This window comes from Schistocerca gregaria, chromosome 9 (assembly GCF_023897955.1).
Source record: "Schistocerca gregaria isolate iqSchGreg1 chromosome 9, iqSchGreg1.2, whole genome shotgun sequence".
NCBI classification, from domain to species: Eukaryota; Metazoa; Arthropoda; class Insecta; order Orthoptera; family Acrididae; genus Schistocerca; species Schistocerca gregaria.
In genome coordinates, this window is record NC_064928.1 from 108833849 (window position 1) to 108905937 (window position 72089).

Here is a 72089-nt window from a genome sequence, read left to right on the forward strand (position 1 = left end):
ATATAATTCTCACAGAAAATTAAATTATATCACTGACAATAATTAATTATTATTATTTTAGTATCGAATCCTTTTTTGTTAATATCACAAGATCGTTTGCACACACAGTGCCATGACGAATATTGTTCTGAATAAAATATAGTCCATGGTATTACAACGTTGTGAACATTTCCTGACAATTTCATATCATTACTGCATATACTATTTGCGAAACTGCTTCTAATAATGTAAAAAATGTAAAACAGAGAAAATGAGGTTCAAAGATTTTCTTCTTATATTCTACATGTAATAAGCTTACCTCGATTTTAAAATCCTCCATACTGAAACTCCTCATCCTCCAGGTTTCTCTTCTCTCCTCTTCACATCTGCCTGGCCTGTATTTGCAGGTAAGACACATATCTGTTAGCTTTCTTAACCCTGTTCTCCTCGATGGTGTAAAATGCTTTTGTTGTAAACACACCAAGATCTATACCAACTCTCTTCATCACTTCAGTTCTGCCATTATTTCCGTTATTGTAATATAAAACTGCATCATAGACACTTAATTTGAATATTTGAAGTCCATAGAATGTCCTTTTTGAGTATCTCTTCAAAATTAAATTATTGAGGTTTACATTTGCATTTTGCCTCTTTCCATGAAAACATTTCCTCAATAAAGCAAGGTTTGCAAAAAAGTTGAATGTGGGCTTAACAGCATTCATAACAGATTCTGGTAATGAGTGTTTATGTGAATATGTCTCATTTCCGTTGTTGAACTTATACCAGTCGTCTTTTGGAAACAGATTGTGCACTGGAATTTGATCAGTGGCTATCTTACGTTCTTCATTTCGAGATGCATCCTCTTTTTTTTGGGAAACCGGTTTCCGTTTCCTGAACACAGTTTTTCCACCACCCACTGTGCCTAAATCTTGACCTCCATGTAAAGGTTTGCAAATTAAACCTGTCATCTACTAATATGTGTTAGTATTGTCATAATATAAATAATCCACATGTAAGAAAGTTTTCAGGCAAAGATATAGACGTCAGTCAAAGAAAATAGCCTTCACACTGACAAAAATTCTGTTGAAGCAAGCAGGTTCCCGGATCAAAATCCATTACACCCCTCCTTAAGGAACACAAACCACTATCACCACATTCTTGTGATTATAAATCTAATAACATTTGGATTTTCAAAATATAAGTTGCTGCCACCATTTAAAGTGAAGGATTTATTTTTTGTTCATTCACATAATACAACTGCAGTCAGTATAAAATAACCTTTCAATTGCAGGAGCTCCATTGCCACAGAAGATTTGATGCACACGGCGTTACAAAGTAATTTGTTAAATAATTTCATAGTACAGTTGCATATGAATTAGCACATACTGTAACGTTTTGAGCTGCTTGTAATATTGCAGCATCATCAGTGGTTTCATGATTTTCTTGTGTGTGTACTGATGTCTATTCTACACCTTCTCGTTTGTATACAAATGGTCCTGATGATATCATGTACAGTGGTAGGATTCCTGCAACATATTGGACTGTTTAACACTTGAAACATTTCTGAAGCCATTCGAAATGGATATGCAATGGTTTCGCCTCGTCTACCTAGTCAGTAGTTAAAAATTCTTTACACATTATCAAGATTTTATTGAGACTGATCTCAGCATGATAACGGGAACGCTTCACCTGCAACACAATATTAGGCAATAGGGCTATCACTCTCACCTTACATTAAATTTGATGGAGGTGGAATATCAAGACCTGCATATGTTATCCAGTAATTGAATGCCTCCATCAATGTTCCTTCCAGCATAATCATCTCTGTTAAATTAAATAATCCATCAGCATTGCAGCATGCCATTAACACAATAGAGTGGTATGATTTATAATTTAAGTATATGCTTGTCATCCGGTGCACCAGCATGGTCTGGCAGATTCCATAAAGGGCAAAAATGTTCAGCCATCTTTTTCTAGTCCTTTCTTTTGTGACGAACAAATATATTTCCAGGAGTACATCCCAGAATATTTTTGTGGTATCTGCTATGATGCATCTAACAATAGTCCCTCCTCATGTAAAGTATAATGAAAGTGAAACAAATGTACAGTTAGTAGCCAAGTACCTGTAAGTTCCTAGAATCACTATATTTTGTTGCTTTTTTGGCTCTTAAGGGTGAAGTTTTGTTTTTGTTTCAGTGATTGAATGCAAAGACAAAGGACAGAATTTACGAACTGTCTTCGTTTGGAACATGGAACTTTCCACAAGTGGAGGTGGGACAAAAACAAGGAAACCACATTACTTACTGCAAACAATTAAGTTTATATTAACTCTTATTAAATCCTTAACTTCTGCTACGACTGTAAATCTGCAGATATCCCAATGTCAAATGATATGTATTTGCCATTTTAAGCTGTGAAGAAATCTCTTCTCTGCATCTCCTACATTTGCCATCGTCATCCTTGTCGACACCGCCACCTCCGCCAGAAACAGATTAGCGCCCTTTCCAACGATTGTGAGTAATGAACTGAATGAAGACAGTCCATCAGAATAATTCCAAATTTGCCATTCTGAGAGAAACTTCCATGCGATGCCAAACTATTTTCCACAATCAAAAAAATCTCTTAAACAATGTTGTGAAGCAGATGAAATTGGCAATTGTTTCATCGAGTTTATTAAAGACAAGAAAGCATCGTCCAATATGACAGGTAGAGATTTGGACGGTGCTACGATGATGGTTTTGAGTAAGGGGCTGAATTTTGCACCCACGTCACAGGTTCTGCCATTGCCTTCGTTTATTAGCGCCATTGAAGAAGCTGTTCGACCACTTCCCTCTGATTCAGCAGAGGAAATAAGACGTGAAACATGCCGTGCAATTATGAAGGCTCGCCCACAAACCAGCAATATATCTGTGGCAGAGAGGGCTGCTCTATGCAAGCTTCGCCTGGATACTCAGACGGTGATGTTCCCAGCAGATAAAGGTAATGATACTGTTTTATTGTCTCAGGACGAATACCATTACAAAATGTACAATTTATTGAGTGATAGTATGTACCGGAAGATCAGCAGGGATCCCACTAATCGAGTGGCGAAGAAAACTGTTTCGCTTCTGAATGATTCTCCCTTTCCACCAGAAGTTGTTCGGAGATTGAAACCAAGTGGTCCGGTGCCTCCTAGACTTTATGGACTACCAAAGGTCCACAAGAAAGATGTTCCTCTACGCCCCATAGTGAGTAACATAGGCTCTCCGACCTTTGACGTTGCCAAACATCTGGCATCATTGTTGAGGGCTCTTGTGGGAAAATGTACTCACCACATAAGAAACTCGGCTGACTTCATTAGTAAACTGAAATCATTGAAAATGAACCTGTCTGATATATTAATTAGTTTTGTTGTGGTGGCTTTATTTACAAAGATTCCCCTTCCAGAATCTCTACAACTTATTGAAAGAAGTTTTGACAAAGAGATTTCAGCTTTATTTAAACATGTTCTGATCTCCACATATTTCTTATTTAACTACGAATTTTTTGAACAGATGGACGGAGTTGCCATGGGTTGTCCGATATCCCCTCTGGTGGCCAGTTTATTTATGGAGGACTTCGGGGAGAAGGCGCTTGAGTCTGCTGACTTGAAACCCACGGTATTCTGGAGGTATGTAGATGATACCTTTGTAGTTTTGCCCCGTGATGAAGACAACGTGCAAGACTTCTTAAGACATCTGAACTCCCTCCACGATCAAATAAAGTTCACAATGGAAATTGAAAAGGAGGGATGCCTTTCATTCTTTGATGTTTTGGTTCGGCGCAGAGAGGATGGCACTTTGTGACATGAAGTGTATAGGGAGCCGACACACACTGATCTGTATAGCAAATAGCTGCCACCATCCTACCTAGACAATGAGTGTTCTCCGAACTTTAACTCACAGAGCGCATATTATTTCTGACGAAAGCAGTCTGCCCACTTACAAAGAGTGTTTGAAGCAATGGGTACTCTCCACAACAAATACAGAGGGCATTGAAAATGAAACCGAAAGAGGCCACAAAAAAAGCAGAAGAAGATGAAGAAACCTTTAAATCGATGGCCTTCCTGCCACATGTGTGTAGCCTCTCATCAAAAATAGGACGCATTCTCGGCAGACACAAAGTAAAAGTGATTTTTCGTTCTACACCTAAGACAGCTGCACTCGTGGGCTCCATCAAAGATGATTTGCTGCTCCGAAAATCTGGAGTTTACAAAATTCCACGTGAATGTGGTCTTTCTTACATCAGACAAACAACTCGTACTGTCTAAGAAAGATGTACAGAACAACACCGGTTCACATGACTTTTACAACCCAACAAGTCGGCAGTGGCAGAGCAATGTATTGATAACGGTCACAGTATGTTGTATGACAACATCGAAATTTTGACAACTACATCGTCCTTTTGGGACTTCATAGTTAAGGAGGCAATTGAAATTCGCTTGATGACGAACTTAATTAATAGAGATAGTGGTTTCAATGTTGATAAATCCTGGAATCCGGCACTTGCTGTAATAAACTCGCAAAGACGTCGCCACAGTGCAGCACACAATGATATATCGATATGCCAACAAAGATCAACTGCGGAGTCATAGATACAACTCGCGCATTATGTACGTCTCTGCTGCCAACCAACGTCTCTGGCGCATTTGCATCTGTGGCCGCATGCGCAGTCGCGCGGTACAATAGTATAAAGGGACGAAGCGAGCATCTGAAGATGGCTGAACGTTATACAGCCGAAATATTAGCAGAAGAAGAAGGAGATTTCTTGTGGCTGGACACCCAAAATTTAATGGAACAGTCTTTGCGCCGCCAAAACCTGAAGATTCACTTAAGGTTTATTATTTTTATAATTTCCTGTATTTATTTGCGTGGGTATAAAAGAAACCAGCACTTTCTTACTTCAGAGTAATTAATATCCATTCCTCTGTGCTAACACATTCCTTCATTTTCGTATTACATTGTTTAATGACAGAAGACATCAACTATACCAAATCACTGAAGCATTGCTTATCTATTCGACAAAAACAATGAATTTCGAATCTGTCTGTCGCAGCTCCTTAACTGCTACAAATAGTCTACAGTTTATGTTTCCCTTTCTGTACAGATGAGTCCACCATCTTCTCTATGTTCGCTTTCTTTTGTAGTAATAATAGAGCACCACAACGTCCTGGCAACTTGAATCTGAAGTAGACATGTTGAGTGTAATAAAAAAATGCTCAGGTGTGACAAACAATTCCTCCTCTCTTCCATGCTTGCATACGACAACTGCACTTTCTCAGCTCTGAGTTGCGCCATGTGTGGAACTTGCAATGCCAGCCAGTCGGAAACCAGTTGCCGATGTAGATCACTGGCCACTGCGTTCCTTTTCAGTCGCTCTGTAAGCAGATGGCCTAAGACGAACTGTTGAAAGTGAGGTTTGGTCAACGTCCACTTCTCGAAAATCTGAAATTGTATAGTGCTCCTCATAGATGCTCGTCAGTTGTTTCTCCTCACATTCCACCACAGACAGCACTTTCCAACCTTGAATTTTTCGAAATCTGACATCACACGAGAGAAAAATGAAGACAGTACAACCAAAGAAGGAGCACAAATTTCGCAACAAAAGTGGTAAAATAAAGTAAAAAAAGTGAGAGTGCTCTCCGAGTTCTCAATTGGATGTTGTAGCTTGTTGACACAAACTCCGTTGGAGCTTTCTGCAGACTTGTGTAGAGTATGAGAAACAGAGATTTGGTCGTGAACTGTAGAGGAGTGTGTTGGAGTCGTAACTCAAGGTTGAATTTGAATGAGAGGAGGAGACAGAGGTCTGCCGTCCAAGCCAAAGCCAAGGTGCACTGGGCACTGCATTGTGTATGAATTTCCTAGTATTGTCCCAGGAGCTGTGGTTCTGTGTCTTAGAGGTGTTGAGAGGCAGAACTTTATTAGAGGTACTCACATGCCTATGCACCAGACAGAGATTTTGTATTAGTAAATGCTGAAACTGTGAATAGATAATTGAAAATCATAAAGATCCAGAAATATATTTGATACCATTTAGAAGCAACAATGGCAATTGTGTTGATACACAAATCTATTACGATGTCACTTAATTACAACCATTGGCTGTAGCCATAAGCACTTTACTCAGAAACCTCAGATACATTCTATTTACAAAGCACGTAGGTGTGCTAACAGCTATGTAAAAGACGTAATAATAGATGAGATACACCTGTGTATAAAAGAAATTGCTCACTCAGGAACATAAACTTAGGCATAACATCAACTGTAATAGACTTGCGTGCAGTATCCTTTGATGCTAACACATTTCTTTTTAGGCAGTGTGGCAAAGGACAGTTTGCATTTAAGTAGGTGAGACTCAAAGAAACTTAAACTGCCTGTTGTTGTTGTGGACTTCAGTCCAGAGACTGGTTTGATTTAGCTCTCCATGCTACTCTACCCTGTGCAAGCTTCTTCATCTCCGAGTAACTACTGCAAACTACATCCATCTGACTCTGTTTAGTGTATTCATGCTTTGGTCTCTGATACGATTTTTACCCTCTGCAGTTCCTTCATTTCTCTTCTTCAGAAACGCTTTCCTTCCCATTGCCAGTCTACATTTTATACCCTCTCTACTTCGACCATCATCAGTTATATTGTTCCCGAAATGGTAAAACTCATCTACCACTTTAAGTGTCTCATTTTCTGATCTAATCCCCTCACCATCGCCTGATTTATTTCTACTGCTTTCCAATATCCTCATTTTGCTTTGGCTGATGTTCATCTTATATCCTCCTTTCAAGACACTGTCCATTCCGTTCAACTGCTCTTCAAGGTCCTTTGCTGTCTCTGACAGAATTACAATGTCATTGGTAAATGTCACTGGATTTTAATTCCTACTCCAAATTTTGCTCTTGTTTCCTTTACAGATTGCTCAATATACAGATAGAATAACATCAGGGATAGGCTAAAACCGTGTCTCACTCTCTTCTCAACCACTGCTTCACTTTCGTGCACCTCATCTCTTATAACTGCCATCTGGTTTCTGTGCAAATTGTAAACAGCCTTTTGCTCTCTGTGTTTTACCCCTGCCACTTTCAGAATTTTACAGAGAGCATTGCAGTCAACATTGTCAAAAGCTTTACCTGCTTCCTTTGGAATTCGAATTATTACATTATCCTTGAAGTCTGATGCTATTTCGCTCACTAGATGGTAGAGCTCTGTCATGGCTGGTTCTCCCACAGCCATCAGTAGTTCTAATGGGATGTTTTCTACTCCCGGGGCTTGTTTGGACTTTGGTCTTTCAGTGCTCTGTCAAATTCTTCAAGCAATATCATATTTCCCATTTCATTTTCATCTTTGTCATTTTCCATTTCCGTAATATCACCCCCAACTACATCGCCCTTGTATAGACCCCCTATATACTTTTTCCAATTTTCTGCTTTCCCTTATTTGTTTAGAACTGGTTTTCCATCTGAGCTTTTGATATTCATACAAGTGGTTCTCTTCTCTCCAAGGGTCTCTTTAATTTTCCTGTAGGTTGTGACAAATGCCTCTACATCGTACTTAGCCATTTTGCATTTACTTTCGATTTCATTTTTGGGATGTGTATATTCCATTACCCCTACTTCATATACTGCATTTTTACATTTTCTCCTTTTATTAATTAAATTCAGTATCTCTACTGTTACACAAGGATTTCTGCTGGCCCTTATCGTTTTTACCTACTTGCTCCTCTGCTGTCTTCACTGAGTTGATACCATATCCAGTAAATTATTCAAATGCTGCTGTAGAGAAATAGCTGAAGTTCTCATCCGCACTTTTAGATGTCTCTTGGGAAACGAATAGTCCCTGACACATTATAATGCTGACTTATTTGGTCAAATTGTAAAAAAGGGAGAAAAGACAGATTCTACAAACTTTTGCGTAATTTCATTACTCTCAGTTTTTTCCTAGAATTGTTGTCCAGCAAAATGGCTGAGCACCTTAGTGAATACAACATCCTCAGCAGTAGTCAGTTTGGGTTTCATAAAGGGGTGTCAACAGAGGAAGCAATACATGCATTTGTTGAGAATGTGTTGGAATCCATAAATGACAATATGTTGGCAGTAGAATATACTGCACTCTGTGAAAAGTTTTTGACAGTGTCAGTCGCCATATTTTCATGGATAAAGCCAAGAACTTAGGAATGAGTGGAATAGTAGACCAGCGACTTGAATCTTACCTGTGTAGTAGAAAGCAGAAAGTAATCATGGGAAGATTGCACAGTGCCAATGTATCTTCAGCCAGGGGCTCCATTGGCATTACAGTGCATCAAGGCTCATTATTAGGCCCACTGCTTTTTTAAATGTATATAAACGATTTTCTTATACATGCAGAACACGAAAAGGTCACCATATTTGCCGGTGACACCACTATATCAATTAATAATTCTTCATGAAATACATTCAGTGCGGCAAATAAGGCATTTGCAAATATGAGAAACTAGTCTGAAATTATTGGTCTTTCAGTCAATTAAAAAAAATGTTCATTTCTTCTTTAATACTAATGTTGCAGATGAAAGAAATCTCAAAATGGGTAAATACAAGATCTTCAATGTTGAATCCTCCAGGATTTTGTCTGCATATGGGCAGCAAACCGACGTGGCACCACCACATTCAAGATATGTGCAAAAGATTAAGCACAGTAATATTTGACACAAGGATTATATCTGACAGTAGTGAAATGAGCAAAATAAATACAGCATTCGTTGGCTATTTTCATACACTTATAGCCTATTATAGCAGTATAACATTCTCAGGAAAACAGCCATTAGCAAAAAAAGTTGTCCTATGCGCAGAAATGAGCTACAAGAATCGTGTGCAGAGACCATCCCAGGCACTCATGGGGAAGTCTGTGAGTAAATCTTCAATTATTTACAACAATTGCACAATAAATTTTTCCCTGATATGCTTTGTTACTAAAAACAGCAGCTTACTCAAAACAACTTGTTCATACTGTAATTATGAGAGCTGTAGGACTTTGTGTCCACGATGATCTAAAAAAAAAAAAAGAAGTATGGTGCAAAATAGGGTTCTGGACAGTGGCATCAAAATTTTGAAAGCCTTCTCATCACAAACTAAACATCTGGTTGGAAACATACCCAAGTTTACAAAAAAACTAAAGTAGTTATTTCTCCATGGATATTATTATAGTACAGATAGATTCATTAGTCACACTGCATAGCATCATTCTTGGTTTATATATGACATAACTTACATTTATCTGCATATTCCTAGCAAGAACGTAAAGCAGGTCGTATGTTAAAGTACCCTTAATTTTCTGTTACTCGTACATTGTTTATATCTTTCATCACATAAATTCAGTGTAATTCTGTACTAAACAATAATTTGTAAAACTGTCCTGAGAACTGTTCATATTCGGTTCTACAGAACTAGAAATAAATGAATAAATAATAAAGACATACTTTGTGGGTTTTGAGATTAATGTTACCTTTGAACAGTTAAAACCATAGTTGGAGGAAAATAACAACAGATGCTGTATTATTCATCCTCACAATGTTTTCAAGGTGTTGTTTCATGAAATCAAACGAGATATTAAATAGACACTGTAACATTTGCACTTTTCCAGCAACAAGTGCATCGTGCTTAAGGCCTTTTGTAAAGCTGAATCCATCTGATTTACTGATAATGCATACGCTGCTGTCTTATGATTATAATAGTACCTACAGCGTCAAAATATGAAAAATAATTTAATAGCGTGACAGAATAGGCATATTGAAAAATATGAAACTGACAATACCACCTGTATGCTTTAACACATGATGTCTTCAAATAGTGGTGGAAACAATCCTAGTAACTACCAAATTAGTCACATAGCATTTCGAGTAATTACTTATATACACTTGACGTCCCATAACCATTGTATTGATGATGCTAAAGAAACTGATCTGGCCGACTTTTGAAGATAAACATGAACTGTCCTGAGAAAGTCTACTAACAAAGTTTCAAGAAACGACAACTCTGATACCGCGTTATTCGTTTGCCGTCATCTTGCTTCATGATATCTACATCTAGAACCATACTCTGCAAACCACCGAGAAGCGCATGACAGAGGATACGTCGCATTGTTCCCGTTATTAGGGTCTATTCCCGTTCCATTCGCATATGGAGCGAGGAAAGAATGATTGTCTGAATGGGATGTAATATATTCGTAACACCATCATTAAAGGTGTGGTTCTATATGTAGATGTTATGGAGCAAGATGACGACAAACGAATTACGCGGTATCAGAGTTGTCGATCAGAGATATTCCACTGTAACGATACTCATAAGTCGGTAACTATCGATTTACAGTTACACATAAATCGAAACGTTGAGTTGTTTAAGTGTTTACATCTAGCGGTGTGCGGCGAATTCTATAAGTTAAGCGAAAGTAACCAGAGTATCGAGTCATAAATTGTACCACTCGCGGCTGAAGAGCATCCCGTCTCTCTCTCCCTCGAGTCCATTTGCATTTCCCTCCTCTGCCTCTTCTCATTCCCTCACGCGTCTGCCCTGCCCCTTTCCCCCCTTATGAGTCCTAACCCTCCTTTGTCCCCCCCCCTTTTCGTTCGTTTTTTTTCCTCTCCTCCCTCCTTGTTTTTTCCCCTCCTGCAGGTGTCCCCCCCGCCTCCCCCCCCAATCTGCCTTTGGCTCGGGAGTGTCATCTTTGTGCCGCCATTTTCGTGCAGTGTTTTACAGTGAGTGTTCCGTGTGTGTCTTTTGGGAAGTGTTGCGAACGGCCATCATACTGTCGCTGGCTGCGATTTTTATCTACATCTATATTTATACTTCGCAAGCCACCCAACGGTGTGTGGCGGAGGGCACTTTACGTGCCACTGTCATTACCTCTCTTTCCTGTTCCAGTCTCATATGGTTCGCTGGAAGAACGACTGTCTGAAAGCCTCAGTGCGTGCTCTAATCTCTCTAATTTTACATTCGTGATCTCCTCGGGAGGTATAAGTAGGGGGAAGCAATATATTCGATACCTCATCCAGAAACGCACCCTCTCGATACCGGGCGAGCAAGCTACACCGCGATGCAGAGCGACTCTCTTGCAGAGTTCGCCACTTGAGTTTGTTAAACATCTCTGTAACGCTATCACGGTTACCAAATAACACTGTGACGAAACGCGCCGCTCTTCTTTTGATCTTCTCTATCTCCTCTGTCAACCCGATCTGGTGTGTATCCCACACTGATGAGCAATACTCAAGTATAGGTCGAAGGAGTGTTTTGTAAGCCACCACCTTTGTTGATGGACTACATTTTCTAAGGACTCTTCCAATGAATCTCAACCTGGTACCCACCTTACCAACAATTAATTTTATATGATCATTCCACTTCAAATCGTTCCACATGCATACTCCCAGATATTTTACAGAAGTAACTGCTATCAGTGTTTTTTCCTCTATCATATAATCATACAATAAAGGATCCTTCTTTCTATGTATTCGCAATACATTACGTTTGTCTATGTTAAGGGTCAGTTGCCACTCCCTGCACCAAGTGCCCATCCGCTGCAGATCTTCCTGCATTTCGCTACAATTTTCTAATGCTGCAACTTCTCTGTATACTACAGTATCATCCGCGGTAAGCCGCATGGAACTTCTGACACTATCTACTAGGTAATTTATGTATATTGTGAAAAGCAATGGTCTCATAACACTACCCTGTGGCACACCAGAGGTTACTTTAACGTCTGTAGACGTCTCTCCATTGATAACAACATGCTGTGTTCTGTTTGCTAAAAACTCTTCAATCCAGCCACACAGCTGATCTGATATTCCGTAGGCTCTTACTTTGTTTATGAGGCGACAGTGCGGAACTGTATCGAACGCCTTCCGGAAGTCAAGAAAAATAGCATCTACCTGGTAGCTTGTATCTAATATTTTCTGGGTCTCATGCACAAACAAAGCGAGTTGGGTCTCACACGATCGCTGTTTCCGGAATCCATGTTGATTCCTACAGAGTAGATTCTGGGTTTCCAAAAACGACATGATATTCGAGCAAAAAACATGTTCTAAAATTCTACAACAGATCGACGCCAGAGATATAGGTCTATAGTTTTGCGCATCTGCTCGACGACCCTTCTTCTCTTGCGAACAGGAAGCAGACTGTCGCCATGTTTTTTAATTGTGTGTCTTCTATGTTACTTGTCTGATTCCTGTGTCTTTTATTAACATTTCCAACCCCTTTTACTTTCTGTTTTAACTTTCCGCATTTTCCCGCCATTGTACACTTTAAGTCACTGTTTTATCGCCTGTTTTTCTTGTTCCTTTTCTTCTCCCTTTTTTTTCAAAAAAAAAGTCTGTAGAGCAGCGTACTAAGCTTCTGCCAGCCCGCCCCCTTCGGGGGGAATTGAAAATCAATAAAGAAAAAAAATTAAAAAAGCTGAAGAGCAGCGTACTATGCTGCTGACATCCCATCTTTGTACAAGGTGTTTAAAATATCAATGAAGAAAAAAACAGAGTACACTGAAACGATATCGTTAAAACGTCGATACACCCAGCAGTAGGCGTTTGTTTTTCAGCGATTATCATGGAGATGGACCAACATATCACGAAAGTTAAATTATGTTGTGGGATGAGAGACGTAATTTACTGTTTGACTGTTCAGTATTGCATAGTAACAGTGAATATGCACAACGATTATTTTGAAAAAAAAAAAAAACATGATTTTAGAGAGATTTTAACAGTGCACCACCACTATAGCAAATACTAAAAACTTCACTGACAGCAGCTGGTTGGCATCCTCAAGGCCCAATAAACAAATTTATACTGTGTTTGCTGTTGATGATGATGTTTAAAAGGTTAAGAAAGTTAGAAATTACGAATCGCATTTTTTTAATAGTTGCGCTTCGGTAACGTTTCAAAACAATTCGAGCTGGATATGGTGAGTACATGATAATAACTGGGGAATGAGTTGTGTGTAATCTTCATCGTCGAACAGTACATATTTCTTCACGATTATGTGAAATTGTCATCTGCACAAGTGTCATGACACGCCGTCCAGCCCCGCTTTTGGTTGGAGAGTAAACGGACAATTTGAATTCTCTACTTGAGAATAATTTATGAATACCGTGATTCACAAAATTGAAAATGATTGTTAACAGCTATTATGTATATTTGTGCCTCCATTATCCTTAAGTAAGACGCATGATTACACGAACACAACACCCGCACGAAGCTGTCGACTGTCCAAGACGGCTTTCTGAATCTATAGCTCAAAGAATGGTCACATCCGTGGAAGTGCAGGTCTTGCCACAGGATAGATTCAAGGAAAAAAAATAAATAAATAAGCAGAACGACGTCCGCAGTATTCCACTTGAGTGTGGAAAGTAAATGGATTTACCGAACTTCCACCAAAACTAATAAATCTGCCATAGTTCGTAAAATTTTGATGGTAGATGAAATGTATTTATAGTAAAATGCTTAAACTCTTTATATTTTTTGTAATAACACTGTACATACCGATAATTGTGATGCATCAGTTTTCTTATTTTTGAATCTGTCTAACCAGCCACAGCTTTTGGATGACACAGACTTTGTAATACGCGGTACTAACTATGAACAAATGTCACTTGACATCTAAATAATTATTTAATGTAGTTCACATGACAACAGTGTTTTAAATCTAATATATGCTTGCCAGCATTGGAGGACTACATGTTGTGTCATCAACACCTAACAGATCTGTGATTACCATCTGACCAAGTTGAAACTGATAGAAATTTTGCTCAGATGTTCCCTATATACTGTACTAAGCTGTGCAAACTTTTATCTCAAGATAGAAAACAAACCAGTTTGACAACACATTCAATAGAGGGCTAAAAGTTTTCATCCAAGCTCTACTCTAATTTTGGCAAAGCTTATGATTACTTAAAATTGGAACTAGACACCCCTTTAAAATTTGGCACCATACTATTCATCATTTCCAGGCATCATTTCAAAATTGGGTAAAAATCGACTGTGACAATTTTTCAACAATTTTGTGCCTGCAGTTATTTTTGGGCGAAGCTTAGTAGACCCACAGCAGTAAACGTCATTTGTTTCTTACACAAAATTTATAAGGAACAGATATGTTTTTAGCAGAAAAAGTTTTGATTTTTCTGCAGACTGAATAATTTTAAAACAATGGGGCTGAAAATCCTACTGTTAAACATTCATAAACTGTTGTCATATGTAATTGCAAAATTAACTGTTAATAATTTGTGAGTGAATATTAATACATACTGTAACTAAACTATATCTTAGTATTCAGAAATTTCAAATATACAACTGTACAAATTATCTGTTAGCAATCACAGTCGAAGGGTGATAATCGTGATGTACGGTATGTCAAGTTTTGTTGAAATTTGTGCCTCAGATTTTCTTGAGCTTCCACTGTCAGCCTTGGAGACTGTTACCCTCACAGGTGTTTTTTCCCAGATAGTAATTCATGCAGGTACATGTATTGGTTGAAATTGCTACAAATATTCTAGTGCTTAATTCGATGTGTGATCCACTCACATCTCCATACACTCCACAATTAAGACCCCCCCCCCCCCCCCGCCCCCCCTCACACACACACCCACTCCTCTGAGTTGTTTAGGAATCAGAGCACACCGATCAGCATAGCACCCACCGAAACAGTGGTTTCAATACCAGTATAATTGAGTAATATTATTATTTTTTTCTTTTGTAGACTTATAATTTCCTGCTCCTCCCCAACACCCCTCCCACCCCCAACCGTGCTATGTGTGTCGTACCATAACATTATGTATTTCCAGGTAATAAGTCATATTTGTATTAAACCTCCCTCCCTCTTAATTCCGTTTCTTTATCTGTCATTCTTCTCAAAACTTGTTAAATAATTCCCTTTTGAATTGCCTGTTTCATTACAAATTCTTTATTCTCTTAACATCCTTGTCTAAATCCTTTTTCTCTCTCCGGTAACATAAAAGGAAACAACATAGTTCTGTTTTAGATACATTTCTGTGTTTTTAAATCTTCTGTTATGCACTTTCTATTTGTTCCTTGTTCCTCCCCTGCATCCATCCGTTCCCTTGTGCTCCTGTGCACACACAGACATGAACTCACTCACTTCCTCCCATGCGTGATAGAATATAAATCTCAGAATATAAAGCTTCCTTAATGCAAATTTTAGTTAATAGCACACAGTTTGTGATACCTGAAATGGAGTATCAGTGATATAGAAAAGAGGAAAGTGACATAATAATTATTGATTACACCAGACATTTGAGATGGTGGTAATAACATTTGCTTGCATCAAGCTTACATGCCTTGGTCATTTCATTAATTCTGACTTGGTAAAGAGAGTCAGCAGGTATTGATCATCTTTCCAAAAACCAAAAAACCACATAATATTATGTCGTTTTATCTTTGTGATGTTCATTTTAATTAAAAGTTCAATTCAATAAAATATTATTTGTGTCATTAAACTTCAAATGGCCAACACCCAAGTGGAATCTGTACACAACCAACAACAACACATGAATTATGCTGTTTCTGGTGCTAGATAAATGTTTATCGGTGATTTATGTGCAATTGTGCCTTCTTGGGAGCACATCTCAGTGCATATCTAAAAGGCTATACTGTTGCTGAGGCTGCATTTTTACTTCATCCTCCTCCAGACACACCTCTCTCTATTTTAATAGGTACATCATTGACTGCCATTGGATCTGTATGTGACATGAGTGGCAATCCCTGGCCTTCTTCACTAAAACATTGTCACCATTGCAAACAGTTTGATCAGTGTGTCACAGCAAGCTACGAAAGTCCTGTGGCTCACATCAAAAAGTACTGGTACATGAATGAAGGTAGGTATTTCATGATTAATACTGACCATAAACCATTCGTATTCACCTTCCATTAGAGGCCAAATGAGACATCACCACAACGTTTGCGGGCTCTTCATCACACAGTTCACTTCAGATGTTCAAAATGATGGTGAACAGAATGGATCAACAAATGATCTGTCTCATATTAATGCCATTGTGAAGGCACTTGACTTCTTAGCATTTAGATGTCACTCAAGAAGGAGACCACTAACTGAAGGTGTTCCTCACAGCATTGTAATGTTTACAGCTCCCACATGTTCAAACACCAGTCTCAAAGGTAGTGCGGTACCGCAATGTGTCCACATCACAAGCACAATTGTTTGTTACAGCAGATTTCCTCCACCAGGCAATTTCCTTTCAGTATGGCTTCTCTCCAGAATTTTGGGTTAATGTACAATTAATAGCAATGGCGATTATTTGGCCAAATATTGAGATGGATTCCAAGGCATTTGTCTGCCAGTGCAGTGCTTGCCATCACAAAAGAACAACATGGCACATTACAGTCATGCTAAGTACTTTCACCTCACATACTTAAGCATTTGAGTATGTCCGTATCAACATCACTGGACCTTAACTGTCATAAAAAAGATACCAGTATTCTAGTGACAATTCTTCATTTGCCATCCCTTTTGCACTTTATCAGACTAGTGGAACAAGCTGATCTTAATTCTACATAAGTCTAAGGTATGTAGTAAATGGAATTTGACTTTTCCAGTATACTGACAGCTGGTAAGGGTCTGTTTAAAGTAAATGCTTTGTTCGTTGTATCATGTAAACACAGCAGTTGAGTTGTATAAGAGGAGCAGTGCCTTTTTTGAAAGTAACTGGTTTTTCTTGTAATGAAGTTGAGTAGTAGTAGTATTTGATGCAGCCCTCATGCTACTCTATCCTGTGCAAGCTTCTTCATCTCTAAGTGACTACTGCAAATGACATTCTTCTGAATCTGTTTAGTATATTCATGCCTCCAGCTCCCTCTATGATTTTTACCCTCTGCACTTCACTCAAGTGCTAAACTGATGATCCCTTGATGCCTCAGAATGTGTCCTACCAACCAATGCCTTCTTCCAGTCGAGTTGGGCCACAAATCCCTCTTCTTCCCAGTTCTATTCAGTACCTCCTCATTAGTTGTGTGATCTACCCATCTAATCTTCAGCATTCTTCTGTAGCATCACATTTCAAAAGGTTCTATTCTCTTCTTGTCCAAACTATCTTCCATACATGGCTACACCCCATACAAATACTTTCAGAAAAGACTTCCTGACACTTAAATCAATACTCGATGTTAACAAATTTCTCTTCTTCAGAAGCGCTTTCCTTGCCATTGCCAGTATACATTTTATGTCCCCTCTGCTTTGACCACCATCAGTTATTTTGCTCCCCAAATACCAAAACTCCTTTACTACTTTAATTGTCTCATTTCCTAATATAATTCCCTCATTATCACCTGATTTAATTCGACTACATTCCATTATCCTCGTTTTGCTTTTGTTGATGTTCATCTTATATCCTCCTTTCAAGACACTGTCCATTCCATTCAATGTGAGCATGAATGAGAGAGAGAGAATGTGATTGAGTGACTATCCTTTCTGCTGACTTTTGGTCTTCCCTCTGCTTTTGCTAAATTTTATGGCGTGTTCTCTCCTTACAGGAATCCACATGGGAGAAAGAGGCAGTCACACTGTGCAGCATAATAGACAGCAAAGAAGAACCAGTAAGTGATAGTAATCAAAATACTCATTGTAGCTTTATTCTTTTTGTACAACAATTATGACAAATGAAAAAAAAATCCACTTAAATAAAAACTGGTATCTGTATGTAGAGCTTATGCGTAAGAAAGAAAATAATCAAATTGATAAGTTGTGAGCCACTTTATTCACATGGAACAGCTACACAAGAATGATAGGTCAATTCTTAGTAGCTCTGTTATTTATGGGAAGAATTTGGTAGAAATACTAGTCGGTGAAATATGACTACACACATGAATGCTATGTACATAAGCTTCTTTGAGGTGAGTTTACGGGTTGATCTGAGGCTAAGTAGAAAGACAGAAGTATCAGTGACTCAGTTTAATTGATTTTATCCACATGTTATGTTCAGTAAATCCCATTTAGGAGATTCTTCAGAGATGTTGCACAAGTCATGTTAACACAATATAGGTAGAAGCAGATGCTTATGTAAAGAGTACTAATGACAAATCTACTCATTGATAATTATGGGAATTGTGTCCGGAGAAGTTTGAGAGAGTGTGTGCGTACACGTGCATGCGCACACTGGGAGAGCCACCTTTTGCAGTGCAGACATGGAGGACGATAATCAGTGCAGTTCTGATAGGCAGTGACAGGGCTGTGGAGACACGCCGATTCCAGTGCTGTGCCATCTCTGCTAGGTTTCTCGGTTGAGGATCCATGTCACGAACAGCCTGATCGAAGTGGTCATACAGATTCTCGACTAGGTTCAAAACCGGGGAGTTTGGTGGTCTTCAACCTATGCACGTACACTGCGAACTATGTGTGACATTACATTGTCCAGCTGGTAGATGGCATCTTGCTCAGGGGAAGGGGGGTGGGGGGAACTGCATGCAGTGGTGCACACGGTCCTCAAGGATAGGTGCATACTTGTGTTAATCCATTGTGCCTTCCAGAATGATGAGATCACCAAGGGTATGCCATGAAAACATTTCGCAGACCATAATTCTCCCTCCTCTGGCCTGACAACGAATGTTGCAGGGCCATACATGCCAATGAGCATCAGTCCATTGGAACATGTAATATGATTCATCTGGAAAGTCCACATGCTGCCACTCAGTAGACGTCCAGTTGCTGTACTGGAATGTAGATTTCAGCCTTTGTTGGCAATGGACAGCAGTAAGCATGGACGCATGACCCAGGCATCTGCTGCAGAGGTCCATACACAGCAATGTTCGCTGAATGGTTGTTGAGGACACAATGTTGTTAGCCCCTCGGTTAGTCTGGGTGGTCAGTCACTCAGTAGTTCCACATCTACGAGGGCTATCCACAAAGTACATTACGTTTTGGAATTAAAAATAAAGTAATGGAAATTTTTTTTACTATACACGATGTTACAAAAAGGTACAGCCAAACTTTCAGGAAACATTCCTCACACACAAATAAAGGAAAACTGTTATGTGGACATGTGTCCGGAAATGCTTAATTTCCATGTTAGAGCACATTTTAGTTTGTTCTTCCACCTATGCTCAATGGAGCACGTTATCATGATTTCATACGGGATACTCTACCTGTGCTGCTAGAACATGTGCCTTTACAAGTATGACACAACATGTGGTTCATGAGCGATGGAGCTACTGCACATTTCAGTCTAAGTGTTCGTATGCTTTTCAACAACAGGTTCGGTGACCGACGGATTGGTAGAGGTGGACCAATTCCATGGTCTCCACGCTCTCCTGACCTCAACCCTCTTGGCTTTCATTTATGGGGGCATTTGAAAGCTCTTGTCTACGCAACCCTGGCACCAAATGTAGAGACTCTTCGTGCTCGTATTGTGGACGGCTGTGATACAATACACCATTCTCCAGCGCATCAGGGATTCCATGCGACGAAGGGTGGATGCATGTATCATCACTAATGGAGGGCATTTTGAACATTTCCTGTAACAAAGTGTTTGAAGTCACGCTGGTACATTCTGTTGCTGTGTGTTTCCATTCCATGGTTAATGTGATTTGAAGAGAAGTAGGAAAATGAGCTCTAACATGGAAAGTAAGCGTTTCCGGTCACATGTCCTCATAACATATTCTCTTTCTTTGTGTGAGGAATGTTTCCTGAAAGTTTGACTGTACCTTTTTGTAACACCCTGTATACAGATGAAAGCCACACTTAAATACTACTTTTCTACATAGTTGCCATTTAAATTAAGGCACTTATCGTAGCGATGGACGAGCTCGGAAATTCCTTCGGCGTAAAATACGGCTGCCTGCGCCTTCAACCATTTGGTTACCTCTTCTTGAAGCTGTGCGTCATCATCAAAATGCTGCATAGCCAACCTCTTCTTCATTGCTGGGAATAAGTGGAAGTCGCTCAGTGCCAGGTCGGGACTGTACGGCGAATGAGGAAACAACTCCCACTTAAAAGATTCGAGAACTTCACAAGTGGCATTTGCCGTGTGGGCCCAGGCATTGTTGTGAATCAGCAAGATCTTTGTGCCCAACTTTCCCCTGCGCTTGTTTTGTATTGCTCTTCTGAGGTTGTGCAGAGTTTGGCAATACCTTTGAGAGTTTATTGTAGTGCGTCTTTCCAGGAAATCCACAAAAATCACACCTTTTCTGTCCCAAAAGACAGTCACCATCACCTTCCTTGCCGGCATCGTCTGCATGCATTTCTTGGGTTTTTGGGGGGAATTTGTATGCCCCCCACTGCATTGACTGCAATTTTGTCTCGCAGTTCACATGCTTAACCCATGTTTCGTCACCAGTAACGATGCGATTGAGTAATTGTTATAACCTTTAATCACAATAATTGCGTGGATTTTCACACTCTCTCTTAGAAACAATAGCTGATCACATGATTACAACTCAGTCTCTCGTATTCGACTGCTGTGCCGTGACATGCGGCCGGTGCCGTTCGTAGCTAGGTGGCGCTCCCGCGCTCATCTGATTTGCGGAGCACCTCTATCGCCGTTTGTGCGTACTGTCGTGGCGGCACTGTTAAATGTCGTGGCACTATCACAACACTTTTCCCCCCTTGAAAAAAATAAACACTCACTTCCTTGGAGACATGGACAGCGCAGAGACATCCATGGCCTCTTGTGAGGCCCCGAGGAGATCCCGCGCAGAGACACGGGAGTATGGTCGAAAATGTCCAGGACGGAAGCTCGTGCGAGGAACGTGCCTCCTGGATGAGATGATGGGTGAAAACTCCGGAGCAGCATCCATAGGTGTCATTGACCTGGGAGTGTGCTCCAGCGAGATGGGTCCCGGAGAAGGCGGCGTGGCGACTGGGGCCGGTTCCGGAGTACTTGGAAGCGGCAGCGACGGCGGCTGCATCAACACGGACGGTAGATCGGCAGCAGCGACAGGACTGGCGTCTCGAGCTGGTGGAGGCGAAGGATGGGGCGGTGGCACAGGCGTGGCCACCACTCGTGGGCGCATCTGGTCGTAATGGCGAACAACCGTGCCGTCGCCAGTACGGATTTCACAAAGCCGGCGGCCACAAAGAGCCTTGACCACCCCTGGAATCCATTTAGGGCGAGATCCATACCCTCGTGCCCACACGTCGGCGCCCACCGAGTATTTTCCCGCACTAGGGGACACAGTACAAGGCTTGACAGGGTGAAGCAGGTGCAGTAGAGTGCGCGGTTGGCGGCCATGTAAGAGTTCAGCAGGGCTGCGATCACCCAGAGGCGTGAAGCGATAAGAACTCAGAAATTGCAGCAGGGCGTCATCTGTGGAAAAATCACTAAGGAATTTTTTCATCTGGCATTTGAAAGTGCGGACAAGGCGCTCGACCTCCCCATTCGATTGCGGATGGAAGGGAGGTGCGGTAACATGATGAATCCCTTGTCCAGTACAAAAATCACGGAAGGCCTGCGAAGAGAACTGAGGGCCATTGTCCGTGACGATCGTGGATGGAAGACCTTCTAGCGCAAAGATTTTGGACAAAGCCAGCGTCGTCGCCGCAGTGGTGGGCGACGGACATCTAACAACAAATGGAAACTTCGAGAAGGCGTCAATCAACAGTAGCCAATAAGTACCGAGGAAGGGGCCAGCAAAGTCGGCGTGCACCCGTTCCCATGGCTGAGCTGGATCAGGCCACGGAGAGGGCATTGTACGAGGTGCCGCCAGTTGTTGAGCACACTGGCCACATGCAGCAACCATATGGGCGATGTCCGAATCAATGCCGGGCCAATAAAAGTGCCTGCGGGCCAGGGACTTAGTTCGAGAAATACCCCAATGGCCTCCGTGCAATAGTTTGAGAACATCTTTGCGAAGAGAGGCTGGCACCACGACCCGTGGAGATGCGCCATCCGTGGCCAGAAGAACAACACCATCACGAACAGACAGACGAAGGCGCAAGGCATGGTAGTTGCGAAGGGGATCCGATGCCCGGCCCCCGGTCCTGTCTGGCCAACCTCGTTGAACAAAACCGATCACCCGACGCAGGACCGGGTCCCGCGCAGTAGCTGACGCGACCTGCGAACCTGTAAGTGGAAAGCCCTCGACTGCACGACGTTCTTCCTCATCAATGTGGAAACAGAGGAGTTCATCGCGATCGAAAACAGGGTCGGGGCCCATCGGCAATCGCGACAATGCATCCGCGTTTGCGTGCTGGGCCGTTGGGCGATAGTGAATCTCATAATGAAAACGAGACAAGTATAAGGCCCAACGTTGCAGGCGGTGAGCTGCCTTATCCGGAAGTGACGCCGAGGGGCTGAACAGAGAGACCAGCGGTTTGTGGTCGGTGATGAGGTGAAACTTAGAACCATACAAAAAAACGCTGAACTTTTTTAGAGCATAAATGATAGCGAGCGCCTCCTTTTCGATTTGAGAGTAACGCCGTTGCGCCTCGTTGAGGGTCTTGGAAGCATAGGCAATAGGTCGTTCCGACCCATCCTCATACCGATGGGCGAGAACAGCCCCTAGGCCATACTGTGACGCGTCAGTCGCCAGAACCAAGTGCTGACCCGGACGGTATGTGGCAAGACAAGGCGCCGACTGCAAATGAGCCTTCAGGCGGACAAAAGCTTGCTCACACCCGTCGGACCAACAGAAGGGGACGTTTTTGCGTAACAGCTGATGCAGAGGATAAGCTACCGCTGCTGCGGATGGAATGAATTTGTGATAATAAGCAATCTTGCCTAGAAACGCCTGAAGTTCTTTGACCGTAGACGGCCGGGGTAGAGCGTTAATGGCCGCAACGTGCTCACGGAGAGGGCGTATGCCCTCACGGGACAACTGGAAACCAAGATACTCAATGGAGGGTTGGAAGAACTGTGACTTGTCCAGATTGCACCTCAACCCAGCCGAATGCAAAACCCGAAACAGTGAACGTAAATTACGAAGGTGCTCCGCAGTGGAGGCTCCCGTGACAACAATGTCATCCAGATAGTTTATGCAGCCGGGAACGGAAGCCGTGAGCTGTTCCAAAAACCGCTGAAAAATGGCCGGTGCGCTAGCGACGCCAAATGGTAATCGCTGGTACTGATACAACCCACAAGGAGTGTTGATAACGAGAAATTCCTTGGAAGGAGCGTCCAACGGCAACTGATGGTACGCCTCCGATAAGTCAAGTTTGGAAAAGAACTGGCCCCCAACGAGCTTGGTAAACAACTCCTCAGGACGAGGAAGAGGATAAGTGTCAATGACGCTCTGAGCGTTGACAGTGGCTTTAAAGTCACCACACAATCGCAGACTCCCGTTTGGTTTAGAAACCACCACGATCGGCGATGCCCATTCGCTGGAGGTAACCGGAAGGAGAATCCCTGAAGCTGTTAACCTGTCTAGCTCAGCCTTGACAGGTGCACGCAACGCCACTGGAATAGGGCGTGCCCGGAAAAACTTAGGGCGAGCCGTAGGTTTAAGAGTAATGTGGGCTGCAAAATCCTTGGCACAACCCAGACCAGCAGAGAACACGGACGAAAATTCACAACACAATCCATCAAGCTGTTGATACGGAATGTCCTCAGATATGAGGTGCACATCATCATCAATGGAGAACCCAAACAACTGGAAAGCATCATAACCGAACAGGTTTTCAGTGCCCGCATGATCCACCACATAAAACGTGAGGGGCCGAACAACAGACTTGTAGGCAGTGGAAGCATCAAACTGGCCCACGATAGGAATTTTCTGCTGATTATAAGTCCTCAGATTGCGCGTAACTGGAGACAAAGGAGGGGAGCCCAACGCCAAATACGTGCGAGAATTAATGAGAGTTACTGCAGAGCCAGTGTCCACTTGCATGCGGATGTCTTTATTCAGAACACGAACAGTAACAAACAACTTATTTGTTTGAGAAAGCACACAGTGAACATCCATGTCCGACGCCTCGTCCTCGTCGACAGGAACTTTATGGGACTGACACACAGAAGCAATGTGGCCTTTTTTCCTACATGAATTACACGTGGCCCAACGTTTTGGACACGCTGCCCTGTCGTGCTGTACGAAACAACGGGGGCAAGAAGGAAGCGCGGAACGAACCAGCTTCTGTGGTTGCTGGTTTCGCTGCGAGTGTTGCGGCCCAACGCGACGTTGTTTACGCGAGTGAACCGCCGCCACATCTTCGTTCTCCTGTGCAACAGGCAAATTGTCCTTGTCGAGAGTTGACTGTACAGCGCCTACATCACACCACGCGTCTATTTGCGCGCCAGCAGCGTGAGACACTTCAAAGGATTGAGCGATGCTTAGAACTTCCGACAACGATGGGTTTGGCAGTTGTAGGGCACGTTGCCGAACTTCTTTATCAGGAGCAAGCCGTAGAATAGCATCCCTAACCATTGAATCCGCATAAGACTCGTGATGAGTGTCCGTGACAAACTGACATTTCCTACTCAGGCCATGTAGTTCCGCCGCCCAAGCCCGGTAAGATTGATGGGGCTGTTTACGACACCGGTAGAACGCCACGCGGGCGGCAACGACGTGGGTGTTTGTTCGATAATAGGCAGACAATAAGTCACACATTTCTTGGAAGGACAGGGAGGCTGGTTCCCGCAGAGGGGCTAACTGAGATAGCAGCTGATAGACCCGAGGGGAAATCCAAGATAGAAATAACGACTTACACATAGGAGCGTCGACAACGCCGAAAGCCAAGAAGTGTTGCCGCAAACGCTTCTCATAATTCTCCCAGTCTTCAGCGGCCTCGTCGTAAGGAGGGAATGGAGGCGGAGAAGAGGAAGACAGACGATGAGTAAGTGACGTCGACAACGCCTGAATCGCTGCCGTCAGCTGTGTTTGTTGTTCAATGAGCGCTTGCATAAGCTGTTCCATGTCTGCCCCGTCACGAACACGCAAATCCACAATGCGGTGAAAATATCCCGACCTCGTCGCCAAAAAGTGTTATAACCTTTAATCACAATAATTGCGTGGATTTTCACACTCTCTCTTAGAAACAATAGCTGATCACATGATTACAACTCAGTCTCTCGTATTCGACTGCTGTGCCGTGACATGCGGCCGGTGCCGTTCGTAGCTAGGTGGCGCTCCCGCGCTCATCTGATTTGCGGAGCGCCTCTATCGCCGTTTGTGCGTACTGTCGTGGCGGCACTGTTAAATGTCGTGGCACTATCACAACAGTAATGAGTTGCCATCTTTCTCGTAAGTGTCCAAAAACGTTAACTCTGCAGCCATTCGCTGATTTTTGTGAGTCTCTGTCAAGATTTTTGGTATCCATCTTGCACAAAACCTGTGGTAACCAAGCTTTTCGGTAATGATTTCGTGCAACAAACTTAGTGAAATTTGTGGAAAACTCATAGAGAGTTCCGTTATTGTGAAATTACGGTTTTCACGGACCACGGCATTGACTTTTTCGACAAGTTCGGCAGTCACTATACTGGGTCTTCCACTTCGCTCTTCGTCGTGAACGTTAGTTCGGCCATTTTTAAATTTTATGACCCATTGATGCACTCCACCTTCTGTGATTATGTTGTCCCAATACACTTCACAAAGCTGCCAATAGATTTCTATCGGTGTACAGTTTTTTGCAGCCAGAAACCTTATTACAGCACGCACTTCACACTTCGCGGCATTTTCAATTAACGCTGACATTTCAAACTGTCACAGTAACTCAACAGAGTACAGCACGAACCTCTCACTAGCACGGCAGGATGCCGACTGAGCGGCGGAATGCTATGACACAAAGATGTCCACTCTAGCCCCGCCCCTAACGGACACAAACAAAAACGTAATGTACTTTGTGGATAGCCCTCGTATTTGCTAATACACATCTCTGCAGCTATTGTTGGCCCTTTTCATCTGTCATCTGTGGTCTGTGGTGCGCCACAGTTGTCTTGGCACCGGCATCGGATAGTGCCATTTTGCCATGCACGGTATTCTTTAACCATGGCAGCATGCGAACAGTTTACAGATTTATCCATTTTGTAAATGTGTCACCCTTGTCGTGAAATATTCTTTAACCATGGCAGCATGCGAACAGTTTACAGATTTATCCATTTTGTAAATGTGTCACTCTTGTCGTGAAATCCAATGATCGCACCCTTTAGGACATCAGATAAACTACTCCGTTTCTGCATTGTGACAACTATTACACTGTTTTCTGCATCCCCCTCACCATTTCTCATGCCCCCTCTGACATGCACTATACACCCTCCCCTGCTAGTGCTGGTATCAGTGAGTGGTTATTGCACATTGACTTTGAAAGGTAGCGATGATCACATTAATGTGACTGCACCGTGTATTTCTGAATGAGAAAATTAGTATCATCATTGGATTCAGACAAAGATACCAAGATAAATGTGTCAGATTTGGCCATCTAGAATTATACGGTTTCGAGGCCACATGGTGAGCGATGCAGATGCCCTGTTAGCTGGCGAGATACTCTTGCGGTGTAGGGTGGGAGGAAAATGAGGTGCGTCCCTTGGCCAGTTGTGTGTATGTATCTGGAGCTTTCTGATTGCCAGCATTACTATTAACATGACAAGCTTGTTCTAAGTTATTCTCTCAGTTTGTGATTCTGGTTTTATTCATATAGTATTGATGATTTTGTTGGTCTTAGAAAAAAAAAGAGAGAGAGAGAGAGAGACACACACACACACACACACACACACACACACACACACGCACACACACGCACACACACACACACACACACACAGAGAGAGAGAGTGAGAGAGAGAGAGAGAGAGAGAGAGAGAGAGAGAGAGAGAGAGAGAGAGAGATGGCTTCGGATGGTGGAACTGAACTAACAACTTCACTCTCTGTCTGTCACCCAGATGATGATCATGAGCACTCATGTGTCTTGTTTCGGTTCTGAACATTGACAAACCCTGCATGTGCACAGTAAAAATTCTCTACATGCTAACTATCTAAGGATTGGAATGACTCCTTACCCTCTCCCTTAAAACCCACATCCTTTCGTCTTTCCCTCTCCTTCCTGAAGAAGCAACCATCGGTTGCGAAAGCTAGTAATTCTGTGTGTGTGTTTGTGTGTTTTGTTCATGTGCCTGTCTGCCGGCGCTTTCCCACTTGGTAAGTCTTGGAATCTTTGTTTTTAATACATTTTTCCCATGTGGAAGTTTCTATTTTATTTACAAGGTTTTTTTTATGTATATGTGAACATCTTTCATGTGATTATGAGGAATAGGTGGAACAACCTGTTACACTACACACATTTAATCTTTCTGTTAATTATATTTCAACAAGGACATTCCATTATATTATTCACACAGCCACATGGCTTCCTTTGTCCTATTACTTAAGCTGTAACATTCAATATTAATTTAGCTCATCTTCACCCTTTATTATTGACCATGGTATCTTTTCCATTCTTGTACTTAAGATCTGTCTGTTCCTGTGTTGCTGTTAAGAATGATTGCAGCACAGTTGTAATATCTACCTAATAATTTTGGAGATTTCAGTTGTATTAATAACAAGTCAAAGTAGAACCTGTTTCCCATTTCAAGTATCTAGGAAGCATGATCTCGAAAGACAGTATGATTAAGTGGGAAGTACTCAGCAGGACACGGAAAGCATCCAGTTCAGTTTTTACAGTCAATCTTCTCTGGAATGATAAAATGCCACGAAAAGCAAAAGCAACCATGTACCACACCTATTTTGTACCAATCCTTACATATGGTTTAGAAACATGTACCCTACTAAACGAGCTGCACAGGGAAGCCATGCGGTCTGAGGCATCTTGTCACAGTCTGCTTGCCCCCCCCCCCCCCACCCCCCCACCCCACTGTCTGTTTTTTCAAGAACTCCCTCAAGCTTGGGCGTGTGTGTCGTGGCGTAAGTTAGGTTAAGTAGTGTGTAAGCTCAGAGACCGATGACCTCAGCAGTTTGGTCCCGTAAGACCTTACCACAAATTTCCAATTTCCCTACTAAACAAAGACCTCAGAATTCAGGAGATAGAAATGAGATTTATTAGAACCATGAATCAAACAACTAGAAAGGACAAAATAAGGAATGAGATGAGTAGAAAAGTAGCTGGTATTGAGGTTTCTGTTACCAGTGTCATAAACATACACAGGCATAAATGGTATGGGCACATAATTGAGAAAGACCTGCCAAAAAGTATTTCAATATGGACCTCGTAGGAAGAAGATCATGGGGAAGAGGAGGAAGGACAGAAATGGGAAGCTGTCATGGAACAGAAGATGTATGAAGACAGGAGAAGATGGTGAGTGCTTGTACACCAAACCTGCAAAACTGGAGTTGGAAAATGATGATGATGATGAGGAGGAGGAGGAGGAGGTGGTGGTGGTGGTGGTGGTGGTGGTGGTGGTGGTGGTGGTCGTCGTCGTCGTCGTTGTCTCAATATATGATGTTGGGAGAAAAACTGGGTTGGAAATGGTTGAGGAGCAATGTTCATAGATCCTAAGAAATTATTGAGAGTTCTGTCTGGGGAAAGGAGGTTTGCATGTATACATGCTAGTCTCCAAAATTTTAGGAATGTGCTCACCTGTAACAGTTTATGATTAAAGAGAAAGGTAAACCAGAAAGTATTGATCAGGGATACTGGGCTGGAGACTTGACTTTCATGGGCAATGCCAAAATCAAATGAGCTATCCAGACACAATTTGTGACCTGCCCTCTCAACTAAAATTCTGCCAGTATCTCTTTTGCTTGCTAATTTTACAGAAGTACTCGTAGTAATTGTCAAGCAGTGAGGGTAGATCATTAGCCATGCCCAGCATGCTCAGTAGGTAAGAGTATTACTCGCAAAGGACCAGGTTCCAAGTTTGAGCACCATGGCAGCATGTAGTTTTAATCCTCCAGTGGCCGGCCGCGGTGATCTCGCGGTTCTAGGCGCGCAGTCAGGAACCGTGCGACTGCTACGGTCGCAGGTTCGAATCCTGCCTCGGGCATGGATGTGTGTAATGCCCTTAGGTTAGTTAGGTTTAAGTAGTTCTAAGTTCTAGGGGACTAATGACCACAGCAGTTGAGTCCCATAGTGCTCAGAGCCATTTGAACCATTTTTAATCCTCCAGTAAGTTTCAAAACAGTACACAGTTTACTGCTGAGTAAAAAATACATTCACTGGCAGACATAATAAATAAAATGTCATTGGTGTCACAGCTCAATTATAGAGTTCATGAAGGGTAGAATAATACACTGACTGACAAAAAAAGTCAAGCACCCAGAAGAGGAGGAGGAAGTGAAATAAAATTTCACGAATTACAGCCTCTGTGGTGTACTTGGGATTAGGAGCCCACTTGTTGGTGTGATACTGAATACCCTCTGGCCTTGATGCATGTAATGTTTTAGGTGGGATGGGTGCCATTTAACTGATGTACAACTATTGTATGAGGTGTGTTCAACAGTAAGGTGACTTTACATTTTTATGAAAAATATTTATTTATTCAGTAATATTCATGTTTTCCCCTTCATAGTAATCCCCCTCATATACAATACACTTGTGCCAACACCTCTTCCAATCTTTGATGCACTTCCCATAAGAGCTTTTTGGTGCTGCCTTGAGTACTTCTAGTGATGCAGTTTTTATTCCCTCAATCGTTGAAAATCTTCATCCTTTTGTTGGTCTCTTCAGTTTTGGGAACAGTAAAAAGTTTCAGGGGGCCAAATCTGGTGAATATGGTGACTGAAGCATGATTATCATGTTGTTTTTGGCCAAAAAAATATCTCACAAGCAATGATGAATGAACAGGTGCATTATCGTGATGCAAAAGCCAGGAATTGTTTTCCACAATTCCGGATGTTTTTTACTTATTGCTTCTCGCAAATGACACATAACATCCAGGTAATACTCCTTATTGACCGTACAACCTTGAGGCAAAAATTCATGATGCGCTACGCCATGGTAATTTAAAAAAAAAAAATAAAAAAACAGTGAGCAAAGCTTTGATATTTGATCAAACTGAGCATGCTTTTCTCGGTCTTTGCTCTCCAGGATGCTTCCATTGGGATGACAGGGCTTTGGTTTTGACCTTATAACCATAAATCCATGTTTCGTCACCAGGTATGACTCTTTTGAGCAAATGCTCGTGCGACGGTTCTTCTGATTAAAATTGAGAAGTTTTGGAACAAACTTCGCTGACACACATCTCATGCCAAAAACATAAAAAATAAAAAAGAATTGCATAACAAGAGCTGACCGGTATGCCAACATCCTCAGCAACTTCTTTTATGGTAATTTGACAATTTTCCAAAACAATTTTCTTCATAGCTTTGACATTATCATCTGTTGTTGATGTGCTGGAGCGTCCAGAGCAACGTTCATCATTGGCATCTTCTCGGCCATCTTGTAAGAACTTGTACCACTTGTTTACAATATTTTTTACTTAGAGCAGACTCACTGTATGCCACTGTCAACAATTCAAGTGTTTTAGAGCGCTTCATTCCATTTTTCACACAAAATTTGATGCAAATTCTTTGCTCCTTTTATTTCTTTTCTTTTTTATAAAAGTTGGAAATCACCGAACACACTAAAACACATCTAACCTTTCTATCTGTCAAAAACAAACGAAGTGTGCTGTATACACTTGAAAATGTGAACATATATTTGGGACATGTGAAGAAAAGAGAGGGAGGGAGGGAGGGAGAGGGAGAGAGAGAGAGAGAGAGAGAGAGAGAGAGAGAGAGAGAGAGAGATGATCAAATGTATGTTGCTCACGCAATTTGAAAAGTTACCTTACATTTTGAACAACCCTCATACATGGTCCTTGATATCTTGCTTTCTGGGGCTGTAACAAAGTCCAAGCTGATCCCACACACATTCTTTTTGGGACAAACTGGGGAACTTGCTGACCACAGGAGCATCTCTACATGATGCGTACAGCTATAGAAACACATTCCCTGTATGAATGAGTATTGTTGTGTAAAAATGGCACCTTGATACTGCCACATGAGAAGAATACATGTCAATGCGGGATGACTGTGATGTGCTGTTGTGGTCTCAAGAGTTCTCTCAATCACTACCAGCCATTACCTGAAGTCGTACTTAATGGCTTCCCACACCATGACTCCAGCACCACAGTGCCTTTGCAAAACATTGGTAGATTGGAACCTCTTTGTGGCAGTACTCGCCACCAATGGTGATCTGGGGCAGTGCATATCTGTGATTCATTGCCGAACACTGCAGAAATTTATTTGTCAGCAGCCTGTGCTTCCTGTTCATGCCAACTGTACAGATGGTAGCCTATGTGTGGGACAGTAATTCCTTTGTCCTGCTTATGGTAGCCTCCGACCAATGATGTTGCATGACATAGAGTGCTGCAAGGATCCATTAATTGTTTTCAGATGGCAGTTGCAGATGTCAAGGGGTTACATTATGCGTAGTGGACAATACAGTGATCCTCCCTTGTGGTAGTCAGATGTGGTCGACCAAAACTGTGACGGCAAGTACGCCTGTGACGGCAAGTACGCCTGTCATCCTCATTTAGGTTTTCTGTGATTACCCTAAATCACTTCAGGCAAATTCAGGGATGGTTCTTGAAAGGGCATGGCTAACTTCCTTCCCCCATCTGTCCCTAACCCGATGGGACTGATGACCTCGCTGACAAACAAACAAGTATGCCTGCCCACACATTCTCATGCAGTCAAACGTCAGACCACTGTCACATCTGAATACTGCCACAAATCTGGATCTTGCATGATTCCACTAGCTGGCCAAGTGGAGTCCCACAATGAGGCCTCTTTCATATTCTCATCAGGTGTAGAAAATGTTGTCTCTCAGGAGCATGTGGCTTCTGTGTGTCCTTCACAGAGATCACTCGACATCTGACACTGTTCACGCCCTATAGTCTATGTCCGCTGTGAGCAACAGAACCAATTGACAGCACGTGACCACTTCAGGTGACAAAGCACAACTGCCAGTACAGCTACGGAAATACACTAGGTTGGTGATGTCTGTGGCAATACTAGTTGTCTGCTACAAGTCACATTGTTTTAATGCAAATGTGACTGAATCTTGTCACAGGGAGAGTGACAGCTCTGAGTCTCCTTGACGAAGCGCCAGAATGGATGCTATGAAATACTTATCATCCACTTTTAAGAAATCTGTTTGATGAAATAATTTGATTCTTTTAAATCTTACAGCACATTTTCTTCATTCACAAAGGAATTGAATGCCTTTTTGTTATTCATCATAGTTACTGTGCTGCATGAATCTAAATAAATGACATCTTGAAATTTTTAAGCATTTGCAGAGGTAAAAACACATTATGTAGACTGCATTTACTGTGTGAAATGTAGACAACAAATTGAAATTGCATTTAAAATGGACAGAAAATTGATATCTCCTTTCACTCTATCTATCTGCTGGATGGGCAGCACGTGGTGTGCCCAGTTCTTTCCCTGCACAATGTCATCGAAAATTTGTCGTATCTCATAAACAGTTCGAGATATCAAAACTAGGTTTTGCGCGACAGTGAAGAGGATGTGTTTTGTCATATGATTAAAACTTGAAATAGTTTGGTCAGATGTTTGAGCAGAGCTAATACAAGAATGCCTATAAATTACTCAATGGGTTTTTATCCAAATTTTCACAGCCAAACAGAGATCAAGAAATGGCCAAAATGGGGTATCAAACTGACCAGTGTGAGACCTAGTTTTGCAAACAAATATTGAATTACTTGAAAGTAATTATGGTAATTAACAAAAACTTAGTGAGTTGAGGGAAAATTAGAATATTTCACGAACAGCTACTGCCAGCTAGGCAAATGAAGTGTCAAAAAGTTCATCTCTTCAAGGTCTAGCTATTTTACAGATAAAATGATACATGGATATGGTACTTATATGTCAAAAATACTTCCTTCAAATCAAATACTAAATTTAGGATGTTTCAGGAACATAAGATGCTAGGAATAGAGTAGCATGGAGAGCTGCATCAAACCAGTCTCAGGACTGAAGACCACAACAACAACAAGATGCTAGGAAGGCAAATGTGGTGTCAGTAAGATCAAGCTTTCTAAATAAAACTTGGAAATAAGAATAAAAATTAAAAAAATGAAAAAGAAATTGGTCAAATGTTTTGTAAAATGATTTGTTTAAATGCAATAAAATAAGGTTAGAGGAACATTTGAGGCACCTGTGAATGTTGCTTGAAATAGAGTGCAGCCAATGACATGCGTTGCATGTTTCTCTATCTCTTGTATTTAATACTTTTACAGAAATCATACCACAAAACGTTTGACCTTTCATTAAAAAAAAAGTGTGATTTATGTATGCAGACTATTTATATTAATTAAAACACTTGACTTTAACGTTGATTGCTGATGAATTACGTTCCTAACAATAAAGTATCAGTAAAATTTCATGATTGGTCAATGTATTTTATAAGGAATTTAATGTGTGTGATATACCTGGGATAGATGCCTATACGCCTAAAAATCAACTACTTTGGCAGTACCTAAAAAATAAACTTTGAGAAGCAGTGTAAAAAGTATAGATAAAACTTAATATGCACAGAACAGGTGATAGGATTGTAGTTGAGTCAGTTAAATTACAATAAGTAGGCAGGTCCGAAACCGGAACCCACGATGACTCAGATTACTAGCCAGATACTTCTATACCACAGACACTTTGTGGGAAAAGTATTGCATTCATCAGCTGTTAAAAGTTTGTGTTCACATAGGAAGCACTCTTCTTTAATTCATTGATGAGCTAGTCATAAGTATTTCTGGTCATCTGTGTATATTCAAAGAATTTGTCTCATGGTCTTTGCAGCTGATATAAATTATGCAATTCTCCATGAAGATCCCTCCCATTATGCATTTTATGCTCAACATTCCTTTACTTACTAAGGAAAATTGCCAAACTGCTGCATATTTTGAATAGTAATTTTATTTAGACAACCAGTTCTGGCATCTCAGTAATTCCATTTTCAGCCTCTTGTGCGCTCCATGTACAACCATATGTAGTGAACCTTGAATACTGGAGCCATCAATATCTGGATTCCATGAATTTGTCTCTTGAGTGTTCACTTCATTCAAAGACTTCTTGTCAAGTCTTCAAAGTAAAGACTCAGAAGATGAATTCATATGATTCAGATATTGATGACCACAGTATGCAAGGATAGATATATTTGATTGTCTGTACATGGAGTGCATAGAGGTCTGAAGAAGTAATTACTGAAATGCTGAAACTGGTTGTCTAAATAAAATAACTGCCCGAAACACATGGCTGTTTGGTGATTTTTTCCTTGGGAAATATTTGACCACTAACTATCCATATTCCACAATGGGTCAACAGATACATTTCTTTATTGTAATTTGAGCTGGATTTCATTTCTCATTTCTTGATGAGTAAATGTAGCTGGTATTTACAGTAAAAGTCATTCTTTTGTTAAATAGTGTTGCCTCTCATTAGTTATATTTTTATATCTGTGAAATTATACATTTATGATCTCCTTTATGTCCCTCAGTTAAATGGTCATGTTAATGTACATTATAAAACAAATTACAACACAAAATGTAGTCACAATAAATTCTATAGCAAAACATATTGTTAATTTGTTCCATACTTTGAGGGCTCAGCTACTGAAAGAATTGCACACACAAAGTGTGGGCCTGGGTTTGAGTTTCTGCGTAAGTTTCAGTACAATATTTGTACCACTGCAGAGAAAAGGTGTCATATGTTCAGGTAATATGTCTTAGATGTATGCAACTTCAGTTAGTTTAGTATTTGTAAAAGTTAACTATATGCAGAAAACAGTTTATTGATGTAGCAGAAATTAATGTTACTACACAGTTATTCCATTCTTCTTACCAGTGTCTTATCAGACTTTAGGCACACTGCACTGATGTTAGTGGAAATACAAATATGGGGCATTTTTTGTGAAGCAGAGTGTACACCTGAATGGGAATGGGAAGCCGAAGTCACTTGATCTGATCAGTGAAAGCATAGTGGAGTGAGTCATGGACAAAGTCCCACACACATACACACATATGGCCACTGTCATCTGCTAGCATTATTGGGCCACAGTGCCCAGAGATAGCAGTGGCTATGTGGTGAGTAGCAACCATCCTAAATCATATTGGCATTCTTATTCCAGCCCATGTTTTCAATAAACACACACACACACACACACACACACACACACACACACACACACACTCTAATCATGCAGACAACAATGTGTAAAATTGGAGTGTATTTAAGTAGAACAATTCTTCTTCAAAATGTGGAGTCAATAACAAATAAAATACAGCAATTTGGATTTCAGTGTTTAAACAGCACAGTAGTTTCTTCACAGGATGTGTTGTAGGGAGACGGAAAACCAGGATATAGTATTAGCCTCATATTGGAAAGCTGACAGTTGTTGTAGGGCTTCCTCAAAGTATGGGGTATTATGTTCAGAAATTTGTAACTAACAAAATTTTTTCTGTCGATATGAATCTGTGTGGATTCACTGTGTTTTCTTACTCTGCAGATATTAACCTACCAGCATCCAGAAACTGAACAGATCTGCATTAAAGAAGAAATTGTTGTGAGTATATCAGTTATTTGTGCCTGTACGTGCTAGCATTTTGCACAGAGTTTTTAATTTAATTAAATTAATAGTATTACACTGACGATAAGTTTCTACATCGTGTCAGTGCTGAAAGAGAGACTAGAGATTAATTGAGTCGGAAAAAAAGTAAGATATCATGTGTCACCAATTGTAAGACTTAAGATCTTGGGCTGCAGTTAGCAGCATTAATGTTTGTACACACAGTTCATATGGGGTGTTCAGGAATTCCCATTACAAAGTCTAGGACTTGTAAAGGGGAGTGAGTACATAATACTTTTAGTAGGAACCCACATCCAGAAACATCATTCGTCAGTGTACAGAGCATTGAAATTATATGTTGTTGTTGTTGTCTTCAGTCCTGAGACTGGTTTGATGCAGCTCTCCATGCTACTCTATCCTGTGCAAGCCGCTTCATCTCCCAGTACCTACTGCAACCTACATCCTTCTGAACCTGCTTAGTGTATTCATCTCTTGGTCTCCCTCTATGATTTTTACCCTCCACGCTGCCCTCCAATGCTAAATTTGTGAACCCTTGATGCCTCAAAACATGTCCTACTAACCGATCTCTTCTTCTAGTCAAGTTGTGCCACAAACTTCTCTTCTCCCCAATCCTATTCAATACCTCCTCATTAGTTACGTGATATACCCATCTAATCTTCAGCATTCTTCTGTAGCACCACAGTTCGAAAGCTTCTATTCTCTTCTTGTCCAAACTAGTTATCGTCCATGTTTCACTTCCATACATGGCTACACTCTAAACAAATACTTTCAGAAACGACTTCCTGATACATAAATCTATATTCGATGTTAACAAATTTCTCTTCTTCAGAAACGCTTTCCTTGCCATTGCCAGTCTACATTTTATATCCTCTCTACTTCGACCATCATCAGTTATTTTACTTCCTAAATAGCAAAACTCCTTTACTACTTTAAGTGTCTCATTTCCTAATCTAATTCCCTCAGCATCACCCGATTTAATTTGACTACATTCCATTATCCTCGTTTTGCTTTTGTTGATGTTCATCTTATATCCTCTTTTTCAAGACACTGTCCATTCCGTTCAACTGCTCTTCCAAGTCCTTTGCCATCTCTGACAGAATTACGTCATCGGCGAACCTCAAAGTTTTTACTTCCTCTCCATGAATTTTAATACCTACTCCAAATTTTTCTTTTGTTTCCTTTACTGCTTGCTCAATATACAGATTGAATAATATCGGGGAGAGGCTACAACCCTGTCTCACTCCTTTCCTAACCACTGCTTCCCTTTCATGCCCCTCGACTCTAATAACTGCCATCTGGTTTCCGTACAAATTGTAAATAGCCTTTCGCTCCCTGTATTTTACCCCTGCCACCTTCAGAATTTGAAAGAGAGTATTCCAGTCAACATTGTCAAAAGCTTTCTCTAAGTCTACAAATGCTAGAAACGTAGGTTTGCCTTTTCTTAATCTTTCTTCTAAGATAAGTCGTAAGGTCAGTATTGCCTCACGTGTTCCAACATTTCGACGGAATCCAAACTGATCCTCCCCTAGGTCCGCATCTATCATTTTTTCCATTCGTCTGTAAAGAATTCGCGTTAGTATTTTGCAGCTGTGACTAATTACACTGATAGTTCGGTAATTTTCACATCTTGCAGCACCTGCTTTCTTTGGGATTGGAATTATTATATTCTTCTTGAAGTCTGAGGGTATTTCGCCTGTCTCATTCATCTCGCTCACCGGCTGGTAGAGTTTTGTCATGACTGGCTCTCCCAAGGCCATCAGTAGTTCCAATGGAATGTTGTCTACTCCAGGGGCCTTGTTTCGACTCAGGTCTTTCAGTGCTCTGTCAAACTCTTCACGCAGTATCTTACCTCCCATTTCGACTTCATCTACATCCTTTTCCATTTCCATAATATTGTCCTCAAGCACATCGCCCTTGTATAAACCTTCTGTATACTCCTTCCATCTTTCTGCCTTCCCTTCTTTGTTTAGAACTGGGTTGCCATCTGAGCTCTTGATATTCATACACATGGTTCTCTTCTCTTCAAAGGTCCCTTTAATTTTCCTGTAGGCAGTATCTATCTTACCCCTAGTAAGATAAGCTTCTACATTCTTACATTTGTCCTCTAGCCATCCCTGCTTAGCCATTTTGCACTTCCTGTCGATCTCATTTTTTAGACGTTTGTATTCCTTTTTGCCTGCTTCATTTACTGCATTTTTATATTTTCTCCTTTCATCAATTAAATTCAATATTTCTTCTGTTACCCAAGGATTTCTAGCAGCCCTCGTCTTTTTACCTACTTTATCCTCTGCTGCCTTCACTACTTCATCCCTCAGTGCTACCCATTCTTCTTCTACTGTGTTTCTTTCCCCCATTGCTGTCAATTGTTCCCTTATGCTCTCCTTGAAACTCTGCACAACCTCTGGTTCTTTCAGCTTATCCAGATCCCATGTTCTTAAGTTCCCACCTTTTTGCAGTTTCTTCAGTTTTAACCTACAGGTCATAACCAATAGATTGTGGTCCACATCTGCCCCTGGAAATGTCCTACAATTTAAAACCTGGTTCCTAAATCTCTGTCTTACCATTATATAATCCATCTGATACCTTTTAGTATCTCCAGGATTCTTCCATGTATACAACCTTTTTTTATGTTTCTTGAACCAAGTGTTAGCTATGATTAAGTTATACTCTGTGCAAAATTCTACCAGACGGCTTCCTCTTTCATTTCTTAGCCCCAATCCATAATCACCTACTATGTTTCCTTCTCTCCCTTTTCCTAATGACGAATTCCAGTCACCCATGACTATTAAATTTTCGTCTCCCTTCACTACCTGAATAATTTCTTTTATCTCATCATACATTTCATCAATTTCTTCATCATCTGCAGAGCTAGTTGGCATATGAACTTGTACTACTGTTGTAGGCATGGGCTTTGTGTCTATCTTGGCCACAATAATGCGTTCACTATGCTGTTTGTAGTAGCTTACCCGCATTCCTATTTTCCTATTCATTATTAAACCTACTCCTGCATTACCCCTATTTGATTTTGTATTTATAACCCTGTATTCACCTGACCAAAAGTCTTGTTCCTCCTGCCACCGAACTTCACTAATTCCCACTGTATCTAACCTTAACCTATCCATTTCCCTTTTCAAATTTTCTAACCTACCTGCCCGATTAAGGCATCTGACATTCCACGCTCCGATCCGTAGAACACCACTTTTCTTTCTCCTGATAACGACGTCCTCCTGAGTACTCCCCGCCCGGAGAGCCGAATGGGGGACTATTTTACCTCCGGAATATTTTACCCAAGAGGACGCCATCATCATTTAATCATACAGTGAAGCTGCATGTCCTCGGGAAAAATTACAGCTGTCGTTTCCCCTTGCTTTCAGCCGTTCGCAGTACCAGCACAGCAAGGCCGTTTTGGTTAATGCTGCAAGGCCAGATCAGTCAATCATCCAGACTGTTGCCCCTGCAACTACTGAAAAGGCTGCTGCCCCTCTTCAGGAACCACATGTTTGTCTGGCCTCTCAACAGATACCCCTCCGTTGTGGTTGCACCTACGGTACGGCCATCTGTATCGCTGAGGCACGCAAGCCTCCCCACCAACGGCAAGGTCCATGGTTCATGGGGGGTGGGGGGGAAATTATAGGTGGGCTCTAAAGTGCATACCTGAGGAGCAATGAGCACTTATTCAATAAAGGAGATGCATTTCATAGTAGCGAAGATGAACGAGTACTCACTGCTCCTCAGGTATGCACTTTAGAGCCCATGTTTACTAGACATTGTTTCTTGTTTTGGTTTATATTACCACCTCTAAAAGTTGTGTACTCTACATTCTTAACAACAACTGTTGTGTTACATGAATTCCACTATCAGAGCTATCTAAACAGTTTTCACTTGTAATTTTTGACTTGTTCATTTCTGGGCCAGGAACCCTATTCCTCAACTTGATACATTTATCCATCTCCATCGTCCAAGAAAGTTTGTAACATCATCATGGAATCACTCTGTATAAAGACTTGCATGCATTTACAGGCACCAGCGACTATAACTTAACACTCTCACACTCTGTAGCATCGATGGATCACATTTCCAAACATGAGTTCCTATTCAAAGTTATTATGTACTCGGTCCCCTCTACAAGTTCTAGAAGTTTTTAATGGAAATTGTGGAAGTGCCTGTAGATCCTTCACTTGGAGGAGTTGGACAAAATAAATGTATATCCACCTAATGCAATGTTGGGCTACTAATAACACCTTTAGTACATTGGGATCATGCACCTAATTCCTGAATGGTTGTACGAGTGCACTGTGACAAAACGACTCACACCCTGGGCTATGGCTAATGATGTTTGGTAAAAGGCTCCATTCTAAAACTCGTAATTATCAACAAAACCTTAAATCTGCCTGGGATTTTTTTTAATCTTTTACTTAAAATGTTGATATTTGACCTTAGAGGCACTGTTTCATTTTCATTTCATTTCCTTCTTGTTTTCCTCTGTCTTTCATCCTTTTTAACTGCTCCTACACTGTAAAGGCCTTTGTTTTGTCCAAAGTGCAGCTTGTTCCCTCTCTTTTCTTCATTTCTCAGGATAGAACAATTATGATTTTATCACTCAGTTTAATTCAAGTGGTATCTTCTTAATCAGTGAAACATTTGTTTATTAAGGCACTTCTTTGCCACATCGGCCTTCCGCATTTGATTTTTGATAAATGGAACAGTGCTCAACTGATTAAAAAATATGAGGGGCATTCAGTTTTGGTTGAAAAAATGTGTAATTTATTTGTGGGATGTCATGGAATATTCCTGCTTCATGAAGCTCTGATAGTTGGTGGCCCTGTATGTAGCCTTCAAAACGGCATCTGCAACAGAGATGTGTTCCAAGCAGAAAGCAGCCATTGGGGTTCTTTTGGTGCAAAAGCAGAGCATCAGAGATGTTCATAGGTGCTTGCAGAATGTCTGTGGAGACCTGGCAGTGAACAAAAGCAAGTCAGTTGTTGAGTGAGGTGCCTGTCATCATTGCAGCAAAGTCGTGTAAACCTGTCCAATCTTCCGTGTGCCAGCTGGGTGCACACAGCTGTGACTCCTGCAATGTTGCATTGCATGGACACCTTCAGAATGCAAATAAACTTCCCCTTCTGCATTACAATGCAAGGCCTTACAAAGTCTGTGCACCCGAGAGGAGATCACAAAATTTAATTGGACTGTTCTTCCTCATCTACCCTACAGTCCGAGTATCACACCTTCTGACTTCTATCTGTTTGCCCCAATTAAGGATGCACTCTGTGGGAAGCAGTATGTGGATAATTTGGAAGTTATTGATGCAGCAAGAAGTTGGCTCCAATTTCAACCAGTGGAGTGGTACTATGCGGGATCCAGACCCTTCCAGTAAGGCAGTAGTGTGAGGCTGTTGCATTAAATGGAGATTACATTGAAAAGTAGGGTTTTGTAGCAAAAACAGTGAGGAATACTATGGTCTATTGGAAGCCTAAATAAAACCAACCTGCTGTCAGAAAAAAAGTGTTGCATTACTTACTTGAACATCCCTCATGTTGACAATGGCACGTCATAATTCTTACATGACAGACAGGAATAAGAAATCTTTAAGGAGTTTCGCTGTGGTTCTAAAAACAGTATAGTGTAGGCCCAAACAGCAGTGTAATGCTCATATTTTTGTGACAAGATTGGCATCTGCTACTGAGTATGCGTTACCACCCTTTGCAGCCTGATGGTTTCTGAAATAAAATTAGCAAACAGCTTCCAACTCATATGCTAGATAACATACACACTTTCTAAATAATGCAGTAACTTGCATATGAAAGCATGACTCACTCAATTATTGGTGAAATCAGCACATATAGATCATAATCTTTTACTGTCAGAAATATATATCCAACTGTGGCCAACGAGCTACAACCATATTGATCATTTTATTTAATTGTATGGCTAGGGTCCCCATCTGGCAGACTGTTCGCCAGGTGCCGGTCTTTAAATTTGATGCCACTTTGGTGACCTACAGTCGATGAGGATGATAGGATGATGATGAGGACAGCACAACACCCAGTCCCTGCGTGGAGAAAATTCCCCAACCCAGCCAGGAATCAAACCCGGGCCCAGAGGATTGACAATCCATCATGCTGACCGTTCAGCTACCAAGGGCACAGAGTGCACCAACCCCGGTTAAAAAGCGTGATAACCAAGGTCCCGCAATCATGGTTAAAAGTAAATTGCATTTAAAATGTTCCTGCAGTGCACCAACGTTAATTCCTGGTCAGCAAACCATTGTCAGCAAAAAGTGCATTTGACCACACTAAACTCTGCACATTGCAATGGAACTTGCCCTGACGACACAAAGGATTTTAGTAAACATCAAATTGCACAAATAATCACTGGTGTCAAATTCTCTCTTTGCTTTGTTGTCTGTCGACAAGCAGAAGTGTATATATGTACCTTGGTACCTATTTTCGATCTGTTCCTTTTTTTGGAAAATAATGGAGAATAAAAGAACAACACTGAATTTCTCGAAGTACGAGATAGATGTACTTCTTGAACTGGTGGGTGCAAATGCATCCGGTCTTGAAAATAAGTAAACTGACAGCTGCAGCTTAAAAGGAAAACAGGCAATGTGGTCCCATGTGGAGGCGCAATTTAATTCTACTCCTGGTAAGTTAACAACTTTTCTGGGTCCATCGTAAGCATAGGATACGGCACACTCTGGCTTTTAGTTTGAAATTTGAAAGTGTTATTGGCATACCACTGAAATACATGATACGGCTATGTACATTTACAGTTATAATTGTTTTGTTTGTTTTAAATTTAAAATCCAATGCTGTGCCACTGTTCACTAAATATTATGTGACTAACAGGAGCTTTCTTGTTGAAAATTGTGAACATAAATTTCTCAGTTAGCCCTGAGCCGTATTCTTCATATATGACTATAGCACTTTCTTTTTAATGAACTGATTTGTAAACAACAGCCATATATATAGATCTTAGATTTTTATTGCAGTTATAAGTTAAGAGTCTCAGAATTCAAAATGGACTTATGAATGTAAATCATATAAGAATTAATTTATGGTACTTCAAACTACAACATTTATTTAATTTCAGGTGTGACAAAAAGATCCTGTGACAGGCTGAAAACCTGTTATGAAAACATGAAAAGAAGACTTCAGAAAGATCTTGTCGAAGAAGAGGTGGAAGTGTATAAAACAAGTTGGGGGGGAGCCTACCCAAAAAACCAACAAATGCATACGATTCTGATGCACAGTTTAGTATGACTGTGGATGTTGTTAACATAGAGTGCAGTGCTGTGCAGTGAGGACACACCATCTGCTTCAGTGGTTGAGTTAGCAAAGTGCACACAACCTAGCACTTCCCACACACCTGACATAATACAAAGTAAAGAGACATCAAAGAATGTTCTGGTGGCTGTCACCCAGCTGCAGACTGTTTTGCAGTCTCCTGATCCACCCAATGAAAACATTTTCACACCGAAAAATACATGGCATCGTCGCAGGACGCCTACAAAACCGAGGCCTTCAGGTTCGAGAACAGTAATTGAAAGTGTGTGCAAGAAGAGAGTGGAACTACTGGAGGTCCAATTACGCATAATGAAGGCTGAACATAAGAAGGAGCTGAGGATTAAAAATTTAAAGATTCTGGCGCTAAAAAAAAAAGAAACTAAATTACTGGAAGAAGAAAAATGCCAGTAACATGATTTTTTTTTCCTATGACAGTGAATTTTTGTAATTTTTTCTGCTGTTTTGTATTCTAGCTAATGTCTCACAGGTGAAACTGTTTCTCTGTGTTTGTCCCATTAGTGATGACTGCTACTATCCTAACTGTTGTCTGCTTATAGCTTACTTGGTGTGGACAAAGTTTCATCTAATCACTTGAAATTAGAATTACTTCATAAATAAAAACAGGTTAGCGACACTGCTGTGTGTGCCATTTTTCTAGCAGTACTCTGCACCTGGTAATGTTTATAATGGTAACCTACAGCTTTTATCACAACAGACTTGGTAGCAAGATATTTTCAGTAATGCATTCCTATGATGGGGCACTGTTTTCTGCTATAGTAAGCATACCATGTGTGGCTTTCTTAGCAATACTCTGCACCTGCTAATGTTTATGGTGGCAACCTGTAACTTCTCCCACAACTGTTTTTGTAGTGAGGCATTTTTCAGTGGCACTATGCTATGACAAGGAATTCACTTCTGCATAGGTGAGCATTAAATACATGAAAAAACTGCATCAATATCAGTGACAGAGTGATGGAGGGATTCTTTGTCAGTAATAACTTAAAGCATGACACTTCTTACAAATGACCCACAGCATTACGGTTCTGCTTTCATATCTTCTGAAGTAGCATACTCCTTAACTAATTATTGCTCCTGCACACTGATCCCCAAAGTGTTAGACATTGCTGACAAAATTCCATTGCCTTTTGTAGCAGTGAGAACTTGGTTTTGGTGGCAATTTATAAACACAAATTTGTGTTCAATTTCATCCATTTTGTACCATATAGTTGTACATAATATTGTGCAAAGTGCTGCTACAAGCATGACTGGCTAGGATTAACAATGTAATTCAATTCTTTGCACAGTTTGTCATTACATCAACATTTTTCTAGAAATCTACAACCCCAGATCACATAAGTGATCTGGGCTCCAACCTTATAACCACACACACTTATGTTCGAAGCAAATCATATTGTAAACAAAGAGTAGTGATTAACATGAAAACAATTTAACAAATAAACTATCCCAAGCTGAAATTTTATGTTATTACACAAATGATTATTTATTTTGTGCAAATCTAGGTGGTAAGACTGTATTAATAGTGAGCAGAAGTGCAGTAAAATAATATCAAATCTGAAAGGTTCTCATAATAAACAATATGCTCTTTTAATACTGCAAAACTGTTGGACATTCACATATTTGTTGTTACAGTAGAAAATTTGAGAGATGTTTAGGATTTCTAGTGAACATACTACAGAACTATCCCATTATATTTTATCCCACTCGCTCTTACTCTCACACTTTCTAAATGTAATGGAGTCATTTTTTTCTCAAATGTAAGTACATACACATAAATTGAACATGTCTATAAATAACAGAGTACTGCATTGCTTTCACAACCAGTGTTATACGAGAAATATATCTTTAATAATGAATTATGAACAGTTCCACACTAAAAAAATCTCTCAGAAAAGCAACAGCTGGGTAATTGTATGTAGGCAGCACATCCTGTCCCTGGTACACCTCAACCTCAAATTTCTCGTCACACATCCAGTTCAGTGAGTACTTTCATGTTCCCTAGATAACAGAAAAAATTGATTACATGCTGAAATAATCGGGAAAATTAAAAATACGGTGAAATCCCGTAACTATAATCGTAATTTTTCATTCTGAACAATGTCTGAATTTATGTTACCTTACTTGAAATGTTCATTAATTATAGCACGGCAAACTGCTCTTCCTGGTAATGTGTCATCACTATACATCTGCTGTCCAGCTACCACAGCTTCAATATTGGGGCCTCTCTCATCACGTAACTGATTTAAAGGTCGAGAAATTTCTGGAGGTTCCTCGCTGCATTGTGCAAGACAGCTGTACCCACAATTATTGACATTGCTATCTGTGGGTTACATCTTATTCTTGCAGATAATATGGGAAAACTTTCTCTCCCACAAGCTTTATTTTCTCTCCACAGTGTTTCCAGTTATTATATGAGACTTGTTATATTGATGCTCTGCTTCATTTTGCAGATTTAAAAGTGGAGTTAACAATTAGGATCTACTTGTATAACCACTATCTCCCAATAAGTGACCTTGTAATATTTCTTCATTTTCAAATTTTAAATAGCTGTTTCTGTAATAGTACAGAGAATTCCTTTAAAAAAAATCACAACAAAACAAAACTTTTGGACTTGATCAGAATAGGAAAATCGCCTCCAGAGGTACTAAGTTGACTTAACAACTAAAGAATAGAGAAGATAAATTTCTTTCCCAAGATTACTAATACTAACCCGTATCCTCCATAACCCATTTTGGTAATGTGGTATCATCTTCAGATCTCAACAGGCAGGTTATTGCATATTTCTTAAAATAGTAGTCCTTGTCATGACTCAGCAGGTATGTAACAGGCTAAATGACTGATGCATCAGCATGTCAAAATTAAAACAACTGTATACACAGTTATTCATGTCATACATCTGTCTTATACCACTCACAACAAAGCACACCATTGCAGCTAGGGTGCCACTGCAGTTATGTGCTGTGTTGTGAGTGACATAAGACAGATGTATGTGATGAGTAACTGTGTATATAATTATTTTTATTTTTAAATGCCGAAGCAACTGTCTTCTAGTCTGTTATGTACTTGCCAAGTCATGAGAAAGAGTACTCTTACTGCTATTTTAAGAAATATGCAGTATGCAGTAATATGTTTGTTGAGATCTGAAGATGGTAACATCGATTACCAAAACCAGTTATCAAGAATTAAGATTGTTAATAGTGAACTTGACAAATAAGTTTATTTTCTTTACTCTGATATCACAGATTGCCTCCTTGCTCAAAAAGAGTAAAGTGAAGCTTGACAATTATGTCACCTACTCAGAACTCAATGTTTCAGTGACTGTAATATGCATAACACTTTAAACATCAGACAACAAACTTTCAAGAAAGCAAATATGTACTTTCCCTATTGTCTTTAAAACATTAAAGTGAGCACCAGCACATCAAGCATAAGCAATTATACACAAGAGCAACAAAGAACAACTGAAATCAAATGAAGAGGGTGAAACACAATAATTAATCAGCACATGGTAACTAGTTTTAACTCAGGCCAAATCCCAGATAGTTGCTCTGTTCACTCAAGATTCTAAAACAGGCACACAGAGCAAGCCAGGCCAAACAGCACAGTGCGAGCACTCCGCGGGCAGCAGCGAGTGGGAATGAGGGGTCAGGAGGAATAGGACAATGAATGCTGCAGCCAGATGCCTCTAGAGCTGGACAGTTGCCTTGTCAGATGGCAAGTGGTTTACTGTCAGTAGTGCTTGCACTAAAATAGATTTACGCTCTGCATTAGGAGTACTATGGTGAGCATGTGTTTGTTCAAAATAGAAAAGGTGGAGAAGCCATTTGTTCAGTGCCGAATGAGAATTAGCTTACTTTTCAATATAAAGCCCAAGCAAAGGACTTAATATGCCATTGCAGTATTGTGAGCTGGAACAACATTTATTGGAATGTCATTATACCAGCCACAAGGACAATACGATGCACTTTTTTTTTCTGTGATGGACAACGGTGATTTCTGACTAACTGAAGGTGGCTGTTAGGGAATGAAACTATTTTAACTGTAAGTAAACTGGTCACAAAAATCTTTTTATTGTTAACATCACAAATTATTTGAATTTTTTTGTGTGTCTTAATCCGAGGACGAACCATTTGGTAACAGCTGTGGCGGACAAGATGGAGGACATCAATCAAAAATTAATCCTGTGGAAAAATCTGCTTCAATTTCATTGCATTAAACATTTCCCACACATCAAGACAATCATTTAAGGACCAGGTGTGACTGAATATGTTTCAGTATTTGAAACATTTCAGCATGAGTTTTCAAAGAAGTTGTAAGACATTACACAAATGAAGATGGATTTCAATTTATTTGTCAGAGCATTTTCACTTTTCTGTGCTAATGTACCTCATTACTTTGGACTTCAGGAATAGATGTATGGTGGGGCATCCACCTCAACAACTGTTTGTCCAATCCAGGAATTTACAGAACTTTTATAAAATATTACCCCAAGAGCAATAGTCTTGATTGGACACACAAGCTGCTACAGTTATTTCAATGTCTGGTTCAACAATAAGTGTCAATAGAAGTAATAGAAGTATTATGAAACTGATGAAGTTCCACCAATGTTCAGGTTTAACAGATTATAACTGGCATAAATCCATGTATTTGACTGTATCGCAAGCCATAGATCCATAATTATTGCATATTCTAAAACTGAGATGTGTACAAGCTTATAAACATTTACAGCATAAGATTAAATGGCTGTGTGTAAATCTTTTTGTGGTTCTGCTCACTGTATTAGCACTATGTAATCTATTTATTCAATCATGTAATAAAAGCAACAGCTTTTGCAGAAAAATAAAAAGTTTAAAATAGACACACATGATAAATGCCTGCTGACAAAAGTTTACTGCAGTATTAATCTCATAGAAGTAGCTGCACTGTGTTACAAACATGTCTTCCTAAGTTTCCCGCACATGCAGCCTTCGGCATATAGCCATCTCACTCACACGCTTGCTTGCAATAGTGCTGTGGTGAGTGAAGCTGGAGCACTAAGCAAACTCGACTGCATTTGTGGGAGGCGAGTGCGCTCCAGGAGTGCAAATGATGGCTGGGCCTAACATAAAGAATACATTAAACTTATATACATGGCGCCTTTGATTGTAATTGGCAATGAAAACTATTTAAAATATCTAAACCTGGGGAGTACATGCCCCAGTAGTGCTGACAAAGACAGATCTTTCCGCATCAGAGCAATGGAAAATATAAAAAAATTACAGAACCTCACTCTAAAAAATGCACTAATCAGTAGCATGTCCAAAGGCTAATCTTTTTTGTTCAAAGTTAATTGACAGTGACAAATTTTAAAAACACCTAAGCTGGAAAATACGTGCACCAGTAGTGAAGTTAAAGATCTTTCTAGATCAAGATCAACAGACAATTAAAAAGTTAAAGATACATAAGCATAGGAAATGCATGCACCAGTAATGCCGTCAAAAACAAGGACAAGACAAAGCGGGTGGCCTCTTACAAAACAAGTAAATGCTTAAGTTGGCCACGTCCTTATTATTGGGATGCTGATCCACATTAAGGGCTTCAGTTAATTCAACAACCTGCAGTATAAACCAAATCAGCTTACAGCAAGAGTAAGAAGTGATATTCAACTGCAAAGTACATGGATTTTCTTGAACTGCAGCGAACACTTTACTACCCACAATAAATGGTGCTCACTGTTATTCCTGCACTGGACCAAGGACAATTATGGTCGGTGTATATGCTCACATCCAGCAACCCAGGCAGCAGGAAACAGGCCTAGTTAAACTCCAAAGTATGTCCCACTGCTGCAAAAGGCAGAAGGAAGCAGCATCTCTGCAGTAGGTGTAGGCATGCCCTCTGTCCCAATGCTGGGAGTGGATCTCCATGGCTAGCATTCTCATGCCAGGATCCAGAGTTACTGCTTCACAGTCAGTCAACCCCCGGCAAAGAGACCTCTATTATATGCTGTTAATGTGCTAAAATCTCCCTTGAGGTGCCGCAAGGGTGCCACCTACAGAGATGCTACAGATACCACAGGTAGGTAACGAAACTCAGACGTTTCATAAGCAAAGAGATTGATATCATGACAGCACAGCTCAGTATTCTTCATCAATGCTTTTCAGTCATTTCCATAGTATGAATGTAGATGATCGTGAAGTACTGGTGAGCTGCAGTCTGTTTTTGGACACTGGTGTTGGTAGTGTCAGACATTTCCTGTGATCACCACTTTGATGGCCAGAGTGGCCAGCAGTTTTATGCACTTCAGTCCATAACCATGTGGCTGCTATGGTCGCAGGTTTGAATCCTGCCTTGGGCATGGATGTGTGTGATGTCCTTAGGATTGTTAGGTTTATATAGTTCTAAGCCTAGGGGACTGATGACCTCAGATTGTAAGTCCCATAGTGCTTAGAGCCATTTGAACAATTTTTTGATTACTGCTTCAGCTTAATTTAATGGCTTTACTGCTTCTGTATTTGTGTGGGTGGCACCTTGTCTTTGCAAGCAGCTAGGCGAAGGTCCCGTGTTTGAGTCTCAGTCCACCACACAGTTTCAATCTGCCAGGAAGCTTTGTATCAGCACACACTCTGCTTCAGAGTGAAAATTTCCTTCTGGAAATGTCCCCCGGGATGTGGCTAAACCATGTCTCCGCAATATCCTTCATTCCAGGAGTGCTAGTCTTGCGCAAATTTTGCAGGAGAGCTTGTGTGAAGTTTGGAAGGTAGGAGATGAGTACTGACAAAAGTAAAGCTGTGAAGACGGGTCAGAGTCATGCTTGGGTAGCTCAGTCAGTGGAGCACTTGCCCACATAAGGCAAAGGTCCCAGATTCAAGTCTCGGTTCAGCACAAGGTTTTCCTATAAGCGGACACTCCACTGCAGAGTGAAAATTTCATTCTAGAGTCACTAATCCGAAAGGTGCATCATGATATCACTCCCATCTCATTGTTTCCGACTTCAACTACTTGAGTGGTGAGAGTGCTGTTTCATCTTGTAATGGTTTGGGTACTAAACAAAATGTTGGTTACTAGACACTGGAAAGCCTGAAAAACATAGTAAGATGGAAAACATATAGTCTTAACACATCACTTTATATATTTGTCAATGAGCTTGAGATAAAATTTATGATGGAGATTACTGCAAAAGCCATCAGTGTGTCGAATCAATTTGAAACTAATACATTTGTTGTGGTTTCATCTTCTTTGCCATTTTCAGAAAAAATACCAAGAATGAAAATTCGCTAAAAGATGTAAATTTATTGGTGTGTGCCTGTATGAAGTGTTATGGGCGAAGCTAAATTAAGATAATTCACATTAACTTTTGCAGAAATTGGAAATTTGTGAAGATCATGATGCACGTGACCCACTACTGGTGAAAAAGGAGATGAGTGAAATCTCATTTAGAGTATGTGTCTCTATGTAATCAAGATGTAGTTCCCCATAATTAATAATATATGAGCGGTATAAAGCTTTTAATTATTACTTCAAAAAACTGAAGTTACCTAATTAATTTTCTGTTTGCTTGCAGGTGCATGCCTGCACTCCTAGTGCATATTCAAATCCACTGGTAGTGCATTGCTAAAGTAATTTTGTTTTGAAACTTCCTGGCAGATTAAAACTGTGTGCTGGACTGAGACTCAAACTTGGGACCTTTGCCTTTCGTGGGCAAGTGCTCTACCAACTGAGCTACCCAAGCACGGCTCATGATCCATCCCCACAGCTTCAATTCTGCCAGTGCCTCGTCTCCTAGTTTCCAAACCCCACAGAAGCTCTTTTGCAAAACTTGCAGAACTAGCACTCCTGGAAGAAAGGATGTTGCGGAGACATAGTGTAGCCATAGCCTGGGGGATATTTCCAGAATGAGACTTTCACTCTGCAGCGGAGTGTGTGCTGATATGAAACTTCCTGGCACATTAAAACTGTGTACCAGACCAAGAAATGTAAATGAACAAAACAGTTAAATAACTTTGTATTTAGAGGGTATAATTAAAACTTTATGACAACACCCTCCAAACTAGATGAGCTCTATAGTCCCATTAAAATTACTTGTTAGTTGACGTCTGTCATTTATAGTTGATGCACAAACATGGCAGATCACTTCAGAAATGCTGTTAATGTGTAACATGAAGCAATGTTATGCAAAATGCTCTATTGACAGCTGATTTTAAGTGACCATTGGCTAAACTGTGGCAGACGATGCATTTTGTAGCCCTGAATTTAAACTCGTGTGTTAGTGAGCACTTGATGATGTGCAATGTATCTAAGAAAGCTGTGGTCAGCAACCTGCTGCAGAACTAAAATCATGAGCGCTTTGTTCACAGCAATTAAAGCTAATGTCTATGAGCAAAGTCAAGACTGAAAAAATTCAGCTTCAACACTAGGAGCAAACTGATTTCTCACTATTATTGGTTACCTGAAACTATCTTCACACTGGGTACATGAGCTGCTGCATTACCAACTGATGAACAGTCCTCATTGGCTTTTGGTTGCAGATTATAGGTGATACAGGCAGATTCCAAATGAAAAAGATTGATAGGAAGAAAAATAAGAGCAATAAAAAAGTCAACAAAATGGTGAAAATGATGTGGCAAAGGATTAGCAATGAAAAATTACTTTAAAGCCAGTTAACTCAATAAAAATAATAATCAAATTGTTTTGAATATATTTAGAAATAATAAAAATTTGCAACAATTGACAAGGCTCAAACCTGCTGCCTTTTACACATTAGGTTTGTTCGCTAACTGTTGCCCTGTTCCACAACACTGGGTTAAGTAGCTAAATATAAATGTTGCAACCCAGTCACAATGATGAATTGCAGCCTTCAAAAAATCAGCTTCACACAATGTCATGCGATTTTTACACAATGTCATGCGAAGCTTATCGAATGTAAGCCCACTCTGTGATTATTTTAATTGTATATGTGAAGCTGTATCGTGCCTTGTGCAAAAGTATCCAGTAGTGTTTGGATAATGCTGCATATGAAACATGTGGATTTCATTAGCATGTGCATGTGTGTGTGTGGGAGGGGGGGGGGGGGGGGGAGGAGGGGGTGCAGGTTCATCACATGTGATGAAACACGAAATAAAAGTGCCAGACCCATGATTTGGGATCCAAATGCATCAAGAATGAAAGCCAGGCAAGGAATTGGAAGTGAACAATTGTTGTCACAGTTTGGCAGTGGCGAATGGTTTGGACATGACACTGAGTATGCTTATCAGAGGAAACCAGCTCCAATGCAAGAAGTGTCAACTGTCAAGTAATTTTAATCAGATTATAGTCATACTTAGCAGTTTGTGTGCTGTACAGTAACAGTCTGCAGTGGTCATTTCTGTCAGCTAATGTACAGCGTGATTCATTCCATGTCCTTGAAGGCTTTTCTTCAAGATAGGATTAACAGACTGAAAGAATGCAACTGAATGAATGAATGAATAAATGAACAAATATTTTACTTGACTGTATGTCAAATTGTGATAGCATTATGAAAAATATTTCATGCAAGATAAATAATAGTGTGACAGACCATTGCTTACCATACAGAGGAACAAAATTTGAAAACAGTTTTCCTAAGAAATTAGTGAATCATAATTCAAATAAACTTGATAAAAAAACCATGGCTGACTAAAGGGATTAAAATTTCTTGTAGCCGGAAATGGGAACTATACCAAGACACTAGAATAAATCGAGATGAAGAAAAGCTCAACCATTATAAGAAATATTGTAATATATTAAGGGAAGTTATAAAAAAATCCAGAAGTATGTGTATCAAGTCTGAGATTAGCACCTCTGATGACAAAGTTAAAACAATATGGAATATAGTTAAAAGGGAAACAGGGCAACCAAGGTCACAGGACAACAGTATTACTGTTAAGCACAATGAAAAGCTTATAAATGAAAAATCACAGGTTGAAAATATTTTTAATAATCATTTTATAAATGTAGTGGAAAATATAGGCACCAGCTGCTCACCAGATAGGGCAGAACTCTATATGAAAGAGGCATTCCCGGTGCAAACAAATGAAATTGAAATCCTACCCACCTCACCGTCTGAAATTAAGAAAATAATACATTCACTTAAGAATAAAAACTCACATGGAACTGATGGTATCTCCAATAGAATACTAAAATCTTGTCCACACCTGATAAGTCGAGTTCTTAGCCACATATGTAATAGCTCATTGAATCAGGGAATATTTCCTGACAGATTGAAATATGCCATAGTTAAACCCTTGTATAAAAAAGGTGACAAGACAGACGTCAACAATTATCATCCTATTTCACTTCTGACATCCTTCTCAAAGGTGTTTGAAAAAGTAATGTACTCAAGAGTAACTTTACACATTAGTGAGAATAACGTTCTAACAAAATGTCAGTTCGGTTTTCAGAAAGGTGTTTCAACAGATAGTGCTATACACGCTTTTACTGATCAAATTTTAAATGCTCTGGATAGTAGAACGTCACCAATTGGGATTTTCTGTGATCTCTCTAAGGCTTTTGATTGTGTGGATCATGAAATCCTCTTAGATAAGCTGAAGTACTATGGAATGAATGGTTCAGTACACAGTTGGTTCACTTCATATTTAACTGGTAAAATGCAGAAGGTTGAAACAGTAAACCCACATAGTACACAAAGGGCAGCAGATTATTCAAACTGGGGATGTATCAAGAATGGGGTACCACAGGGTTCTGTCTTGGGGCCTTTATTGTTTTTAATATATGTTAATGACTTGCCTAATTATATTCATGAACATGCAAACTTGGTTCTCTTTGCAGATGACACAAGTATTGTAATCAAGCCTAAAAAGCAAGAATCAGCTGAGGAAAATACAAATAATGTTTTTCAAAGAGTTATTAGGTGGTTTTCCGCAAATGGACTTTCATTGAACTTTGAAAAAACACTGTACATACAGTTCAGTACAGGGAAAGGCATAACACCAAAAATAAATATAGAGTGTGGGGGAAAATCTTTAGCTAAAGCAGATTGTTCAAAATTTCTGGGTGACTGTATTGATCAGAATTTAAACTGGAAGACACACATTGACAATCTACTGAAACGATTGAGCTCAGCTACCTATGCTATTAGTGTAATTGCAAATTTTGGAGACAAGCACATCAGTAAGTTAGCTTACCATGCATATTTTCATTCATTGCTTTCTTACGGAATCATCTTTTGGGGCAATTCATCACTAAGGAAGAAGGTATTTATTGCACAAAAATGTGTTATCAGAATAATGTCTGGGGCTCATCCAAGATCATCTTGTAGACAATTATTTAAAGAATAAAGAACTAGGGATATTGCCAGTAACTTCACAATATATATACAGCCTAATGAAATTTGTTGTTAGTAACCCAGATCACTTCAGAATTAATAGCACAGTCCACAGCTACAATACTTGAGACAGGGTGACCTTCACTACAGTTCATTGAATTTGACATTGGCACAAAAGGGGGTGAATTATACTGCCACAATATTTTTGGTCAATTGCCAAACAATATCAAAAGTCTGACAGACAACTGATCGGCATTCAAAAGTAAGTTAAGGGATTTCCTGAATGACAACTCCTTCTACTCCATAGATGAATTTTTAGACATAGGCCAAAGAAATACAGTAAGCATTAACAATTGTACCGTATATAAGACTAACAATGATTATTTGGGATAAATGAATCTTGTGTACTTTGACACGTTCCACATCATTACGAAAGAATCATGTTCATGATCCATGGAACAAGTAATATAACTAACTAACTAAAATAGCAACAGCCGTGTCTCTCTCTCTCTCTCTCTCTCTCTCTCTCTCTCTCTCTCTCTCTCTCTCTGTTTCATATTAGGTTTATTTAAGAATTAGAAACACAAAAAATCTGCATATACAATTCCTGATAGTATTAGAAAAGGGTAAGTTACTGCTCACCATATAGTGGAGACATTGAGTTGCAGACAGGCATAACAGAGAGACCACTGAACACATAAGCTTTTGACTAGAAGGCCTTCTAAAATAGATGACACACAGACACAAATTCACACAAATGCAGCTCACACTCACATGATCACTGTGGCTGCTGAGGCCAGACTGCACACAACTGTGCATGATGGGAGAAACAACCAGGGCAGTGGTGGTAAGGAGGAAGCTGGGAGGGAGAGAGAGAGCAGAGTACGGGTGAGGGATGGTAAAGTGCTGCTTGTGGGAGCATGCAGGAATGAACTGGAGAAAGGGTTGGGCAGCTAGGTGCAGTTGGGAGCTAAGACAAAGGTTGGAGGGGGGAAGAGCTGAAAAGAAGTACAAAGACTATGGGTGCACTTGTGTAATAGGAGGTTGTGTAGTGGGAACAGGGAAGGGGATGGGTGAAGGACAATGCCTAATGAAGGCTGAGGCCAGGATTGTTAAGGGAATGTATGACATACTGCTGGGAGAGTTTCAACCTGCGCAATTCAGAAAAGATGGTGTTGGTAGGGAGGATCCAGATGGCACAGGTTGTGAAGCAGACATCAAAATGAAGAACGTTGTCTTGGGCAGCATGCTCAGCAACTGGGCGGGATAGGTACCTCAAAGGCAGGGCTACCTGTGAAAGCACTCGTGATCTACAAGCTAAGCTGCAACCACTGTTATTTGTTCTCTGCAGGCACAACAACCAGTCTGTCTGTCTGTCCGCATGAATAGCCACCAACAAACTGTGGCCAAGAAACAGCTTGACCACCGAGTTGCTGAGAATGCTGCCCAACAAAATGTTCTTCATTTTAAAGACTGCTTCATAACCTGTGTCATCTGGATCCTTCCTACTCACACCAGCTTTCCTGAATTGTGCAGGTGGGAACTCTCTCTGCAGCATGTCCTACCTCTCCTGGCCTCAATCTTGTCCTTCACCTACCTATCCTTCCCTGTCCCAATCCAGCACTACAAAGCCTTCTATTCCACAAGGACACCCAGTCTTTTTACTTCTTTCTTTTTCCATTCCTCCTGCCCTCCGTCTAACCTCCCGACAGCACCTAGCTACCCTACCCTCTCTCCACCTCATCCTTGTATGCTCACACAAGCAGCACTTTACTGTCTCCCACCCCTATCCTGCTGTCCCTCCCCCTCCCTGCCCCAACTTCCTCCTTACCCCATCCCCACCACCCACACTGCTTTTCCCATCATGCGTAGTTGCACACAGTCTGACCTCGGCAACAAGAGACAGTGATCGTGGGAGTGTGAGTTGTATTTGCGTGAATGAGTTCATATATGTTGTCTATTGCAGAAAAAGGCCTTCTGGTCAAAAGCTTACATGTTCAGTAGTCTTTTTGTTGTGCCTGTCTGCGACTTCACATCTCACTGTATGTTGAGTAGCAGTCTATCCGTATATAGTATTGTCATTGTTCTATCCTGGATTTTCCATTGTTTGATGTCTACGTACCTGCTCCACAAACCTTCCTATGTTTCACAGTGGAGGATACCTAATATCACTGCTGATCATTACCTTTCCTGTTCCACTTGAAAATGGAGCGAGGGAAAAATGTATGTTTCCATACAAACCTGGCAGATTAAGCTGGTCAGAGGCCTAGGTAAATGAGGCCCCTGGACTCTGCCTTGCTTAGAAACTGATGTATTGTAGTGCACATTTTCTAAAATATGAATAATATAGATATAATGATTGACAAAAGAATCAAGTATTTATAATGTGTGTACTCTGCATTCTAGTGACTGTAATACACATACTTAAAAATATAGGCAAGAAGCTTAGAATATGAATCAGCATTTAGCACCACCACCATCCAGTAGAATACAAAGAAATAATAACGAATAGAATAAGTGAATTACCTTTTATTTAATTGTCTGGAAACAAAGCTTGTACAGTTGTAATATAGGTAGTTTCATAACCTAAGCGCAAATAGTAGTTATTATTGATATTATTATAGTATATGCTTTCATGCCTTTATTTTACTGAAATTATCAATAACATCACTGAATTATTATTTCATTTGAAAATTTTCTTTCAGCTGACAAAATAGGCAGACTCTCTACATGTTCTTGACTCATCATAGAGGGAAGATAATTTTTTATTAGTTTCAGCTTAGAGAAACTTCTCTTGTATGATGTGACTGAGATACAAATGGTCTAGAAGTAATGGATTATAAATGTTGGGCTGTCAATCTGGCAGGAACATCCACACTTTTTATGGAGAGTCATAGATGTGTATGATACCTTTTTATTTCTTGCACCACCTGCTCATTCTCCACCAGATTCTAATGCCAGAGCATCATCAGAAGCTCCAGTCATAAATTTTGTTTCAACAATTTGGAAAATTTTGGTGATACCCTTCATGGTTGTGTATCATTCTGACATTTCTCATGTAAATCGGTCTGTGCATTCAAACATTGATTGACGATCTACTTCTTGAACTAACAATGCAGTGCAGTGTCATGAGTTACTTCACCTGGTATGTTTTATCTACTTTTCTTCTTTCTCATTGCTCAGTCATTGCATTTTTTAATACCGAAAGTAATGGCTTTGTCTATAGTTGTAGTACATTCTGTCACTAAAATCTCATTCAGGGTTTTTAATTTGCCAAATCCTTTACACAGAACCAGTGGACTAAATTTACCTTCTCCAGTATTGTACACCAAAAGTTGATGTAGGTCAGAAAGAAAAAAAAATCAGATATAGCTGGAAGATGAAAGTTGCTGCAGATCTAGCATCAAGGATTGCATTTGATGAATCTTGCATGTTGTAAAGTACTCACAACTGTTTCCCCATTTTTAGTTTATGACTATAACTGAATCATAACAAACACTGCATGAACTCCACAAATATTTAAGAAATGATTAGCACAGGGAGTGAACAAATCTTTTGGACTAACTTCTCAAACTCCGTTACTCATATATAGGGTGATTCTTGTTTACATTTAAAAACCAGCAAAGATACATAGATGACACTGGGACAAGTAATTTAATATAAGGCACATGGGCTGCACATGTTGGGAAATATCTGAAAAGTGGATGACAAATGTTGACTTTGTGACATCATCAGATGATGTACTTCACTGCACATGCAGCAATTGGGCTTGTCGATTCTATTTTCACCGAGAGGAAGCATTGCTACGCATTGCTCTGGTAGGCTACTCTATTTTTGTAAATGTAAACTGATTCACCATAGACCTGTATTACCACTACCACGAGCATTATCGTATCACATTGGGTAATGCAAGAACAAAAACAGAGTACCCTAGTGAAGCAATGCGTAGCACTGCCCCTACCAGCAGAGAAAGAGAAAATGAAAATCAGTGAGAGTCTGTGATAATGAAAGACAGAGTAAATGCCAATGAGGAAGAGAGAGATAGTGACAGGGAGAAGAAATAGAAGGAGGAGGAAGGAAAGAATGAGATATTAGCAGTGAGAGAGAGCAAGAGGGAAACAATGACAGTGAGAGGAGACTGTAATAGTAGGACAGAAGGAAGGGGCTGTGGCTGTGACAAAAGAGACAATGACAGAGAGACATAAATAGATAATGGCAGTGAGTTGGGCTGAATGAGTGAGTGAGAAAGGGCAGCTGTGGGTGGACGGGTATGACCAACTTACAGCAGCGGACTAGTGGGTGTGAGTGAGTTACATTTAGGGTAGGGTGTGGGAGTTTGAGGTGAGTTGCCCATTAAAAAAAGCATAATTATGTTTGCATACCAAAATTTTTGGGAAAATTTTTAAAGGTGCTGAGGAAGGTAGAATGAGGCAGGTGGCACTCCACTTTTCAGTCAGTCTTTTAAATAGACCAAAACACAGTCGTATTTCTTATGCTCCAATATGAGCATTTTTCTGCTGGTTATTTAAATATTTGACCTTTCTTTGAAGATAGTTCCTTTGTTAGAGAGACTTCCTTTAAGCAGGGATAACTATCAATTGACCTCAGTCTAAAACAGATGCAACCAAGCAAGGTGGTTAGCACACTAGACTCGTATTCAGGACGATGATGGTTCGATCCCACATCCGGCCGTTATGATTTATGTTTTCCACGATTTCCCTTAATTGTTCCAGGCAAATGCCGGGATGGTTCCTTTGAAAGGCCATGGCTGATTTCCTTCCCTGTCCTTCCCTTATCTGATGAAACCGATGACCTTGCTGTTTAGCCTCCTTTCCCAAAGAACACATACCCAAAACAGGTGTATGTTTAACACCAACTGTACAGTAATTTTCCCCTGAGTAATCCCACTATCCCCTGTTACACTGTGACATATAACACTTGTCAATATCTGGTTCCCGTACCTACTGAGGCGCAGTCCATACTTATTGAAGATTGATCTATCAGCAGACTCAACTGCAACCACTGCAATGTGACCCATACACTGTCATCAATGACCTCTAAGTCCACCTGCTTAGCTGGGTGGTAACATTCTTGCCTCCCACACACTGGGCCCGGGTTCGACTCCCAGCCGGGTTGGAGATTTTCTCTGCTCGTGGACTGGGTATTGTGTTGCCCCCATCATCATTTCACACTCATCATCGTCCGCAAGTCACCCAATGTGGTGCCAACTGAAATAAGACTTGCACTTGGTGGCAAAACCCACACGGGACTTCCTGGCCGACAATGCCATACGATCATTTCATTTCATTTTGTTAATGACCTCTCAAGTTCATGTTAATAAAGTAAAACTCACTTTTACACTTTTCAAGGGACTTTCTAAAAATGTGTGAAAGACTGGAAAATGTAAAATGTGATAGATAACTTTTTAGGTAGTAAAAGTTATGTACAGTTTGGCAGCTGCAGGAGATAAATCATGAATTGTCCCAAATTTACCAATTGAGATCTGCTGAGTAGAAGACCCAAGTGTCTAGAAAAGTAACATTTGTTTCCACTAAATGACTGCCATTGTTATGCTAGCATCATTTTATGTCAATTACATCAGTTTTTTCATCCACTAACATTGTTTTGTAAAGTGTAAAAAGTGGGAAAATTATAAATATGTTAATAAAAAAAATTGTTGCGGATTAATGGTGCAACCATAGGAAATTTGATGGGAGTGATAAAAAATGTTGTAAATGGCAGGAATTTTGGGGAACGTAAAAGTGGGCTTATATGGTATGTATAACAACTGTATTAGGATGAGGCCAGTCATGACATTGAAACAGCTGTACGAGGTGCACATGTGCGCCACCAGGTAGAGTAGCTCTCTTTCCAGATTATACTTCAGGTCCCTATAAAGACTGTTCGCAGCTCCACCCACAGTCAGTATCTGATCCTCTCTTATAAACCTGCTACGTAACTCCCCCATGTTATCAGTCATATGAGTCAACCCTGCAACAGGCTTCACAATGCTAGTGACTTGGTACTCATTCCCCAACATGACCTGTTGGCCTACACCTCTGTTATGAGAATTACCTAAAGTAAAACAATCTTTTCTTTATTTGAATTTACATCTGATGTAGGATTGAGGTCTGCTGCATGCCTCCTACACCTACAGCTAAAAGACACTTCTCTCCACTAAACTCTGACAGTTGGTCAAATTTGTTGATGATACACCAAGTGAAACTGTTTGAATGTATTCTGCTAGTGGCAGCCTTCTTATCAACTGTCAGTTCTCATTTCCCAGCCCCTTTCTCCCTCCTCATCCTATCTAGTTCCACCCTTGCATTTTCTAAAGGCGAAGTTGAAGTCAGTATAAAATATGCATACAGATACACTGTGATGCATTTCAGAAGTTAGAGGAACATTTTTAGGCCACAAGTCATAAGATTTTGAAATCTTAACATCAACATCTGGAGCCTCTTGCTTAGAAAGGAAAAATGCTTAGTTAACTGTCATTCGTGTGACATTTCTGCAAGCTAACTCTTTTCCCATGCTCATGGACTACAATAGACTCTACATCCTTTTTACCATGTGTTTGTTTGCTGATTTAATTATTTATGTGAAAGTTTTGTATTTTGAACAGATTATCACCCTATGAGATGAAGTCTTCTCTACTGAGAAAATCTGTTTTAGTACCTATTTAGGTAAACTTCCACTTACAAGCTTCTTGATTATTGCTGATTGTTTGAGGGGTTGAAGGAAGCAATTCAGAGAAAAACTCAGTTGTCTTGTACCTACATTCCTCAATCATACTGTAATCATCAGTGGAGACTTTAATCATCCAACAAGTAATTGGGAAAATTACAGTTTTGTTAGTGGTAGATGTAATGATGTCCTGTGAAACTTTACTAAATGCCTTCTCTGAAAAGTACCTAGGTCAGATAATTAGGCACCCTACCCATGATGAAAATATATTGGATCTAAAGGCAACAAATAGACCTGACCTCTTTGAGGACGTCCACATCAAAACTGGTATCAATGACCATGACGCAGTTGTGACAACACTGATTACCAGAGTACAAAGGACAACTAAAACAAGCAGAAAGATATACATGTTCAGTAAACTAGATAAAAAACCGGAAAGGAATATCTAAATGAGGAACTTGAAACTTTCAGCACAGGACAGGAGCATCTAGAGGAACTCTGGCTCAAATTTACGAGGTTATTTTTCTTTTTTTGTGGTTTAGGGCGCAAAACATCTAAGGTCATAAGCGCCCAATATAGAACCATAGAATGCTGGGACCACGAGGGTAAAAAATGGTTTCAAGGTCCAATACAGAAAGGAAGAGAAAACAAATCTAAGACATCAAGATGTTACTGAAGAGTATCTAAAAGATGTCAACAAGACACTGGAGTCACCAGGTAGAAACCAAACTTCTTTTGTCATATAACTGCTTTTAAAAAACTGAAAACATGAGCCACAGCTCCCACGTCATCCACTAAAATGTCCAGCAAACTAGGCGGCCACCTGACCCTGAGACGTAGGTGGCTAAAATAGGGACAGAGGATCAGGGAATGTCTGACTGTTAATGGCTGGCTACAGGAAGGACAGCTGGGTGCAGGGTCACCACTGAACAAGTAGCGGTGACTAAAGCAGCAGTGCCCTATTCGTAACTGAGCTAACATTACTTCCTCCCTGTGAGACAGCTGGGAGGAAATTGACCAGGCTGTTGGGAAAGGTTTGACTTCTATGAGTTTGTTCCCATGAAGGGAGTACCAATGGTTATGTCAAAGTGACGCGATACACCGATAGAGAAAATTGCGAATATCTTGCAAGGGAACAGAGTAAGAAGTGAGTTGACCGAGATGGACTGCGGCCTTGGCTGTAGCATTATCAGCATCATTTCCAGGCACACCAACATGGCCAGGAACCCACATGAACATCACTTGGGCTTTCCCATCTGGGAACAAATGGAGGCAGTCCTGGATCTGTCAAATGATGGGGTGGACTGGATCTGGATCATCCAGACTCTGAAGGGCACTGAAGGAGTCAGAGCAGATCACACAGCAAGTGAGCTGGTGCCTCTGGACGTAGTGAACAGCCTGACAGAGGGCAAAAAAGCTCTGGAGTAAAATTGTGCACTGGTAAAGAAGCCGGTATTGAAACTGATAATCCCTGATGACAAAAGAACAGCTAACACCGTGGGCGGACTTGGAACCATCAGTGTACAAAAATATGCTATTGGCAAGTTGTGAGCAAAGTTCGAGAAATTTGCAGTGATAGGTCAGCACTGGAGTTGAATCCTTCGGGAATGAGCTGAGGTCAAAATGAATACAAAACTGTGCCTGAAAGGGCTCTCACCCATTTGGAAAGCGGCAGGAAGTGTGAACTGCAACTGCTGAAGCAGGTGACAAAAGCGGACGCCGGGAGGCAGCATAGAAAAAACGTACATCTCATATTGGCGGTCAAGAATGTCATCAAAGAAAGGGTCAATGGTTGCATGGCCTGGCATGGAAGAAAGCCAACACGCATATCTACTGTGTAGGATGTTGCGCTGGTAAGAGTAATAGTTCACTGGCTTCTGCGTATAGACTCCAACTGGGCTAGTACAAAAGGGACCAGTGGCGAGACAGATCCCCAAATGGTGGGTTGCATTTGGACAGTGTAAGATAGATGGTCATGCAGAGGAGTAGACAATGCATCCATAATCCAACTTGGAGCAGACAAGAGATAGATAGAGGCGGAGGAGGACAGTCCGGTACCACTCAATACACGAAGGACATTGACGGACCAAGTGCAGCATGAAGCCAGGTAGGCCACGTGGCAAGACCAAGTAAGAACTTCATTGCATCCACGAATGGATGAGCATTTTGGCCCAGTTGTAAGGGCAGTTGAAGAAATGTCTTATACCACCATAAGTTGACACAAACTGATTTGGTAGCAGAAAAGCGGAAACCGTTTGTGACACTCCAAAAAAGAGTTGGTCCAGACAACGTTTAAGACAGCATTGCAGGAGACATGTCTGCTGGGAACTGCAATAAATAACAAAGTCATCAATGAATAGAGCGCCCAAAATGTCAGCTGGAAGGTAGTCCATAATTGGGGTGATGGTAATGGCGAAGAGGACGACACTCAGTACGGAGACCTGAGGCACCCTGTTCTCCTGTGAAAAGGGGTTGGATAAGGATGAACCCACATGTATCCAGAAAACTTGGTATGTCAAAATTTCCTGGTTGAAAGTGGGAAGACGACCTCGAAGGCCCAATGTGTGCAAGTACGTAGAATGCCTGTCTGCCAACAGGTATCATAGGCTTTCTCCAAATCAAAGAAAATGGCCACTGTTTGATCCTTCTGCAGAAAATTATTCATGATGAACATCGACAGGGTGACGAGATGATCAACCACTGAGAGGCACTTTCGGGACCCACACTGAGCATTAGTGAGAAGATGGCGTGACTCCAGCCACAACAGTAGTCGACCATTGATCATGCATTCAGTCACCTTACAAACGCTGCTGGTAAGAGAAATTGGACAATAGCTGGAAGGAAGAGATTTATCTTTACCAGCTTAGGTAGGGGAACAATAGTAGCTTCACACCAAAGCATGAGAAATACACCATCAGTCCAAATGCAGTTGTAGGTTTTGAGGAGAAATCATTTTCCTGCAAGAGAAAGATTCTGCAGCATGAGGACGTGGATTGTATTGGACTCAGGAGCAGAAGACTGAGGTGAGAAGAGAGCATGCTTGAGCTCCCTCATAGGAAATGGAGTATTGCAGCATTCTCGATTCAAAGAGAGAAAAGAGATTGCACAAGCCTCCTCTGCCTGTTTTTGAGTAAGGAAGGCAGGGTGGTAGTGGGTGGAGCTTGAAACCTCCACAAAGTACCAGCCCACAGCATTGGAAATATCTACAGGGTCGACTATGATGTTTCCCACTGCAGTCAGACCAGGGATCAGAGTAGTCCCAGAAAGCCAGCACAGACCACCCTAAATGAGAGAGGACGGAGTAAATCTGTTGAACGAGCTGATGAAGGAAACCCAGCACGCTTCCTTGCTTTTCTTAATAGTGCGACGGCACTGCACATGTAGTTGCTTCCAGTGGATGCAGTTAGTTAATGTAGGATGTTAGTGAAAGACACGAAGTGCACGAATCGTATTGCCACACTACACAGTCCACCAAGGGACCCGGACCCTATGGGGAGAAGTAGAGTAGTACAAGGGATAGAGGATTTGGCAGTTGAGAGAATAACGTCTATGAGGTGCTCGACCTGATCATCACAGCTGGGAAATGGCCATTCGTCAAAGACTGCCAAGGAGGAATAGAGCCTCCAGTCAGCAAGAGAGAATTTCCAATGAGCGGGCTGCTGTGGCGGGGTATGACTGTACATCTACATCTACATGACTACTCTGCAATTCACATTTAAGTGCTTGGCAGAGGGTTCATCGAACCACAATCATACTATCTCTCTACTATTCCACTCCCGAACAGCAAGCGGGAAAAACGAACACCTAAACCTTTCTGTTCGAGCTCTGATTTCTCTTATTTTATTTTGATGATCATTCCTACCTATGTAGGTTGGGCTCAACAAAATATTTTCGCATTCGGAAGAGAAAGTTGGTGACTGAAATTACGTAAGAAGGTCTCGCCGCGACGAAAAACGTCTATGCTGTAATGACTTCCATCCCAACTCGCTTACCATATCTGCCACACTCTCTCCACTATAACGCGATAATACAAAACGAGCTGCCCTTTTTTGCACCCTTTCGATGTCCTCCGTCAGTCCCACCTGGTAAGGATCCCACACCGCGCAGCAATATTCTAACAGAGGACGAACGAGTGTAGTGTAAGCTGTCTCTTTAGTGGACTTGTTGCATCTGCTAAGTGTCCTGCCAATGAAACGCAACCTTTGGCTCGCCTTCCCGACAATATTATCTATGTGGTCCTTCCAACTGAAGTTGTTCGTAATTTTAACACCCAGGTACTTAGTTGAATTGACAGCCTTGAGAATTGTACTATTTATCGAGTAATCGAATTCCAACGGATTTCTTTTGGAACTCATGTGGATCATCTCACACTTTTCGTTATTTAGCGTCAACTGCCACCTGACACACCATACAGCAATCTTTTCTAAATCGCTTTGCAGCTGATACTGGTCTTCGGATGACCTTACTAGATGGTAAATTACAGCATCATCTGCGAACAGTCTAAGAGAACTGCTCAGATTGTCACCCAGGTCATTTATATAGATCAGGAACAGTAGAGGTCCCAGGACGCTTCCCTGGGGAACACCTGATATCACTTCAGTTTTACTCGATGATTTGCCGTCTATTACTACGAACTGCGACCTTCCTGACAGGAAATCACGAATCCAGTCGCACAACTGAGACGATACCCCATAGCTCTGCAGCTTGATTAGAAGTCGCTTGTGAGGAACGGTGTCAAAAGCTTTCCGGAAATCGAGAAATACGGAATCAACTTGAGATCCCCTGTCGATAGCGGCCATTACTTCGTGCGAACAGGCGAATCACACAGGGAAGTGGTCACTCGAGTAAGTATTGGAAAGAACACATCACTCGAGATGATGAGAGAGCTGGGCAGAGCAGATCGAGATGTCTAAGTGGAATCAGAGAGAAACGTGGCTTCGCTGGTGTTAAGGCACACAAGATTAAGATGTTTAAGAAGATCCGCCAAAAGAGAACCTCTTGGTCATGTGACAGGCGAGCCACAAAGAGGAGCATGGGCAATGGTGTCGCCAAGGAGCAGAAAGGGTGGAGGAAGCTGAGCAACAAGCTGCATCAGGTCTGCCCTAGTGACAGCAGAAGACGGAGTGATATAAATGGTGCAGAGGGAAAAGGTAAATTTGGGAAGGAAAACATGGGCAGCAACTGCTTGCAGGTGGGTGTGGAAGGGGATAGGACGATGACAAACATCATCTCGTAGCAAAGTAAAATGGGAAAGAGCAAAATGGTCTTGAGGACGTAGCTTAGTTTCTTGGAGACAGACTACAGACAGACATTGCAATCGCTGGAGGCTCATCCTGTTAGATGGAAGGCCACGGATATTCCATTGTAAAAAGGCCATAAAATTTAGGATCCCCGGAGAATAAATAACAAACACTCACCTCAATGGCCACTTAGGACGAGTCATCGAGGGAGGATGGCCACTAGAATCCACAGATGGAGGATCTTCGTCCATCAACTCGCGGGATCAATGGATCTTCCCTGGTGTCGGTCAGTTGAAAAGGACTGACGAGTCTAAGAGGGCTGATGAGTTGGAGAGGGGGAAGACTGTTTGCCTTTGGATGATTGTTTTGACTTTTGGTGATTTGCAGAAGAGCCAGACTGCTGCAAACTTGAGCTGTGCAAGAAATCTTCTCGCCAATAGTTCTTTTTGAATTTACAGTTCACTGGTTGCATTACAACCGTGTTTATTGGTGAGGGCAAAGAACAGGTAGCAGAATCTACAGCCTGGAAAGTGGGAGATGGAGTGTCAGCTTTATAGTGAGACAATTTGCCACCATCGAACTGAACTGTAAGTCACAAGTGTGCATAGCCATGTTTTTTGTGGGATGGGGAAAGGCTAACATGGTGCTGTAGCTTGCAGATGAAGGGAGTCAGTCAGTTTACAGCTCAACAACGGTTTTCGGGCAACAGGGAAAGATACCTTTTCCTTCACCCTTATCTCCTGAACAGCCTGCTCTTCTTGATAGACGGAACAAGAACGAGAAGTAGCATGTTCTCCATTACAATTTATGCAGTAGGGGGAAGGAGATGGACACGCGCCCTCGTGTGTATTCCTACTACAATTGACACATTTGGCTGTGTTTTTAGATCACATGCTGATTTGATTGAACTGGTGGCATTTATAACACTTCAACCGATTGGGAATGTAAGGGCACACAGAGATGACTTCATAGCCTGCATTTATCTTGCTAGGAAGTGTTAATCATTCGAAAGTCAGGAACAATGTTCGAACGGGCACCAAATCAGCAGCTTCCTTCTTCATAACTCAATGAACAGCAGTAACGCCCTGATCTGATAGATAATTAGTTATTTCATCCTCCATCAAACCATACAAGAGCCGGGTGTAGATAACATTTCGGGATGAGTTAAATGTAGCGTGAGCATCCACTTTTATAGGATATTCATGGAGGATTTAGGCCTTAGTAGTTTCTGGGCCTGGAGAGCACTATCAGTTTCCAAAGGCAGAGTTCCATTGTGGAGACGAGAGCATGTCGTCAAAGGGCTGGCGATGCCATCCATGCCTTTCTGTATAACAAAGGGGTTAACAGTAGCAAAAGCCTGGTTTTGGTCTAAACATGAGACTACTAGATATCGAGGCCCAACAGGAAGAGACATTGAGGTAGGAGCCTCATTCCACTTTCTTCTATGTGAAACACTTGGAGAAAGAGAAGGAAAATCAGTCATTGGGAAGAAGTCCCCCATGATTGCCAGCATCTCCGATGGTGCGCTCCTTCCAGCCGGGGCTGGAGTACAGCTCAGCGGTGCACCTCCACTGGGAGAATGACGGGCTGAAACAATGCATTGCTCACACTTACAACAAGCTCACTGCGACCCACACCTCGCTGTTGAAACTGAAATCTGCAGCTCCTTCACTGGATCGAACTCCATGCATTGCTCACACTTACAACAAACTTGCTGCAGCCCGCAGCTCACTGTTAAAACTGAAATCTGCAATTCCTTCACTGGATCGAACTTCATCACCAAGCATCAGTTCGAACACTCACCTCATTAGTTCAAAAACATTTATTGCTTGTGATAATTCGAGTCCAATGACATCCTCATTGCCCGAGCACCACTACATGCAGTGACTTACGTTTCAAACAGTGTCTCTAATAAGGGTTGCTCGTGCAGCACGCAGATGCCCACTACACAGGGAGCCTGCCTGCTAGTTGATAAACATTCTCCCTCTCCCATGCACAGGCCAAGCAACTCAGCGGCCATCACTGTCCCTCGCTCGACACCAGTGCCTCTCTTGCCTGCGTCGTGTAATGGAACTGACAAATAGACATCATTTTGCTATATTATACACTAAAGTCCTGTTAAAAAAGCTTTTGCAATCAATAATCGATATTTGAATTGTATGTTCTTTGTAGCTTCTGACCATGATCTTTGGTCTACAATGGGTTATCAGCCACTTGAGTGTTGGCTGCAGTTGAGTGTAGTTGTGTGTCTAGTTTTGGCAATAAATGTGTTTTTTACACAAAAAATCATGGAATACTGCGTCATTTTTCGATAGTCCTCCAGTGATAATTAAAAAACCTGCACCTTTTCTTGGACCCAGAGCAGCAAAGGAATCATCGCCTAGACAACGAGAAGCCACATGGACAATGCAGACTCGGCAGCATCAACAAAGGAGACATCATGGCCAGCTCTACTAATGTACTATATAGCCATTAGCCACACCGTAATGGTGTCCTTATGGAGATAACTTTTCCAGCATAGTAGAGTGGGTTCATGACAGTCGGATGCCCAATGCAAAGTTAGCAACAGACAGTCGCTGCATTCACCACTCCGCTCTGTGCTGATCTCTACAAACAAGCACATGCCGCATTTGCATAATATGCATGTGACTTTCATGCTGCCTTTTCCCACTTGCACTAACGTCTACACCTCATTGTGCCCCACTTGACCCATAACTCTACATCACAACGTTACTCATCCTCATATGCGATTCTCAGTCTCTTCCGTCACTGACGGAATGACACACAAGGTAATCACCACTGCTGGCCCTCCTATTAGAAACAAGGTTAGACACCTCAACCCCATTAAGTTGCACATGGCCCAGCAGCAAATCAACGAACTTCTGGAGCCAGGCATCCTACAGCCACTGTACAGCAATTGGTCTTCACCAATTCACCTCGTCACCAAACACGATAGTTCCTTTCGAATGTGTGGTGATTACAGATGTTTAAATACTCACACTGTCATGGACATTTACCCCATGTGAAACATAAATGGTTTCACTGGTATGTTATCGAGTACCTCAATCTTCAGTGTGATTGATTGCAAACGTACTTATCACCAGATTCCCATGGCGCTGGAAGACATTCCAAACACTGCGATCATCATGCCACTCGGTTTGTTCCAGTACAACTTCATACCATTTGGTTTAAAGAATGCAGCACAAACGTGGCAACATTCATTGACTCAATCTTATGACGATTCAAGTTCTGCTTCGTATACCTGGGTGACATACTCATTTTCAGCAAATTGACTGAAGACCATGAAGATCATTTATCCCAGGTCCTCCAGACACTGGCATCCAATGGTGTCAAGGTCCACAAAGAAAAATTCCAATTGAGTCAGTCTTTGTGACACTTCTGGGTTACACTGTCTCCGCAGATGAAATACAGCCTCCCAAATCCCGCATGCAGGCTATCACGTCATACACACCCCAAGCTATGTACAAAGAACTCGGACATTTCCTAGGTACTATGAATTACTACCGCCATCATCTACCTTCTGCCACCACTGTCCAGGCCCCACTGACAGACTCACTCTCTGGCAAACAAACTTCAGGTGTTAAACCAGTCCGTTTGACTGAACCCATGCTAGAGGCTTTCAGGGCTCTTAAAACAGCTTTAGCTGATGGAGTCATACACGCCCACCCTGATCTGTCTGCTGATTTGTTTTTCACTACGGACACCAGCGACTCCATGGTCATGGCAGAATTACAAGAGAGCAAATACGATACAGTTTCACCACTTCATTTCTTCTCCAGAAATCTATCTACAGCACAGAAGAAATATTCTGCTTTTGATAGACAGCTTCTGGTGGTGTACAAGGCCATCAAACATTTCTGCACTGACATCAAGGGCCATCCTTTCGACATTCCTACTGATCACAAACTGCTGGTGGACGCCTTCTTCAACCCACATGAGGATCCTTCCCCCCCTTTCCCCCTCCCCCCTCACCCCACTCCCCCTGACTCTTCTGCTACTTTGACCTGTTCTCTCAGTTTACTACAGACATACACTATATCAAAGGGATGGAGAACATCCACGCTGATTTTCTCTCGTAGATCAATGCCATTTCAAGTATCATCGATTTATCCAACCTCCCCACTCTACAGGTTTCGGACGAGGACACTCAGGGTCTTCTCAAGGACCCGCAGTCTTCCCTCGTGTTTACCAAGGCTAAGTTTCCTGACATTTCAGATAAAGTGTGGTGCGACTCTTCTACGGGCATTCTGCAGCCTTTTCTCCCACCCACACTGCACTGACAGGTTTTCGACGCCTTGCATAGTATCACCCACACCAATGTCCAAGCCACCACTTGCCTCGTCACCAAGCAGTTTGTGTGGAAAGATGTGAAACAGGACTTTCAAACATGGACACACAGCTGAATTTCCTGTCAACGAAACAAAATAGGACGTCACACCTCTCCACCACTCGGCAAGTTTGACATCTGTAAGGGACATATCTGTCATGTATATATTGACCTTATCGGTCTCCTGCCTTCATCAGAGGACCACAGGTATATCCTGTCCACAAAAGACCGAATATCTCATTGAGTGGAAGCTGTCCCCTTACCCAACATCACAGCAGAAACTGTGGCCAAAGGATTCGTTTCTTCATGGATCACTAGATTCGGCTGCCCGTCCACCATCAGAACCGACAAAGGGTCGACAGCTCAAATCTGCACTTTTTACAATTCTCTGTAATCTTTGCCATATTAAAAAGATCTATATGACAGCCTACCACCTACAAAGGAACAGGTTGGTGAAACAACGGCACCGCACTCTTAAAACTGCACTCAGGTGCCATGACTGTCACTGCTCCGAGGCACTTCCTTGGGTATTGCTGGGCCAATGCTCTACATTTAAACCAGATTTACGTGGGACGATTTCTGAATTCGTTTTTGGAGAAAACCCAGTTTTACCTGGGCAACTAATTCTTCCCCAAGATCCCAGGGATTCCCCCTCCTTCCCAGACTTTATCTGAAGCATGCGTACACACTTGAGAAACACCTGGCTACACCCCCCTGTGAACCATTCCCCACCTGACACTTATGTGCCGACTGCACTCAGCACTTGCTCATACGTCATGACCAGGGATGACTCTGTCAGACAACCCTTACAACCCCCTTACCTCGGCCCCTTCGAAGTACTCCGGAGAGGCGAGACGGCGTACGACATTATGATAAAAGTTGGCCCGCAAACTGTTTCTCTACACAGGCTCAAGCCTGCCTTCATAGACTCCGACACCCCTCTGCTGTCCCAGTCAGACTGCCCAAGCACATGTTCTTTTGACGAACCCGCTAATGAGTCCATTCGATCTACAGCTGGGTTTTTTCCATCCAGTACGCCACCACCACAGTTCACAGGTTCCTCAGGCATGTCATCATCATCCCTATTCACAGGTTTTGAAGATATTTCAGGTACTGGAGATGCGGACGCCCTGTCCTTCGTTTTGCGCAGCAAAGTACCACCTGACTGCATCGACGACATGCCAATTATGGTGTTAGATAATCATGTGCTTGTACTGATCACTGGCAACACAGACCCAACCCTCACAATAGTGCACAGTTCGTCCCTCTCACAACAATGCAACCCGTCATGTGTTCGAGCTTTAATTTCTTTGAACAGCTCAGTATGCATTCAGGGAATGCATGCTCACATGCTGCCTCCTCTCCCTTACGCGAGTTGGCTGATGCATGATTCCCCCTCCCCCCTCCCCATCACTGGTTTTTGGATTATGAAATGGACCGGCGGCCGCCCACCGCACCATGCCAATCCGACGAGGAGGGGGCAGAGGAGGGGGGGGGGGGGGCTGTGTGGCATCAATAGATCACATCAACCACCACACAAAAAACAATCTTTGGGACATTAACTGCTGTGACGAGCTGACATGTTTAATTCAGTCTGCCTTTGTACTTCATGCAATGTTCATGTGTGTCAGTTTTTATGGTGAAATATATGTGTATATAGGAAACTTGGGAACCGTTTATTAAGTATATTATGATCTGTATCCAGAATCCCATACATTAATTCTGAGACCATCATGATTGTACTTGTTAGTCATTTCCA

At 41.3% G+C, this 72089-nt stretch overlaps 1 long non-coding RNA gene across 1 annotated transcript; it reads left to right on the forward strand.

The window, feature by feature from the left end:
- Window positions 1-12522: 12522 nt before the first annotated feature.
- Window positions 12523-43393, forward strand: LOC126291996 (uncharacterized). The gene is made up of 4 exons (XR_007551971.1): window positions 12523-12904; window positions 17500-17562; window positions 35390-35446; window positions 42566-43393. It is a non-coding gene; the product is annotated as an uncharacterized LOC126291996 (long non-coding RNA).
- The last annotated feature ends 28696 nt before the right edge of the window (window positions 43394-72089 follow it).